This window comes from Centruroides sculpturatus, unplaced genomic scaffold, assembly GCF_000671375.1.
Source record: "Centruroides sculpturatus isolate CEXI.00-Female unplaced genomic scaffold, Cexi_2.0 scaffold1043, whole genome shotgun sequence".
NCBI lineage: Eukaryota > Metazoa > Arthropoda > Arachnida > Scorpiones > Buthidae > Centruroides > Centruroides sculpturatus.
This window is the reverse complement of record NW_019385264.1, coordinates 27764-99852: the sequence shown is the minus strand read 5'-3', so window position 1 is coordinate 99852 and position 72089 is coordinate 27764. Positions and strand designations below refer to the sequence as shown.

Below are 72089 nucleotides of genomic sequence, written 5' to 3'. Positions count from 1 at the left end.
CAAAAACTGTTACAACAAGGGGAGACATTCTTTTCCTCCATCTTCATTTATTTTTCTTTTCCATAGTTTTAACTTTTTTATGAAAGCTGAAATTTTCTCAATTGACTTTAATAGGTGCATGTTGTTTCCCTGCAGGAGAGATTCAATGCATTCAACTTTTCAAAAATATCACATACTTATGCTAGATTTACCAAAAACTCTTCATTTACAAAACTTTCAGCATACTTGTGGTCTTCCTCTTTAAGAAAAATATAAATTTTCTGCCGCAGTTCAAAAGTATGACACAAATGTTACTACAAGAGAGCAATCGTAAGTGCTTTAGTACAACGTGTGCTTGATCCCATATCTTCACATAGTTTTTTGAAAAAGCTTGCCTTCAACGGCCAAGTTTTTATAAAGTTTACTACATTCATTACATATTCTAAGGCCTGGTTCAAAGTAGGACTCAGATATTTTGATGTGAGTGCTTCCCTGTGAATAATGCAATGGATTCACAGTGCATCAGTGGCTTTGCTTCGAATAAATGCTTGCAATCCTCCATAACAGCCAGACATACAACAAGCACCATCAGTACAGATACCAACACATTTGGTCCACTCCAAATTATTTTCAAATATAAAAGTACTAAGGTTGTCTAACAAATCTAACAAGCCTTAGCATCAGCAGTGATACTTTTACGAAAGAAAAAATCTTCTACAATGCTATTACTATCTATAAACCGTACATAGCAAATCAAGTGAGCATTATTATTATTGTGTTTAGTGGATTATACTCAGTTTACACCGGTGGCTGTGTACTATGCCAGACCAGAGTCAAGGCATAGCAACCAAAACAAAACTAAAATTAAGTGTGTCAGTGTATGTATTCAGAAATTTCCTAACAATGTGGCATGTATTCAATATAGTGGCCTTCTGTAGTGTGATGTATGTATTTCTATTCAATTGTAATGTTTCCCAGGCTTTTGTGTAGTGTGTGTGGTATCACACCTGTACAGGAGAATAACAGGTACAATAACTACCCTATCCATCCTCCACAGATGCCTTATTTCCTGGGCAAGTTCTGTGTACTTGCTAATTTTTTCAGTGCATGTGTTTTGTACATTGTGAGTGTTTGGAATGGCTATGTCTATAATGTATGTGATTTTATTGTTTGTCAATGAGTGCGATTACTGGTCTGTTGTGGTAAATTGTTTTATCTGTGACTATAACTCTGTCGTAGTACATTTTTTGCATGTTGTTTTCCAGTAATGTCTATGGAATATACTTGTAGTATGGTTTGTGAATGTCTACCAAGTTGTGTTTCTTTGCAAGCTCTTGGTGTATTATATTTCCTACTTGATTTATGTCTGTGTAAATAATTTGTTTGTGCCAAGAGCTTGCAACCAGAAGTGATGTGTTGTATAGTTTCTGGCATGATGTGACATTTTCTGCATGTGTCATTTGTGAGTGTTGTATCTTTGAGTATGTGTTTTCTGTAGTTTTTAGTATTTATGACCTGATCCTGTATGGCAATCATGAATCCTTCCGTCTCCCCAAAGAGGCATCCCCGATCTAACCAGCTGTTTGATGCAGTTTTGTCAACAAAATCCTGGGCCAGATCATAAGGATGCCTGCCATGGAGTGCCTTTTGAGCCCATGTTTGCTTGATGGTGTCTATGCTTTTTATATGTTGTGTCATGTCTGTATGATGTGAGTGTAAGTTTAATGGTGTGCTATTTGAGTCTGCTACAGTTACTGATTTATGTAACGATGATGTTTCTTGTTTCCTGTAGAAAAACTCTTGCAGTGACTGTATTTGTTTATAGTGAAGGTTAACTATATAAATCAGGCCATGTCCGCCATCTTTACGTGGAAGGGTTAATCTTTCTGTGGCGGATTTAGGATGATGTTGTTTATGCTTAGTAAGTACTGTTCTTGTTTTCCTTTCGAGTTGCTCGAGATCTGTGTGAGTCCAATGTATAACTCCAAAAGAGTATGTGACTACTGGGATGACGTATGTGTTTATTGCTTTAATTTAACTGTGTTCTGAGGATAGCATTCAACCTACTTTGGTATTCTTTAATTAATCTTTGCTTTATTTGTGTATGTTCTGTTAGTTTGGCCTGTTGCAATCCTAAATACTTGTAGAACTCGCTCTCTTCCATGGATTCAATAATGTCCCTATTTCCAAGTGCAAAATCTTTTTTCTTCAGGATTCCTTTTTCTATGTGAAGTGTTTTGCATTTGGCTAAGCCAAACTCCATTTGTATGTCCTTGGTGTATGAGTGTGTGATTTGTAGGAGCTGCTGAAGTTGTTTTTGTGTGGATGCATAAAGTTTTATGTTGTCCATGTACATGAGATGCGATAGCGTAAACTGTGTTATTTTTTCATGTCTGATATTGTAGCCATATAGCGTGTTGTTTAACATGTTGGATAATGGAGCAGGGCTAGGCAGAACCAGAGAGGACTCAAAGAATCTCCTTGAAAAATTCCTCGCCTAATGAATATTTCATTTGTTTGTACGGAAGTGTTACTAACCCTGAGATGTATTGTTGTTCTCCAGTGCTGCATAGTGTTTTGGAAGAATGCAATGAGTGATGGAGTATTTTATACATGTGTAGAATATGTAGCAGCCAACTGTGTGGAACACTGTCAAATGCTTTTCTGTAGTCTATATATGCCATGTGTATGTTTCTGTGTTGTTTGTATATATGCCATGTGTATGTTTCTGTGTTGTTTGTATATATGCCATGTGTATGTTTCTGTGTTGTTTGTGTGCTTGCTGTAGAATGACTGAATCTATGAGTAACTGTTCTTTGCATCCCCTGTGATTTCTACGGCAACCTTTTTGTTGTTCTGTAAGAATGTCATGTTCTTCAACATGTTTGTATATTGTTTGTGATACAGGATGTCAATAATTTGTAGAGTGTTGGAAGACACGTAATTGGTCTGTATTGTGTGGGGTCTGTGGTGGTGGTGGTGGTGGTGTTGTGTTTAGGTTTCATGTAGGTGATGCCCTGAGTAAGAAATTTTGGCATGTCTTGTGGATTGATGATGATCTATCTTAGGCGTTTAGCTAGTTTCTGTTACAGTGATGTAAACTTTTTGTACCAGAAATTGTGAACGTTGACTACACCAGGTGTCTTCCAGTTGTGTGTTCTGTTAACAGCGTAGCTGATGTCGAGTATGTTTATTTCAGCATAGGGCATAGTTGGTATGTTATGCAAGTTTCTGTTCTCCTCCTCGATCCACCTTGCATCAGCATTGTGTGCAACAGCATTGAACCAAAGAGAAGACCAATAAATTGTGAGTTCTTCTTCTGTTGGTGTGCCACGTTGCTGTGTATCATTGTTTGTTTTGGTACTGATTTGTCTGTAGAAAAGTTTTTCATTGTTTGTGAATAATTTATTTTGTTGTTTTCGTAGTGTACATGTTTTGTATCGTTGAGTCTACATGCTTTGGCCGGGGGGTTTTGTTTTAGTGTATTGATGTATTCTGTAATGTATGTGTTATGATGTTCATGTTTTGTGTGTGTTTTGATTTTCTTGAAAATGTGTTTGAGTTATTTCTTTAATTTGGGTGTTATGTTGTTTTTAGTGTATTGTGTCAGCCTGCCTAATTGCTGTCTAATGTCATTTATTTGTGTTTCTATTCTTCTCTGCTAGGCAGGCTTGTGATAGAATTGTTTTTTTGTGTGTGTCTGTGGTTGTATTTTCAGTCCATGGTGTGTCACTACTGTGACTGCCCCAGCATAAACTAATGTATGAATATCTGAGAGTGTAGAAATTAAATGGATGTAATGTGGTAGTAAGTGAGTGTTTACATAATTTAGTGTTTTCCCTACTACCTTTGATGTGTTGATTTTCAGTATTCATGGTCTTTGTGTGGGATCTGTACCTGTATATTTAGTGAGTGTTTCCTGAAATATAAGTGAGAGAGTATTAACTAATTCTATGTCTACGTTATCAGTGATAGATGAGGAAGTGCGTGTAATATCATTAGTGGTAGTTGTTGTATGTGTGCTATTATCAATGCTTGTTGCTGGATTATCCTGACAGGTTATGTGATCTTCATTAATAATGTTAAATGTTTGTCTGTTGATGTATTTGACCAGCAACCTGTTGTTTGATAAGTTCAAGTGTTGTTTGTGGGATAAAGTTGTTGTGTATAACTGTTTTTTTTTTTTTTTTATCAACAACCCTTTGTTCAGTGACAGTGAGGTGAGGATATTGTTGTGTGAATCTATGGTGTAGTTGTTGTCTGTAAGCTGTCATGTTTGTTGTGATTGCGTAGTAAGTACGGATGATAAACTCGTTCATTTCTGTTGTCCACTTCATCCGTTGGTGTGGTTTTCCAGCCTTTGTGGTCTGTGGATGCATTTCCACAGAAACACCAAGGCTAGGTTGGTTCCTCACATCTGTTGAGGACATTGCAGTAGCCATGCTTCGGCCAGCGCTGCTTTCGCCATCGGTAACCAAGGGAGACTGTGTCCTATTTTTCGAACATGAGCCTCTGCCTAATCCACGAACATGGACCTTGTTAACCCAGGCGACGTCCGAGCCGGTATCACACTTTGATCTGGCTACTACCATGATAAATATCTCCACAGAATGTGGGTGTGTGGTCACTCTTAGCTTCATTTCTCCCCATAGACCTTACTGGCATGGGTGTCCCTACCAGGAGCTTGTGCTCCAGCCTGCATTGCTCTATGGTTCAGTAAAGTTACTGGGCTCTCCCACCACAACCAGGTGGTGACCACGGGAGAGTTATTATTATTATTTTATTGCAATAAAATATTCACAAATTACATCGGAATAAAAAATACCTCATCCCGTAACCCACGGGAAAGAAAGTACCTATTTCCCCCTTTACTGTATTAGTTGCACTTTTACATGCAAATAGTTCCTCTTCTCAACAAGTTTCCAGTAGAGCTTTGTGTACTAGTATCAAAAGTTGTATTAGGTAAATCCAAATTAACTAATGAATGATGTATATCTGATGATTGCTGCAGATTTGAAGATTATTGTATATCATGCTTTTGCTGATCTGCTGTATTAGCCTCAAAGATAGCATCACCAAGCACTCTATTGAGTATAAGCAATGTGTATAGCTGCCTGTTTATGAAGAATACTAATATCAATGTTGGATTCTAATTGATCTATGTATTTCTTTATGTTTTTTGCTACTATTCCTGTTGCTCCTATTACTATTGGAACAACGGTCATCTGTGTATTCCACAGGCGGTTAACTTCCAATTTCAAAAAATGATATTTACTCAATTTTTCAATTTCTTTAGCACCAATGTTATAATCTGATGGTACAGTTATATCTATTAAAAATGTTTCATTACGATTTTTATCAACATAAATTAAATCCGGTCTGTTGTGAGATACAGTGACATCAGTTTGGACAGGTATTTCCCATAGTATCTTGGCCAAACTATTTTCCTTAACTTGTGGCTGGAGTAAATTTCCTTCCACCATTGGTCAGCAACTTTTATTTTATGTTTTCGGGGTTTGCAATTCTGTGTGTCACCTTGTAAGATGCTAGCAAAGCATTGCTTGGTATTAATTACTGCTTATAACAGCTATCTTTTTCTTGATTTAACTCTTTACTTTCTAGTAGTCATGATATTTAATAACCATGCTAGGATGATTGGTTTCTAAATGGCATTTCAACTGACTTGATAACATGCATTCTGGTGCAAAAACTTTCATACACAGTACACACTGTGGGCTGGCTCTCTTTACCATTGACTTCTATCAACGTAAAATCAAAGTCCAAATAACTGTCATGCTATTTTCAATATTTACACTTCACACTCTTGCCACTGCCCTCTTTAACTCTCACAATGCTTATTACTATTTAGTAAAAACCAATCCATTTTTTAAAATGCATACGAGAAGAAATACTTCAAAATCTTCACTTGACTTAATTATGACAATATTCAGTTGATCCAATCTCCGAAAACTAATTGAACACTGAAATATCATGAAACCGACAGCTATTTATATATAAACACGAAGTACTGAGAAAGTTCAACAAACTACTGTAACAATTAAGAGTTATTACTAAGTTAATGGTTTGCACCAGATCTGTTAATTTTCATGTCTTATCACATTGAACTGAAAATGGAAGTATTTCAAAGAATTGAGGAGAGTTAAGTGAATTGAAAATGAAAGTTGCTAAATTCCTTCTTGTGGCCCCAATATAGTCTTTCTTAATTCCTAATTGCTGATTTTGTTCAGAAAGATTATATTGGGGTCACAAGAAGGAATTAAGCAACCACACTTAAGGAACACAAGTAAGACATTAATAAAGGGCACTGCAACACAGTTTTGTGCAGTACAGCACAAGTAGACTTTGTAGTTAAGTGGAATGAAGCAACTGTCATCAGGGCCATGTATTTCCCATTGTTAGCAATGAACAAAGAAAAAATTGAAATCTATAGAAGTAAATTAAAGATTGGTTATAATAATGCCAGGGATGAAGATGAACCAGCTTCTGCATGGAAATTCTGCATAAAAGAAAAAATTTTAAATAAAAATACTTAGTCTGCACCTGCCCATATATTTAGATGCATTTTTTTTGTGTATTTTATTTTTATTTTATTATTTATATAGTTATTGTTTTTTATTTAGTTTATTTGATACATTTTATTTTATTATTTATTTGTCAATTAATCTAATATTTCGTTTTAAATTTAGATGTTTGGATGTTCTACTGTTAAAATGTTAAATTTTTGAAAAGCCGTTTGAATTCAGTTACACCTGAAGATGGCCTATGTATCAGGTTGAAAACGTTTATGTTTTGTTTAATGTACATTTCTCAGCAACAGGTGGTATTGATAGTTGTTTTGTTTTGTTTGATAGTTCATTAAGAGTTTTCATATTTATCACTTGCAGCCCCATCCCATTTTGGCATCAAAATATTATAGTTGGCCCACACATATACTGAACTTTTACAATTGGGACTCACAGAGTTAGTAAAAAACAGAACAATTCTGGCTCATAATAATTTATTTATATTACAATTTAAATTTATGTTAAAATTTCTTACTTTCCTGATGTTAATTTATTACTTATATTCTATACTGACATATAAAAGAATTCCTAATTTAAGATAGTAGTTACCTTCAAAAAAAGTGCATTGTTGTATGAATCTGTGCTATTTGAAACAAAGAACTAATACAAAAAATGGGGTTAAGTTCCAAAATTAACAAAAGTATATGACTGTTTTCTGTCACTAAGAGAAATATGTTTATTAAACCAATCAATACTTTATTTCCAATCAATAATTAACAATCACAATTAAAAATGCTATATTACACATCAATATTCATTTTAGTTAAAAGAAAGCATTTTCTTTTTACAAAGTATTGTCACTGTCTGAGCTTTTTTGTGGGTCTTGATCAGAAATATCGGCACCATTTTCATATTTATTTTTATCATAAAAAAAATATGTTATTAACCGAAAATTTATTCTAGTGAGTAGAATTTGTTCATGCGTCGAGTACAAAGCAAGTTTTTCAGAATTTGTTTTCAAATACTGAATCGTTCAAATTGGGAACAGTTCAAGTAACGAGATATAACAGTAATTCTTTCCTCAAATTACTTACCTACAGTTAAAAACAAGTTTAACAACACTTATCTAAAAATGTTTAAATGAACATTACCAAATACAATGATTGATCTATAAAAACAAAACACAGTGACAGATTTAAGGGCTAAAGTCTGAAAGCAACGACGACACCTGGTTGACAGGAAAGCTAGGACAAGGTAGAAAAAATTCTATCAGTTTTCATTAAAATAAACTTGACAAAAAGCACAAAACAATTTGAAAATTTTAAAATCGATGGGCAAATTTGAGACAACATGCATGATTACTTGAATAAACAAACATTGAACAACAGAATTAGCAGTTAAAGTTGTGGAATTTTTTTACTAGGATTTCCTCAATTTTCAAACAGTGTTGAACAAGATACTTGTAGATAAAAGAGTAACAGTCTTAAAATAATACAAACCAAGGAGTCAAAGCATTCAATACAGACTCCACAGCTTTGCTTTTAATAAAATACAGTGGTACCTCAAAATACAAAATTAATCCATTCCGAAACTGAGATCATATCATGAATATGTCGTATGGTGAATCATTTTTCCCCATACGATTACATGTAAAACCAAATAATTCATTCCAACATGAAAAACACACTCAAATTAAAGCTAAGTAGTACATTAAAAAAAATAACTATAGTAAGGAAAATACTGAAAAATGAGTTTTGTAGTTGTAAATAATAGAATAATTGATTAAAAAAAATGTAGTTTTATTTGCACTTTACCTTTGAGAATAGAGGACGGTGGAGGTGTAAACTGGTGGGAGAAGAGAGGGAAAAGGGAAATGATACTAAAACTTAACTTGCATAACATAATGTAACAATAACTTAAAAATAACTTAGAAAAGATAAAAAGAAAAAAAATTAGTGTTGTTTTTATATATATGTTTTTAAAATTTTTTTTCACTGCTTTTGCTTTCTTTCCTTCACTTCCACCAGCATTTTCACTGGATAGAGGTCGCTTGATAAAATATCTATCCAAAGAGGTTTGCCTACTTTTTAAAATGTTTCTAAAATGACTTAGGCAAATGTCATTACTCCGAGCGGCAATACGACCAGTATGAATCTTTTTGGGATGTTTTTTTTCAATAAAATCAGCCACTTTCCAATAGTACCTCGAGATTTCCTTTATCGAACAAGATCCTTCCACGACAAAGCAAAAGCGCGGACCGAGACCGACGAACAGAAGTGAATAAAAAATGGCACTGTGAACTAACATAACATCGTATGGTGAGTTTTTGTTCGTATCGTGGAGCAGAAATATGTTCGAATTTCATGTCGTATCCTGAAAATTTCGTATGCTGGAACGTTCGTATCCTGAGATACCACTGTACTAGTAGGAACCCATTAAAATCAATAATTTTATTCATTTAAAATACGAGCACGTTTAAAATTTGACAAAAATCATTGGCATAGCAAGTGTTTTCCAGGTTGTTTGTGAGCAATTTGCACTACCCATTCTCCAGTACCGCAAGACTTCTTCCACCAGTCCTCTCTCAACAATTTTCAATTTTGCACTAGGGTCTCGGGGTGGAAATTTAGCAAAACTAAGGCCAACCCTTTGACCAACAGGATTTCAAATTAACAAGGGCAGCGTCAACCCAGTCACGGCAACGTCATCAGCCATTGAGAAACTCTCAACCCACCAACGATCATTTATTCAAGTCTTTTATTCTTTTAGCTGGTAGATCCATCGAGAAAGCCACCGATCAGCATTTAGTAACGAATCAGACATTTAGAATCACATTTTGATCTTGTCGTGAAGTAATAGCAAAATAAAAACAGAGACCAGCACAAAACTGGTAGACAATTCTGCAGTTGACATCAACAACTAAACTAATTTACCGAAAAAATAATGCAAAGCATCTTTTAATTAATGCATAATTATCAAAGAAAACAGGAATTTGCAGAAGCAACGGGTCGTTCGAACAGTTAAGAAAAACCGAACTGCCAGTTTTTCTTAATCGTTAAACGTGCCCGAAGGCACGTCCAAAATGTCCACCGCTGCCTCCCCGCCAACCCGAAATCCTACCTCCACCACCACGTGGGACATCATGCTACACGGCACCAAAATTGCCGCTCGGCAATATTTTTACGAAAACGACGATAAAAATATAATACCCGCAACAAAATCTAGTCCACTTACTTCGATATTCGGCAAGAAATCAAATCGCACGCAAGATGCATAACCAGTAGAGGCAACAGAGATACGAAAAAGATTAAAAGAACTAACCAAGATATCCAACAGACATCCGTTTATTCGGTAACAAATACGATCCCCGCGGGGCAGCCACACGGATCACTACACGACGAAGCGTACTATAGACGACACGACCGGCGGTCGCCCGAGGTTTCCCCGGACAAGCCGCATCCGCCACGGCGCAAACGTAGTCTACCGTGGCCCCCGGCACACCTCGAACGAAATCCCACGAATTCGACGAGAGAAAGATCCGGCAGAGCCGCCGGACGGGGAAGGATGCGAATTCCGTCCAGCCCGTGACTGGCACCGTTTCGTCGAACCGTCACGTCGCACCGGCGGCCGAACCGAGAGCACCACGATTCGTGCGACGTACCGGTCCGCCGTCCAAGTACCAAAAATGCGTACCGAGGCAGACCCGGATATTTTAAAAGCAACGTACCGTGCATCTTTCAAATGAAGGCAAACAGATACACTAGCATCGGCGCACGTCGTAAACGATCGCCTTTTCTGTTTCAAAGAGGGTGTCGAAGTGACGGTAGCAGCACGCAGCAATAAAAAACAATTTTTAATCCATAGGCCATAATCGCGTAAGAACAGTATCATTTAAGAATTCGAAACGGAAAGTCATATCGGTCGAACCTTCTTATTTTAACACTACGTGCAGATATTGTAAACGAATTAAAATAATTATTGGCGATAGATCTATTGGTTTTTACTCGATATAAGGCAATTACGTAAGCAAAGTATTTCGTCTGGAAGATCTCGCATTAGTTCCGTAATTTGTCCATAAAAACCTCTATTTATAATTCACAATTGTGCGTGTTCGTTTATATCTTGCCAAGGTGAGGAACGAATTGGTTATTTGGGATTTAGAACTGAAATAATGGAAACGTATTACGTCCGACTCACCTCTTCCGTCAACGAAAATTACTCGAATTACTTACACACGCAAAAAACGACGCGTTACTTTAAAAAAATTTTACTCCGCACTCTCGAACGGTGCGATTGCGAAGTAATAAGGCGACGCCGTCGTAACACGTCGAAATATCGCCAAAATTTATTCGCCTCTTACCAATAAAAGTACACGGTGTCCCATAAATTTGTAAATGGTTTAAAAATTCATAAAAGTTGAAAGAATTGATATATTTGAATGCGGTTTGCGTTTTCACGAAGGGGGATTTATTTTGAGTAGAGATAAAGGAAATAGTTCGAATTTTTGTCGATAGAGGCCGCTAAGCGAAAGAAAATGTCTGGAATCGTGCAAATCTGAGGCATAAAATGCAGGGTATGCGATTAACAGCTCATTTCTGAATTTTCCTGTTACTGGTTTATTATGATGTCGACGTTGTTGGATAAAGCACTATTGGTGAAGTTGTTTTATCTCAGCCACGAATCGCCGGCTGAAACACACAACAGAATGAAGAAAGGTTCGGGTCCAATCGTCACTCCTGCCGGATTGGTTTCCCTAATACGACGTTTCGAAGAAACGGGAAGTTTGTTTAATCGCCCACGCGGTGGCACATCACGTTTATCAGAGGTCCGTACCTCCGATGTGGCTTCGCAAATGAAGACTCTGAAGGAACAGTCAACGAGTGCCGTAAGTAGCGCGCGAGAACTGGCACAAGTACCTGGAATACCGAAGACATCGGTATTCGCATCCTTCGTGGTGCGTTACAATTGTACACATACAAGTTTCAACCACTACACCAGCTCTTACCAAATGACACAACTAAGCGCGTGGACTTCGCAAATTGGGTTTTGTCGAATATCGACGAAGATCTACAATGGCTGCTCGATATCTCGTGGACAGATGAGGCTCATTTTTCATTGCATGGAATAGTCAATACCCATAACTATAGAATATGGGCAAAGGAGAATCCACATGCTTACAGTGAAGAGCTCCTACATTCACCACGTGTTACTGTGTTGCTGTTTGGTGCATCTATTATTGTGGGTCCTTTTTTCTTTGAAGAGCCCTGTAAAAAACCAGGCTGGAAAACGTGCTCAATTACTGGAACGCGATACTTGCAAATGCTACGGGAGAAAGCGATACCGTGCTTATTGGAACATAATGTCCTTGACACAGTGACATTCGTACAAGATGGGGCATCTCCTCACATCGTAACCGACGTACATACGTTCTTGAGAACCTTTACTGAAGAACGATTAATCAGCCGTCACTGTACAAATAAATGGTCCCCTCGCAAACTGGATTTAACACCCCTTGATTTTTGGCTGTGGGTTGCGTTAAGTTCCGAGAGTATCGCAACAGCCCATCTTCTTTAGTGCAGTTAAAGGAGGCCATTCGCCACGAAATCTTCTGCATCCACCCGGATCTGCTACATGCTGCAATTAATGGTATTGTCACTCGCTTGCAAACTGTCATTTGCGGTGATGGCGGACACATAGCACAAGTGCTTTAGTGCTGTGATACGCGTGTAAGTGTAAACATTTGCCTGCATGCAAATAAACGTAATTTTCCCGTGGAATTCCAATGATTTTACTCAAACCGCATTCAAATATACCAATTCTTTCAACTTCCATGAATTTTTAAACTACAGTCGCGTCCGCATAAGTCGACATTAGTGGCGTCCCGTGGCATTTGATGATAGGGAAGCTGTGTATCTGTAAGAAGTCGACTTCCAGGGGCAATCAGTCAGTGACGGTCTAGGGCAGGGGTGGTCAACAGTTTTTGCCCCCGGGCCGAACCAGAGGCTGCCCTAGGAAGATTTTGAGGTGGTGCGAGATCTTATTGCGGTGTCACCCCGTAGAGACTGAATTGTAGATAGAGATTACAGATATATTTCTCACATTATCATGCTTTATCAACAATCTACGCTGTAGTTAAGAGTTTTGTAATGTATGGTTAACTGTAAACGCACGGTGAGTGTTGCCGAATTTTTCGTCGAGCTATTTTGAAAGATTGATCGCGGGCCACATAAATTCATTAGACGGACCGTATGTTGGCCATGCCTGGTCTAGGGCCCATTCGTATTCATTTGTTCGATAAGCCAGTAAAAACCGTAGACTTCTCTAAATGTATTTTTAATTAATAGATTATCTAACGCACTTAATAAATAAGCAAGTTCGATATAATTAACTCTGTTATATTAGATTTAATAGCTTCTCTACGCCTCTAAATGCCAATTCTCGCTTCGATAACATCTACTAATTAAGATATAATGTATCTATTAGCCGTAACTATCTTGTTATAATTTTCAATATTTATTTTATATTCTGTACTAATGTTAAATTCTATTCTATTTTGATTTCCAAATTGCTTCAATTTTACGAAAGAATCGATGCGAGATTTACGATTTTCGTCTTGTTTTTTGCCAGCTTTACTCAAATTATTTAAATCGTCAAAGCCATTCTTATTCCACCAGGGCTGTGGAGTCGCGTAAAAATCTACCGACTCCGACTCCGTTTCATATACATAACAAGTTGGTAAGTAAAAGGGAGTCGGAGTCGGCGGATTTTTTGACGACTCCGACTCCACAGCCCTGTATTCCACACACTAATTTCATGTGAAAATAATAGGCAAGGCCGACAAAACAATTCTTGCATTTTTATGCATCCACAATGTCATTTTATGTCTTCACGAACTTTATCGTGAAAATGTCGAACAAATTTTTTTGTTGAAGTGTTTATATTTAACTTAGGCATTGGCCTTTCTCTTTTAATAATGTTTTCTTTTTCATTATACGGTCTCGAGCCAAAACTTTTTTTAAAATAAATTTTCAATATCGCCGTAACTAGCCTTTTATGCACCCGGTGCGAGCTTCTGTAACTATGACCCAAAACTTGGTCCAGGTCATTTCTGCACCCCCTAGGGTCTGCGCCCTGTGCCTTGGCACCACCCTAGTTACGGCACTGGATATAAGGGCTAAAATTAAAAATAAAATCATAAAAAACTTACTCGGTATAAAATGTGCTATGGATATACATACTTGGTACAAAATATTCAATTGTATGAATATACTTTTAAAGAAAATTATAATTAAATATAGTTTTGTAAAGAAACGTACATAAAANCATTCAAATGTAGTAGCTTAGAGCCATACAAGTATCTGTATCTGCTACTAGCAGCACAATCTTTCAATCCTGAAAATTAGCATATTTTATGAGATAAGAGAAAAAAAGGTAATCCATGTGTAAGGTAACACTTGAAAATGTGTTGTTATAAAAGCAAAGCCATATTGACCAGATTAGAGTTGTTTTTGGCCTATTGTTCTCTTATAACATGGAGGCACTTCCATCTAAATGAAGGAGTTAACATATGCATGTGATAGTTTGGACAGAATTTTCATTTCAAATTACAAAATAGCCATATTTCTAACTAACCAAATTCCTTAACATGTAAGCCTCTATATTCCCTGTGGGATAAAAGTACAGTTATGAACTAATGGGATTTCAAACTATCCAAGTTTGAATTAATAAGGATTTCTTCTATATCCTTTCTATACATAAAAGGCTTTTTTGAAGAATTAAATACAATATTTAAGAGATTTGATAAAACTAGCCACCACTAATAAAAAATAGAATATTTATTAATATCAACTTTAATAAAGTTAATAGAATAAATTATTTTTGCAGCTTATAAGATATTTTGTGCTTATTTATTTTAATTTAGTATAAATGAACTTTCAGTACCCATGCTTTAGTCAGGTTTGGATTATTACAAGACTTTTAGGGGCTATCCATTCAATCTGGGAGGGAGGGAGGTGTTTTATTTCATTACATTTTATACAGTTTATGTATTTTATTATTCATAAAGATTTTGAGGAGGGTTGAGATTTGTTGGATGTTTGAAGAGGGAGGGAGTTACAGAAACTTGTACAAACTGGGATAGTGGGGGGAAGTAAAGATTTCAAGAAAAATATGGACATAATTTATGGACAGCCCCTTACATATTTGAAAACACGTATATATAGTTTATGTAAGTAAAGAATTATTACTATTATAGGCCTAGATATGTTTAGATGTGTCAAATGGAGAATAAAATGTCAGTCTGGTGAATATTATTGCAAGCAGAAGAATGAACATGATAAGGAAAAACAGAAAACTACGAGGATTAATGCTGAAATTCGTAAAGTTGGGTGATGCTGACCCGACATCATCAATAGCCACTTTAGAATTCATTTCAGATAATAATGATGAAATGGAAGATGAAAAATCAAATGACAAGTCTGAAATTTGCTTGTAATTGTGTCAAGAAACATCAGTGTGTGAATCAAGCTGTGGTGAGGATAATTTGGAAAATAATAATTTTGTTGAATTGAAATGATGTAGATATAGGGGATCCTTTTAATTGGCCACTAATTATTAATAATTGGTTATTAGAACTCATAGTTCAGAAGGGACCTTTACTGCTTCAAAATATGAAATTTCTTAAAAATAACAATGGCAGATCATTTTCTGTATCACAATTTTTACAACTGCCTCTGCTCTGCCAAATGGCACTACAGAGTACTAAGACTGTATTTTAATCATTAGCAGTTGGTCATCTTTGGTGGTATTAAGGTGACTGAACAACAAAGTCAGACTGTTATATGTGCGGCCTCTTGCAGTACGACCTGATGGGGACCAGCCTTTCTCACTCTCAAGTCCAACCCTTTTACTTTGACATAGTTTTGTGTGCAGCCTGTACTGTACACAAACATCCGCACCACCTAGTTACTGATATTTATTGCACTATTCGTCATTCCACCAATGAATATTTCTTGAACTGGACTCATGCACATCAGGGTAATCCTGGTAACGAGCGGGCAGACGAACTAGCAAAGGAGGCCGCCACTGACCTCACTCTCACCACTAGTTATAATAATATGAGCAATTCCACCTTAAAGCACATCCTTTGGAACAATCTCCTGGAAAACTGGCAGAATGACTGGAACAACAACCGTCAATCAATTACCAATAACTTCTTCCCGCATATCTCGGACATTTATAACTATAAATGGTTGAAACTCAACCATTCCACATCGCAATTTTTTACCAACCATGGTAATTTCCACTGCTATCTTAACAGATTTACCAACTACTTGAACAATACATGCTCCCTCTGTGGCACTCAGGATGGAGCACTTCATTATATTTTCAACTGCCCAATGCTCGATGCTGAGCGGCAACATTTAAAGATTATAATCAACTCTCGGGGAAAGGACTGGCCCTGTAGTTGCAACGAGTTGATCAACGAACATTCCACTTACGTTTACTTCAATCAGCTAGTCAACAAATACTGTAAACTTGCAGCTCTCAACGTCTCAACTAGCACCTCCTAGCAACATAAATACCACCACTTATAACTTATTTATATTGCTATGCAATTCCATTATGTATTTGACCTTTGACATGTACTTGTCTTGTATATTGTGTTCCAATTCAATGTCCTGTATATAAAGTCATTCTTATTTGTTACGCGATTTGTAGTATGTAATTAAACTGCTTTGTATATCATGTTATGTATATAGTGCTCCGTATCTACAGTCCCGTCTTTTATTTCATACCTTGTATATAATTGATTTATATCGAATATAATGTTATGCTATGTTATGTACTCTATTCCTGTAACTTTACTGTTGTATGCGTTTTCAAACCGGTTTGTGCTTATGCGGTACCGGGCTTGTACCTTTGTACGGCAATAAAGAACTTGAACTTGAACTTGTACTGTACTGTAATACTCTACCATTGAGAGTATTGCTTACACTTTATCGGTCAGCGAGGTCTCCCTCCTTTAGATAAGGGGGACCCTGCCCGGTGTTTCCACCAGACTATAGGTCGAAGAGACCCAAAACAATTTCCATCAATTCTTTTAGTGTCTCCAAGTTTCCTTTAATTGCTGCGAGCATTCGAAGTACTTGGTCTTTGGGCTTGTTGTAATCAATGTGATTAGCCCTTCTATGAAAGTCATCTGTTAAGGAGAAAGCCCAAGGAATTTATCCAAACATTTTTTTGATGACTTGTTAAAATTAATGTTAAAGTTTAGCAGAGCATAAAGACAGTTTTATTTTTAAATATAAAGGCTTCTGAAGAGATAGGTAGCCATGGAATATAGATGTATGCAAAGAACAGTTGTTATCCATTTTGTATTCATTACTCTTCAAAATAGCAGTTACTGTTAGAAGTAAAAATACTTTATAATTGTTTATTTTGATGACAGTTAATAATTTTTAATTTTTAAATAAATTTTAGAAAAACATCAGGTTAATGGATATTTTAAAGCAATATTATACAACTGTATTTGCTCAAGAGTTCTCACCATGTGGAAAATATTTGGCTGCAGGAAATAACTATGGGAAGATTGCTGTTTTTAAGTAAGATTTTTGAAAATCATTTTATATTTGCTAATTTTAAAAAATGTAATGTGAATAATTATATTATTTATATAAGATTCAAATTGTAAAAATTTTTCATTATTTTATTATGTTATTTTAGTTAAAAAAATGTTTATTGAACAGGAATACCTTGACTATTATGACTTTATTGCATGATTCACTAAAATTTAATATATTTATTTACTTGATTAAGAAACTCAATAGAGAAAAAACTATAACAGATGTTGTAAAACAGTTAACTATACATTGTTAAATCAAAAAGTTTTTTCACACTTGGCAGCACTGTTACAAGCATTTCCTTCATCAAATCAATGATCAATTCAAACATCTATCATCTATCTGGTTATGCTTCAAAATTTCATTGTTCCACAACTGATATGGCAAATGTTTATTTCCAGCATGGCAGGAAGTTCCCACACTGGATGCAAGGTTTCCTTAATGAGAATTTCCTAAATTGTCATATTAGTCAAGAGAGATCAGTGTCATGACCACTGAAGTCCCTGATATCATTTCTTTGATTTCTTTCTGTGAGTCTACATAAACGACAAAGTTTACGCCAAAACGTAACTAGTGCAGAAGAATTACTGAACAGGATTGTTCCTGCTGTGAACACAGTACCAGAGGAGATGTTAAAAAGCATTTAGTAAGAAATTGAATACAGACTCAATATTATAAGAGTAACAAAAGGAACATGTGGAAATTTACTAACAGGCTATCACATTCAAAAGGTTTATAAAAAAAACTTTTTGAGTTAATAACATGTAGTTAACTGTGAAAAATTATTATTGGACTTCACGCCGGATATTGGATAAGCAAGTTGAGAAAATTATCGTCTAGGCATTAATAACCAACATCTATTGCTACAAACAACAAGCGCTTTCAACGAAACTATTTTCGTCTTCTTCAGGTTAAAAGAACAGTTAATATCCTTCAAATTCAAATTACAGCAACGGCAAACCAGCATTGGAATAAAATCGAAATAGAACTAAAACGGAGAATTTAAAAGATGCGCGCTCGGTGCCGACGCGCATGAGCAATAGATTATTTTGCGAGAATGCGGAGCTAGCGACGTTGTTTTAATCTGTTGACCCACAAGGAAGGCACATCCAGCGTGGGGGTGTTGCATGGATATTAACTGTTCTTTTAACCTGAAGAAGACGAAAATAGTTTCGTTGAAAGCGCTTGTTGTTTGTAGCAATAGATGTTGGTTATTAATGCCTAGACGATAATTTTCTCAACTTGCTTATCCAATATCCGGCGTGAAGTCCAATAATAATTTTTCACAGTTAACTACATGTTATTAACTCAAAAAGTTTTTTTTATAAACCTTTTGAATGTGATAGCCTGTTAGTAAATTTCCACATGTTCCTTTTGTTACTCTTATAATATTGAGTCTGTATTCNTTGTTGAAAGGTTTATATTTAACTTAGGCATTGGCCTTTCTCTTTTAATAATGTTTTCTTTTTCATTATACGGTCTCGAGCCAAAACTTTTTTTAAAATAAATTTTCAATATCGCCGTAACTAGCCTTTTATGCACCCGGTGCGAGCTTCTGTAACTTAGACCCAAAACTTGGTCCAGGTCATTTCTGCACCCCCTAGGGTCTGCGCCCTGTGCCTTGGCACCACCCTAGTTACGGCACTGGATATAAGGGCTAAAATTAAAAATAAAATCATAAAAAACTTACTCGGTATAAAATGTGCTATGGATATACATACTTGGTACAAAATATTCAATTGTATGAATATACTTTTAAAGAAAATTATAATTAAATATAGTTTTGTAAAGAAACGTACATAAAATATTCTTTACTTTTTAAATATTAAAACGATCCACTTAGTTAAAAATTGCTCCCTACCCGTGGCTCGTGGATGGAATCAGAGACGGTCTTGGTACGTGTGCGGTGCGTGCATACTTGCCAAATCCCCAGGGTGCCGATACCGGACAATGTCAAATGCCTCTTTTGTCGCATACTAGTATATCTCGAAGGACGGAACAGGGTTGTTGTACACTTTAAACGTTTCTCGACATAGCTGTAAAAATCTAAATACGTTAAACTTAATAGATTGTCCGTCGTTTGTTTTCTAACTAATTCGTTTCAGGACCAGGGTTCACGGAAATTTTCAAAATTTACAACTTTTCGGTCACTCTCGTCAAAGTGGAAAAATTTCTGTCTTTATTACGTCTAATATTACGAAGAAATCAGTCCACAGTGTACTCGGTTAAGCTTTTGTTTAAGTAAAATTTCGCTCTTTCGTCGGGGTTTTATTTACGTCCCCAATTCCCTAATCGCTTAATTATTTAACTACTTCTTAAGTAGAAATAAGTCGAAACCGTTACTTTGTACTCGAATATTCGTAGTCTCGGGAAAAAAGTGGAAAGACAAATTTTTACGACAACGGATACGTAAATCGTAAATTTAAGAAAAATAAATTCTAGAGCTTTTTCTGTACCGCGTGCATCTCGCAGGAGGTACAAAAAAGTTACTACAACTAAATTCAACGAATGAGAGAGATTCTCATTCATTAAATTTAGTTGTAAATGACGCTGTCAAAGTAACAGTTAATTTTTTAACATTATGCAAGAATTGTACACGTTTTTTTCTACGTCCCCTTAAAGATGTGACGTACGAAATCGCAATATCGCCGGTTTAACATGGAAATCCGCGAGTAATATAAAATCGGAGAGCGGAATAAAAATATCAAATATTTTAACGGATTTTTTAAAACTGCCGTCAACTGTACAGAAAACTATGGTAAAAACACAGCAGTAAATTCTTATCGGTCGGGTTAAGTTATAAATCTACTCGCGATTGGCGTAATCGGGCGAGCGGCTAACGGCCCGGAACCGGTCCCGGATAGAATCGGATGCGGTATACGCGTAGCGTCCACCCGAGGTCCCGGGCTTCCGCCGGCTAAACCGGGCCAGGTCGGTGCTCCGTAAAGCGCGTGCGCGAATCCGGCTTTTTGGATGCCAACGATACGGCGCTCCCACTCCGTCACTAATATTCGAATGTACAATAACAATCTTATCTTTTTTTTCACGCGTAGTATAGTAATTTGTAATAAGATACGTAATGCGGTTATAATAAAATATTGCGCGATTATTTTCGTATAATTAGAATTAATGTGTATTTATTTTTTAGAAAATACGAGGGAAGCGGCGCATCCACCGCTTCGCACGCCACTGTTCGGTTTACAAACGCATAACGGTGGACTTTGATGGTTCTTTCCTCGAACCTTCATTGACCCACAGATAACCGACAACACTGTAACTGTAACCTAAATATCTGCTAACTTTATAATTAGTTGGCCTTTTAAAATCATTAAAAAGTATTGACGTAAAAAGGCATACACCCTTTCGTTATTTTTCTTTTATTTGAACGCAGTTGTTGATGCTAACCTAAAGTGACCAGATATGTTAAGTTGAAATGCGGGAGCTAAAAATGGGGTGGACCTCCGACGTACAAATATAATAATAATTAATTCATTAATAAATAATTTAGTATAAAAATATATAAATGCATAAATAAACTTAAAAATAACTCTTTATAGAAAAAACCAATACACAACTTAACAATAGTCAAAAATAATTATTAATATGTATTTTTTATTAATATTTTCCGGCAGAGTGAATTTTTTTTCAATAAATCATCATTATTTGATATATTGTTATAAAATTTTTCGCAGGAATTGGAAAAATTGCACTTCACTCGTAATAGTCTTTAAAGTTTCTACGCTCAGTTGCCTTTTCTCTGCAGTCCAAAATTGGTTTACAGCTGGAAAAAACTCTTTCCGTCCAAGCGTTAGTGCCAGGCAAGCGTAATGTAAATTCAATAATTTTTTTAATATTGCTGAACGGTATGTTGTTCATATTGAATTAATTAAATATTTCGATCCACCTTTTATCAGTTGGAATTTTTTGGTCATTCCAAGTACTTAATTTTGTATGATCAACATACATTTTTACATATGAAACGTTCCCTTTCTTCCTTATCAGAATCGAATAATTCCATTTTATCATCAAATTTTTCAATGTATTCAAAACTTTTTTGCACATTATCCCCGATTTTAAGATTGGCCCACTTAAAAAATAATCAATGTGTTCAAATTGTGATAAGCGGAGTTTTAAGTACTGGATACATTTATTATTAAAATTAGTGGCATTGGCTTTGAAGAAATCTGTTTGGTGGAGCACTCATTTGCTTCTAAATTTCTTATGTGAGTGCGCGTACAGAGAGTGATAGGTACTGCATATCCAATCTTTCTTTTAATTTCAATTTTAAATTGTCTAGTTCTGTAACAATATCCATAATAGTATTTTTATCCCCTTCAATATTTGTCACGGTACTATGAAACAGTGCTGCCTGACTATGCATAAAATGCACCATGCTTCTGAGGTATCATCTTCGAAAAATGTTTTCAAAATTCTTGGACAGTTGTTAATGGACAAGAAATATGATTTTAAAGGGGAATAGTTTTAAAATTCTTTCAATTGCAGGAATCAATGCCAAACATCTAGTACTGCTGTATCCAAGCAAGCGCTTGTATTTTACCTCTGAATCTTCACAGAATTCTTTTAATAATTCTACTTTTATTGTAAATATACGAAAATGACCGTAAATTTTAATTACGATGCACTCAATGTCAATTGGAAGTTGATCCGCTACTGACTGCTTGTGTACTATATGCGCAGCACATCCTACACCAAAAATTGGCTTCTGGAGATGTGCTTTTAGCCTATTGTACACATTATTTGTTCCTCTTCTAATAAGACCACCAAAATTTGTATTTGCATTATCGGCTAAAAGTGCTACAACTTTCTTTTCTAAATCGTTTTTCTTAATTATTTCAATGAGTGAATTGACAATTATTTCGGAATTTTCTCCTGGAAGAGATACAAAATCTAAAAGCTTTATTTGTATCCCTAGTTTGTGATAAAAAAAACGAATTAATGCTGGAAATAGTTTAATATCTTTATATTTTGATGCATCTGTAAATATTGTATAAGGAACAAATACATTTTTTACAATCGCTTCAGTTTTTGTGCGAGCGCGAGTAAACATTGGCTCGAATAATGTATACAAATAAGTTTGGATATACAAAGACTGCCTCGGCAATTGCTAATTCTTTTTCTTTAGATGGAAAAAAATTACCTAATTTTGTTGAAGCTTTATGTTTTTCGAGTGATGCGAGTCTTACCTCTGGAAGATATGGAAAATTCGCTATTGCAAACAGCACCATGTAAGAGAATTCAGTTGTAAACGTACAAGCTCGTTTGATAAAAAATATAAAATTATATTTTTTTATATTTTTATATAATGATAAAAAAATATATTTTCTGTAAATGTACAAGCTCGCTTCTTCGATATGGCTATCTAAAATTAGTTTTTATTTATTTATTTAGAATAAAGCAAAAAATTAATTAATTAATATTAAAAATTTATACATACCCTCTGTTGCACATTCATTAAATATAATATAAATAAAATAATCTTCAGTTTGTTTAGTTAACTGTCATTATCAATTCAAATTTTATACGTCTCTAAACATTTCTATTCAACATGACGTGACAACTTTAGCACAAACTTGTCACGCCTATTATCTATATACATATAAAAGCCATTGATGACGCTGTTTGTATATCTGTCACGGTATGCCTAGAACGGCCACTAGCGGCGCCCCTAGATATTATTTAAATTAACAATAAATTCAGTATATTATTATTGCAATAGCAATTTATTATTGAATTATTAATATGAATTTATTATTTATACCACGGAATGACACCGTTGCTGCTAGAACATTCATTAGGGGCGTCCCAGACTACTAGTAGTAAAAGAAAACGACAACTTTGTGCTCTTGACGACTTGCAAACATGTTGAAAATGTTACATGACCAAATGCGGGACAGTCCCGCACAATCCGGGACGTCTGGTCACCTTATGCTAACCACTTCGATACATTCATACAGTGTAATGTTTCATTCAATATAATGCCGAGATTTAAGTTTTCACTTAATTTTTATCGGTTGTGTAGTTTCTAATAATTAATTTTATATAAAGCGTAATCGATTTTTGAAACAGTTCCTAATGTATTTTCATAAACATTTCAATTTGAAATTTATATTACTGTATTCACTAGTATACTGAATTTTAAGCGATCTCCATAAGTAATGCAACATAACTTATAATGTCGTCCATAAATCAAAAAAGCCATTGAAATATTTCTATACTAATATTATAAAGACGTAGTGTTTGTAAGTAAGTAAGTAAGTTTGGATGTAGGGGGTAATCTCCGAAACTACTCATCCGATTTCAAAAATTCTTTCACCAATATTTAAAATGGAACTTCGGGTTGGACATAGGCTGTATATTATTCCGTTAAACATTCACATAAATTAAAAGATATCATCTAGGTTAAGGCTTTTATGTCCAACAGATGGCGCTACGAGTACGACGCCCTAAGTTTGCTTTTCTATGAAAATGAACTAAAGCGGATCATCTTCTATCTATTTATATAAATAAAAATGTAATATTTGTTAGTTCCTACCGATTCCTTTGAAATTTTCACACAACGCTGCATTCGAATACGCACATGTTTTTATATAATATACGTGTCGAAATTCCCCCACTGTGGGAAGATGGTTAGGATTAAGGCTTACGGTAAAGAACTCTGCTTCTATTTATACTATTTTAGATGCGGTTTTTTGCGTTTTTGATTGCGTTTTAATACGTCGAGAGAATGTACACTAAGAAGAAATTTTTCGAAAAATCCCCCACGGGGAATAGCTATACATTTATAGGGGAAGGGAGGGCAGGATGGAAGGTTTAACTTTGTGATGTAAAAAAACATAAAATAACATAATATAGATTTTTTCTTTTAATCAGACTCGACAGAGATCTTAGATGGTTAAAAAATTGTGTAATTAAAAATAATTAATATTAAGTATAAAATCTGTTAGGAATCATGAAGTAAAAACGTCAAAAATTCCATCTTGCCCTCACTCTGAAGGCAAGATGGAATACATAAGATATCCCTACATTTTACAGTTGATTCATGTAAAACATCCATTTTTTGTGTTTGTATATAGTTCATGTGCCCAACCACAACACACTGGACACTGTACCAAGTCCTCTGTGAGCGGTTCCACATATGGTTTTCCACATAATATACAAAATCTTCATCCATCGCCATCTGCAGTTTCTTCAGTCCAAAAAGAGTGTTGCTCTTTTCTTATATACTTGTTCACCATCTAAAAATAATTACATTCTCAATTAGTTAGATAAATTGAAAACAGAAATCAAAATAATTGCGTGCGGGAAACATAAAAACTATTCCATCTTGCCCTAAAATGCAATTTTCCATCTTGCCCAAATGCCCATTGCCAATAATAATATCAACGCTTTAAAAATCCTTGAATTTTTTTCCTCTTTAAATATCAATTCATTTAATCTATCCCTAATAGGTACTTTGTATAAAAACAAAATAGTAATACTTACCTTCTAGATATAAATAATAACACTGCAAAAGTCCAATGACTGCGTAATAATCTGCTGCGAAATATGAAATACTTGCACACGTCACTTGGTGGCATCAACCGGTCTGAGTCGCCGTTCGTAAATACAAGATATCCGGGTGTCTCTGTGTACATGGAGATTCGGGTGCTTCGTCACGTGGTTCGGGATGGGTGGGTAGTTTCCATCTTGTCCACCCCTTCCATCTTGCCCTCCCTTCCCCTAATAGAGACAATTTTTGCGTTCTTTGATGATAAAATTTTGTTGCTCTAGAAGAATTTTTAGAAGACAACCACTTCCCCACCGTCAATTTTGTCCCGCTTCATCAATGTTAAAATCTGGTCACCTTATATTAGACGTTACTTACGAAGAACTTTTCGGTGTAATTAATGAATTACGAATCGTTTGTTAGCGGTTAAGATTGAATGACAGCAAAATTATAAATCATATTGAGGAATATTGTCCTATTTAATAGATTTATCTTTTAAGATTGGTCATTAACTTGTACGACATGTATAGTTATGTTATCTGTAGGATTATGTATAAGATATATTACACTTTAAAGTATAATATATTATCGGTCATTGTTATCGGTAAAGGCTTAATATATTTGAATAATTTAAATTATAGAAAATCGGTATATTGCATGCGGTATTATGTACTGTACAATTGGTTTCCATCATATGTAACCGAAAGAAAACTGTTAAAATTGGAGACTGTTTGCCAAATACCTACTGATTTTATTTAATACTAGCAGACCCCGCAACGCGTTGTTGTGGCTCAAAATGTATCTATTATAAATGTATAAATTTTTCGAAAAATCTCTTCTTGGTGTACATTCTTTTGACGTACCCTATTAAAACGCAATCAAAAACGCAAAAAAACCGCATCTATAATAGTATAAATAGAAGCAGAGTTCTTTACAGTAAGTCTTAGGAGTTGAAGGTTGAAATTTGGTACACAGTTATGGTGCATGAGAACGTACACTAAGAAGGGATTTTTCGAAATTTCCCCCGCGGGGAGAGGTTGTTAACACTTCCCCGCAAGGGAAGTGTTAACGATTCAAGTGGTTAAGTAACAATTGAAGTGTTAAGAGAAAGCGACGTGCAAGATTTACAGGCGCAGATGCGGTTTTTTGCGTTTTTGCGGGAAATCGAACATATTCTTAGACTCATGTAAAAATTCTCTAATTAGTCTGGAAACGGGGCACCTAATTCTTGCATTCTGTGAAAACGGGTAAGATTTGCTATAATGTAATCTTAATCTTAAATGTTTTGGAATAGTCGAGGACCGTTATGTGTGAGTACTGTAGGTGAGGATGGGTTTGGAGACGTGTGACGCACATTCCTCAGCTGATTTTTCATAAGTAAAAGTGTACGAATAACAGATAAAAGTAGAAAGTGAAAAGTGAATAGTGAAGTGTGAAAAGTAAAAATATACAAAACAATGCCAAAGAATAAGAAAGAATTTTTGCGGTCTCGAATCATATCTAAGGCAAAAGATGGCGCGGAGAAATGAAACCGCGGAAGAAAGTACAGTACATATAACATTGCTACGAGAAAAATATCAACGAAACAGAAATAATCAGACAGAAGAGCAACTTGAAAATTATAGGAAAACACATCGAATCAAACAAAGATTACGTAGTGGAAGAGAAACAGTCTTATATATATATAAAACTATATTATATATAAATGTACGAACAAATAAAAACCTAGCGAAGCGGGTACTTGCAGCTAGTATTAGTATAGATTATAAATCTTTAAAAAAATGCTGTTCTTTCGCATATTTCTCAGTTGAATTAAGTTTCTTTTAGTAGATTGTTGTCGTTGTTTAAAATGTCATGAAATTTTTCGCAAGTACTTGTTAAATTATATTTCACACATAATATGATTTTCAAAGTCTCAACATTTAATTGTGATTTATCAGATGTCCACACTTTATTTACTGTAGGAAAAACGTGTTCAGTCGCGGCATTAGTTACTGGGGAGGACAGCGCGTATTCCTCAATTTTTAATGCATTATTGCAGTGTTTTTTCAACCTTCTTGAACGCGCCTTCTTTAAAAGTTAAAAAATTCTGGCGACCCCCCAGGGCATATTAAAACTATATCAGTGATTTTAAAAACTACGCATTTAATTTTCTTTCCTTAAATATCAATCGAAAAACCAATTGTACTGTAAAATAAACAGGCACAGGCTTCTCACTGAAATTCTAGTTTTCTTTAAATATCAATCGAAAAACCAATTGTACTGTAAAATAAACAGGCACAGCCTTCTCACTGAAGTTCTAGTTGTTTTTATTGTAGTGTAGGACCTACAAACACGTGTCTTTTTCTTTCACCCGCGACCCACAGGTTGAAAAACATTGCATTATTGTATGGAACATACTGTAATTTGTTTCAAAATGAAATATTTCTAACCATTTGTTTGTTGAGATTTTTGCCCATTTCCAAGATTTAACCTTTCCCTTATCAATATAATTTTTTAATAAGGATTACTCTGTAATAATTCCGAAAATGATCTTTTTAATGTCTGGAAAATGTTGACTAATGTAATCGAATGATTATTGTTCATCTTCCCAATTAGGTTCTTGTTTTAATATAACCCAATGAAAATGTTCAATATCATTGTAATGTACCGTCCACTCTTCTAAATAATCTAAGCAGTTACTATAGAATTTTTTGTGAAATCTGCGCAATTTATTGCACTTTGTTCTTCTAACTGACTTATACTAAGGGAAGAAAATTATTTTCTAACCGCTCTTGACACTGAAATTTTAAATTTTTAACTTGGTTCGCTACTTCGATTACCCAAATTTTGTCACCTTCAATAAATTATACAGCATTTTGAAAAAGAGCTGCTTGATTGTATAAAAACTCTAGCGAAAGTTTTGAAGATTCTCTTTCAAAAATCACTTGTAAAATTCTAGAACATTTATATTTTCAAAATTCGTTCAACAACTGACAAAAGAGCTAACCAGCGCCCAAGTATTTTCTGATACAGTATTCAACTTTTGCAGTTTCACAAAATTCTTTAAGGCAAACGACGCGCCCAGTGTATATGTATGGAAATATGAATATATTTTAATAGTAATATTTTCGACATCTACGGGCAACAAGTGGGCAGCTGTTTGAATAGCGTTATGTATTATGTGCGCTGCACAACAAACATTAATAATGTTTTTATTAAGGTTTTCGTTTAATTTATAAAAAATACTATTCGTACCTCTTCTCGCTTTTCTACTAACGCACACCTTGGTGTTTTTTTTCTTAACTCTTTCTGCTCTGTGGGCATTAGGAGGCCCTCCAAGCCCATTATAGGGGATACAGGATTTGGCTATCCTCCAAGCCCATTATAGGGCAAACAAATATACGGGATCTGGCTATCCTTGTAGTTTAAAGTCCTTGGTTTCTTCTCCATTTGAACCCTTGAAGTGGAAAAAATGAGACATTCTTTTATTCACTATTAGAGAAGATGCAAATGTTCTACTTTAATTATTGTTTACCTTCAATTGTAAATAGTATTTAAGTATTAAGTGTAAACAGTATCAAGTTTTTATAGTGTTTTCACAATTAAAAAATTTCACTCATTTATAATTGGTAGCTGCAGATTTACTAATACTACACAAACAAACATTATTTTATCTACATATGGAAGAAGTGAAATGGGTAATCTACAGTTCAATATTTAAAAAATTTTAATTCTACCAATGGCTCTCTCAACGTGAATTCTTACACGAGCAATTTTGTATGAATTCGTCCATCTCGTTACCACTAAACTGCTTTTGATTTGGATACTAAATTTACAAGGATATTTTTAGAAAATTATTCGTGTCAATTTTTTAAAAATTAACAATAAATTTTGTATTTGTTATTTTTGTCTTTTAGCAAAATTTATCCAAATTTGGCGCCTCTGTTTAAGCCTTAAGGTGTGGACGTGCCTGAAAACCATAAAATGAAACTTTCGGCGTTACATATTGAGTGTTTGCTAGTGTATTAGAACATCCAAACACACAACGATTTACATTTGATTTACCCGTGTTTAATATTATAACTCAAATACAAATTAAAAAAACAATAAGCGATTTACTGTACTAGGTATCGATTTCGAAATGTCTCAGATACAACGCATATGCATTCTTTAGAGAACTCCTATGTGTTATGTAAATATTTGCCACCAGGGCGCGCGCGAGTAACTTGCACTCGGACTCTATTTGGCTCGAGAAGAATAATTTAAATCCGAGCAACTCGGACAAAAACAGCGCCCTCTGTCGAGAGAGAAATTGGTTTACGGAAGCCGAAACGTCGATTCAGGTAAATACAAACGAAGGATACGAGAACATTTTGATCTTTGTTCTTTATATGGAAAAGAGATATGTCATTCGGTTTATTTTTGTCTGGTTATTCGACTTACGTTCGTTCTTCGTTTGTCAGTTTTGCTTAGTGAATTGAGTACGGGTAATGTCCGTCGGAAATAAACATCCTTCTCTATAAGAAACCCGAGAAACAATAATTAACATATATACAAATACATATATTTTATCTTACGGTTCGAAATTTGATTGTGCCGATCTATTCGTTTAAAAGCGCGCCGTAAAATTAAATAGGGGATGCGGGATACTAGCTTAGGTGATGTCGGTTTGTGGAACCGTTTGACGAGTTGTCCCCGAAACTCGTCGGAGTATACCTCGACCGAATGCTAGTCTTTTTCGTTTGGAAATCAAAAGAATTTATGGTAAAAAAATATGTTAAAATTAGTCGTCGCTCGAACGTAAGTACTTGTAATACGTTTTGGCCATCTTCCGAAGGGGATTGGCTTCCTTTCGAGGGCTTTCTGTGGGAAAATTGGCCTCCGTTTAGGGATTGTGCGTGTGAAGAAAACTTAAAATTTTGTGCCACCGACCTGTTGGCGAGGCACGAACCTGCAATTGACCGCTAGTGTTTGGTAGTGCGTGGTCCAAAAAATAATTTGTGAAAAAATTTTTTTATTAAACTATAGGTTGTCTCAAAATTAACAGAATTTAATTTTAAAAACTGTTTTATTTATTCATTAATTGGCAAAATTGTTACATCGTTTAACATTGCAATTAAATATTGATTACAACATCCAACAAATGTCCCCCCGCCGCTCGTGCCACACGTTCGTATTCTTTTGACAAAATTTTCGGTGACGTCTTTGCGTAATTGTGGCCCGATTTTATCAAAACCTTAAATTCCTGCTTTCGATCCGGAAGTCGCGCGAGCTTGGTGACCGATTTTGGTCGGCACTGCCGAGACGAGTTGCTCTCGAAACTTTGCTGCGACGACTCGGTTGTTTTGCATGTTGTGTGACGGGTGGCACCGTCTTGTCGATACCGTGTCTTCCAAATCCGTGCCGTGATAGAGAATAATTTAAAAATAAAAGATTTTATAATTGATTTTAATAGAATTTACTTATAAAAGTAGTTACTTTTATGTAACTTAGATGACAAATTTTTTACATAGAAATCAGGAATAAGTATGGGGGTCTGTAATAGTGCCAAAATTAGCTGAACTTATAATGGAGAATATAGATAATGATATAACTAGAGTAAAAGGTGTACAATTTTAAAATGTATAAAAAAAAATAAATAGTGTGAGAAAAGAAAAGATTTGATGAAACATTCATTTGAATATATGTAATATGGAAACTATACAGCTATTCCCTCTAGCCAGAATTATTCACACCATGTTCCACACAGAACATCTCAGATGGCTAGAGGCCATATACATTTGCCTTAACACCTTCAGGAATAAGCACTGCATTAACTTCAAACAAGAAATGAAGATATCAACAGCATGGGAAGCCTTCCGCAATAAAAATCTAAAGTAACAACATACGGATAATGCGCAAGTCTACAATGATGCCATCGGTCACACGTGACAACGTTCAAAAAATTTTCCAAAACAACGGTTAATTCTGGAAATTTGAATTCATATAGGGAATTCCATAGTGCCTGAAGAAGAACCACATTAGGTTCGAAAACGTTTGCAAAGTCCTCTATGTTGGAGAAGAAAAACACCGGTTACAGGCAGTGAAGTTGGGTAATACGGAATATAAAAATATAAACACTAGAACAAGAAATTTATTAAATAAAAATAGAGAGATAAAAATATTAAAAGAAAACATGATGATAAATAATTACCCAAAAACCTTTAAAGACAAAATGGAAAAAAGAATTCATACAGCATAAAAATAAAAACAAAATATACAGTTAAAATATACGGGAAATCCTTATTATTTTAATTTCAAGAGAGAAAATAATTGCGACTTTGAATTATTCAGTTTCAAATTATCCGAGATTTACATATTTCTGTACAATATGCCGAATGCCACATAATTGATGTAATTTATTAAGAAAATGGAATATGGCTACATATACAGAACCCTATTTTTGATAATTAATTAAAATAATACAGTGATACCTCTGTTTTTGTTGATAATTCTTCCGAAAACAATCGGTGAAATCTGAAACTGACGAAAACCGAGGCAATTATTTCCATATGAATCAATGCAAATTCAATTAATTCGTTCTAGACACTCCAAAATTCATACCAAAAACACATGTTATAGAGAATAAGTAGAGTGTTTAATACTGAAAACAATAAGAAATTAATATAAAATGAGTATAAAAGACTAATGTAAAGAATAAATGAACGTTTAACATGACATTCAAATGGCTGCTGGCTGTGGAAACTTTCATTGGTCCCATGATGAAGCTAAAAGGGAAGGAAACAATGGAATTATTTGAACTTTTTTTAAACTCTACCCTGTGGGCACTAAGAGGACCTCTTTTAACAAGCCCGTTACGGGTTCTGTCAGGCCTACAACGGGGCAGCAGCTGGGTGGTGAGTGACGGGGCCCGACATATCCGGATGGACCACTCCCAAAAAATTCCTGGGGATTTTTCGACCCATGCACATTAGATCCCGGGTCACCCAGAGCAGTAGACTGCCACCTTTGACCGCTTGGCCATCTGGCTGTCATAGAGGAGGAGTTTGGCTAAATGCAAGGGGAGGTAATTCTCACACAATGAGAAACAGCGCCACACTGAACAGGAAAACATGTGGGTTGCCCTTTCTTTTTGTAAAATTAGCAGTGAGGTTGCATGGGCATGCCAACAAAATCCAAGGCAACCAACAAAAACAGACAAATTTTTCGCAAAAAAAATCAACGATAATCAAAGTCAACAAAAACAGGTATTACTGTAAATATGAAGATAAACTACACATGTCTAGTGAGAACCTCACAGGTCAGATAGGTTTTATAAAAAGTAAAGCAGAATTCCACGAAATGTAGTCAAAATTATTTTTAAAGGGCTTAAAAGTAGTAAGTCATTCAAATGTAGTAGCTTAGAGCCATACAAGTATCTGTATCTGCTACTAGCAGCACAATCTTTCAATCCTGAAAATTAGCATATTTTATGAGATAAGAGAAAAAAAGGTAATCCATGTGTAAGGTAACACTTGAAAATGTGTTGTTATAAAAGCAAAGCCATATTGACCAGATTAGAGTTGTTTTTGGCCTATTGTTCTCTTATAACATGGAGGCACTTCCATCTAAATGAAGGAGTTAACATATGCATGTGATAGTTTGGACAGAATTTTCATTTCAAATTACAAAATAGCCATATTTCTAACTAACCAAATTCCTTAACATGTAAGCCTCTATATTCCCTGTGGGATAAAAGTACAGTTATGAACTAATGGGATTTCAAACTATCCAAGTTTGAATTAATAAGGATTTCTTCTATATCCTTTCTATACATAAAAGGCTTTTTTGAAGAATTAAATACAATATTTAAGAGATTTGATAAAACTAGCCACCACTAATAAAAAATAGAATATTTATTAATATCAACTTTAATAAAGTTAATAGAATAAATTATTTTTGCAGCTTATAAGATATTTTGTGCTTATTTATTTTAATTTAGTATAAATGAACTTTCAGTACCCATGCTTTAGTCAGGTTTGGATTATTACAAGACTTTTAGGGGCTATCCATTCAATCTGGGAGGGAGGGAGGTGTTTTATTTCATTACATTTTATACAGTTTATGTATTTTATTATTCATAAAGATTTTGAGGAGGGTTGAGATTTGTTGGATGTTTGAAGAGGGAGGGAGTTACAGAAACTTGTACAAACTGGGATAGTGGGGGGAAGTAAAGATTTCAAGAAAAATATGGACATAATTTATGGACAGCCCCTTACATATTTGAAAACACGTATATATAGTTTATGTAAGTAAAGAATTATTACTATTATAGGCCTAGATATGTTTAGATGTGTCAAATGGAGAATAAAATGTCAGTCTGGTGAATATTATTGCAAGCAGAAGAATGAACATGATAAGGAAAAACAGAAAACTACGAGGATTAATGCTGAAATTCGTAAAGTTGGGTGATGCTGACCCGACATCATCAATAGCCACTTTAGAATTCATTTCAGATAATAATGATGAAATGGAAGATGAAAAATCAAATGACAAGTCTGAAATTTGCTTGTAATTGTGTCAAGAAACATCAGTGTGTGAATCAAGCTGTGGTGAGGATAATTTGGAAAATAATAATTTTGTTGAATTGAAATGATGTAGATATAGGGGATCCTTTTAATTGGCCACTAATTATTAATAATTGGTTATTAGAACTCATAGTTCAGAAGGGACCTTTACTGCTTCAAAATATGAAATTTCTTAAAAATAACAATGGCAGATCATTTTCTGTATCACAATTTTTACAACTGCCTCTGCTCTGCCAAATGGCACTACAGAGTACTAAGACTGTATTTTAATCATTAGCAGTTGGTCATCTTTGGTGGTATTAAGGTGACTGAACAACAAAGTCAGACTGTTATATGTGCGGCCTCTTGCAGTACGACCTGATGGGGACCAGCCTTTCTCACTCTCAAGTCCAACCCTTTTACTTTGACATAGTTTTGTGTGCAGCCTGTACTGTACACAAACATCCGCACCACCTAGTTACTGATATTTATTGCACTATTCGTCATTCCACCAATGAATATTTCTTGAACTGGACTCGTGCACATCAGGGTAATCCTGGTAACGAGCGGGCAGACGAACTAGCAAAGGAGGCTGCCACTGACCTCACTCTCACCACTAGTTATAATAATATGAGCAATTCCACCTTAAAGCACATCCTTTGGAACAATCTCCTCGAAAACTGGCAGAATGACTGGAACAACAACCGTCAATCAATTACCAATAACTTCTTCCCGCATATCTCAGACATTTATAACTATAAATGGTTGAAACTCAACCATTCCACATCGCAATTTTTTACCAACCATGGTAATTTCCACTGCTATCTTAACAGATTTACCAACTACTCGAACAATACATGCTCCCTCTGTGGCACTCAGGATGGAGCACTTCATTATATTTTCAACTGCCCAATGCTCGATGCTGAGCGGCAACATTTAAAGATTATAATCAACTCTCGGGGAAAGGACTGGCCCTGTAGTTGCAACGAGTTGATCAACGAACATTCCACTTACGTTTACTTCAATCAGCTAGTCAACAAATACTGTAAACTTGCAGCTCTCAACGTCTCAACTAGCACCTCCTAGCAACATAAATACCACCACTTATAACTTATTCATATTGCTATGCAATTCCATTATGTATTTGACCTTTGACATGTACTTGTCTTGTATATTGTGTTCCAATTCAATGTCCTGTATATAAAGTCATTCTTATTTGTTACGCGATCTCTAGTATGTAATTAAACTGCTTTGTATATCATGTTATGTATATAGTGCTCCGTATCTACAGTCCCGTCTTTTATTTCATACCTTGTATATAATTGATTTATATCGAATATAATGTTATGCTATGTTATGTACTCTATTCCTGTAACTTTACTGTTGTATGCGTTTTCAAACCGGTTTGTGCTTATGCGGTACCGGGCTTGTACCTTTGTACGGCAATAAAGAACTTGAACTTGAACTTGTACTGTACTGTAATACTCTACCATTGAGAGTATTGCTTACACTTTATCGGTCAGCGAGGTCTCCCTCCTTTAGATAAGGGGGACCCTGCCCGGTGTTTCCACCAGACTATAGGTCGAAGAGACCCAAAACAATTTCCATCAATTCTTTTAGTGTCTCCAAGTTTCCTTTAATTGCTGCGAGCATTCGAAGTACTTGGTCTTTGGGCTTGTTGTAATCAATGTGATTAGCCCTTCTATGAAAGTCATCTGTTAAGGAGAAAGCCCAAGGAATTTATCCAAACATTTTTTTGATGACTTGTTAAAATTAATGTTAAAGTTTAGCAGAGCATAAAGACAGTTTTATTTTTAAATATAAAGGCTTCTGAAGAGATAGGTAGCCATGGAATATAGATGTATGCAAAGAACAGTTGTTATCCATTTTGTATTCATTACTCTTCAAAATAGCAGTTACTGTTAGAAGTAAAAATACTTTATAATTGTTTATTTTGATGACAGTTAATAATTTTTAATTTTTAAATAAATTTTAGAAAAACATCAGGTTAATGGATATTTTAAAGCAATATTATACAACTGTATTTGCTCAAGAGTTCTCACCATGTGGAAAATATTTGGCTGCAGGAAATAACTATGGGAAGATTGCTGTTTTTAAGTAAGATTTTTGAAAATCATTTTATATTTGCTAATTTTAAAAAATGTAATGTGAATAATTATATTATTTATATAAGATTCAAATTGTAAAAATTTTTCATTATTTTATTATGTTATTTTAGTTAAAAAAATGTTTATTGAACAGGAATACCTTGACTATTATGACTTTATTGCATGATTCACTAAAATTTAATATATTTATTTACTTGATTAAGAAACTCAATAGAGAAAAAACTATAACAGATGTTGTAAAACAGTTAACTATACATTGTTAAATCAAAAAGTTTTTTCACACTTGGCAGCACTGTTACAAGCATTTCCTTCATCAAATCAATGATCAATTCAAACATCTATCATCTATCTGGTTATGCTTCAAAATTTCATTGTTCCACAACTGATATGGCAAATGTTTATTTCCAGCATGGCAGGAAGTTCCCACACTGGATGCAAGGTTTCCTTAATGAGAATTTCCTAAATTGTCATATTAGTCAAGAGAGATCAGTGTCATGACCACTGAAGTCCCTGATATCATTTCTTTGATTTCTTTCTGTGAGTCTACATAAACGACAAAGTTTACGCCAAAACGTAACTAGTGCAGAAGAATTACTGAACAGGATTGTTCCTGCTGTGAACACAGTACCAGAGGAGATGTTAAAAAGCATTTAGTAAGAAATTGAATACAGACTCAATATTATAAGAGTAACAAAAGGAACATGTGGAAATTTACTAACAGGCTATCACATTCAAAAGGTTTATAAAAAAAACTTTTTGAGTTAATAACATGTAGTTAACTGTGAAAAATTATTATTGGACTTCACGCCGGATATTGGATAAGCAAGTTGAGAAAATTATCGTCTAGGCATTAATAACCAACATCTATTGCTACAAACAACAAGCGCTTTCAACGAAACTATTTTCGTCTTCTTCAGGTTAAAAGAACAGTTAATATCCATGCAACACCCCCACGCTGGATGTGCCTTCCTTGTGGGTCAACAGATTAAAACAACGTCGCTAGCTCCGCATTCTCGCAAAATAATCTATTGCTCATGCGCGTCGGCACCGAGCGCGCATCTTTTAAATTCTCCGTTTTAGTTCTATTTCGATTTTATTCCAATGCTGGTTTGCCGTTGCTGTAATTTGAATTTGAAGGATATTAACTGTTCTTTTAACCTGAAGAAGACGAAAATAGTTTCATTGAAAGCGCTTGTTGTTTGTAGCGATAGGTGTTGGTTATTAACGCCTAGACGATAATTTTCTCAACTTGCTTATGTAGTTAACTGTTTTTCAATATCTGTTATAGTTTTTCCCACTCAATCATCTACAAACAACCTTTTGCATCAGCAAAAAATGTTTATTAAACTGAAAAAAACTTTTCATTCACATTTAATGACCATCAGGTTGATGTTCCAAAATTGAACATTTTCAAATAATGATGAAAAATAGAATAAAAATATGCAAATGCAAACATGGTTTAAATATTAAAAAATTCTACAGCTGGTTCAGTGCTGTGATGTGCAAAAACTAAAAGACAAAAAAATAACAAGAAAAAATAGTAACCAAAAAGCATGCATTTTATAGTTTGTAGACTTCAAATTAGGATTTCCAAGCATTCAAAATCGTGTTTATGTCCATGCAGTTGAGAGTACATGAACATAATCTATAAATCATCCAAAATCTATAAATCAATGCAAAATGGAGTTACATCAGGCAATGAATTATAGATTTTGAGGCCTTCACATGTTATAGATGATGATTTTTTCTGATGCTTGGTGACTGTATCTTTTTCCCATTGAACCTTGACCAAATTGTCCAAGTTGTGGCCAGGGTTGTGGAGGGGTGTGACTTCTTAACAATATACTTTTTTAATTGTAAGTTAAGGATTGCACAATGGCTCCCACATATGCCAGGCCTGGGTTGGCACATGCTATAGAAAGTCATATGTTAGATCTCCACATTTTGTGTAGTCTTTTGGTGGATTCTTAACTTCACCACACATTGGGTTGAATATATGACATGAGATTGACTTACTTAAACCTTATAGGAGTGCTTATGTTCAATAACTGCAAATGTTTTCAAAGCCCCTTCTGCACTCTTCTTCAGGCTTCTACCCTCATTCCATTCAAGCTGGCCATTAATATTCAAACACAATTTGAAAGGTATTTGATTCGGGATATGACACGCGCATGTGTTCTAATACAATGGTTGATCGGTTAATGAACAAATTGGATAACGAACACCTCACAGAACAAACACAAGAAGAAGCGACATAAAATAATGAATACCGATTGGTCTTCTCTTGTCTTCAGGCAACAATTTGAAACTTTTTGGAGCGCAGGAAACGTCGACATCTATGCTCGACCCAGTACATACTGATCAGATAGTATTCCTCCGAACTTTGAAATTCTCCCTTGTAATTCCAGTTTTTTATTTTTCTGAAAACAATTCTTTTATAGTATTCGCAAGATGTTGGGCGAGCACTTGTTAAGTTTTGCATCTGTTTTTATTTTCAAAAGGTGAGAGTATAATAGCACAGGTAGAGAGTGGGCAGAAGATGTCTGATGTTGCTGGGCACTATGGCTTGAACAGGTCTACAGTAGGCCACAGTTCAATCTTATCTAAGAAAGATACTGTGTAATCAAGAAGACTCAAGCAGCTGAAGGAGTAACAAAAATCACATCTGAGAAATAAAGAACATTGAAGAGCTCGTAATGGAATCTGAAACAGATCTGATGACAGAAGAATGCCAAGAACACCAATGTGAGATCCGAATAGCCCCTGGGTCTAATTAACAATTTAAATATAAAATTAAAATAATGAAAGAAAATATTCTTTCATTTTGGTGTGAAATTATCATTTTCTAACATGGGAAAACTGATAAAAGAGCCACTTCCTTTAACAGAAGTAGACACATCCTTTTGTTTTCCCCTTATCTATCACAAATCTCTCCACCCTGGGAATTGTCGACCCCTCAATGATTCCCCTTTTCATCCGTTCACGTGAGTGAGGACAAATATGCTGATTGGTCACAAATCATGAGATATAGTCAAAGATCTACATGATTTGGGGAGTACATCAGGAGATCTCATAGGGAAAGGAGGTATCCCATATTCGCTCTCTAAGGCCAATGTTCTTAGGAGTACGTCAGAAGATCTCATAGAGGAGAGATGTAGTCCATATTTGCTCCATAAGGCCAACGGCCTTAGTCGTATCCAATCGAGTATAATAATGAGTTAATTTAGGAGAAAAAAAGGAAACTTTTAATATTGTGCCAAATCAGGACCTCTCCATAAAACGAAGTATGATCATAGAATACAGATGAAGATAAAGACAAAGTAAACTTTGAGGTAGTATGATTATCAATGAATTTGTGAGCTCTCTCTCTCAATGTGTATATTTTAATTGAATCCATATTCTCTCTCAATCGCTTGTTTGAATTATTGGATTATATCATTTTGTATACCTTTGTTTATGCTAGTTTATTAAATTCTTTTATTTATATGTTTAAGAAATGTCTCTTAGTTGTTAACCGAATCAAATCCATATTATCTCCAAACGTGTGTTAATCCGCGTATCTAAATTTGATTAACTGGTGTCAAGGAATCCTAATGTAGATCTAGACTTCACAGTCCAGATCGTTTTAAATATTGACAGCCCTCCTAGAAAAAGATTTATAGATCGGATCTTTCAATCTGAAACTCCAAGAACTATTCTAGAGAATAGCGCCGATTAAGTGGTACTAACACTCCTAGGGGAAAAGTACCCTCGGCTAATCTCACACCAAGAAACTTTAAGAAATATGTTTTCTTTTGAAAAATAGGATTCAAAAACGTTCTATATTCTTAACATTCTATTTTCAGAATGACAACGAACCTGATGAAGATCTTGGTTAAAGATCGAAAACGTTAGTTCAGTGACTATATTTGTTTTGTACCGGAAATTTAAAGATTTTGGATGTAATAATTCAGGGTTCTTGATGAGCATAAATTCTGTTAGTGTTTGAAAACAAGATTCTATTTTTATCAAAGGATATAAGTTCTCAAAGTCCATTATTATCCCAACCTCTTCATCCATTAACACTAAGTCTTGTATCTCCTAAACTACATTTCTTGGGTCATGTGCCACAAATATACCATCTTCCAGTTTGGTGGAGATGAATTTATGCAAGCATTTTTCCAGAAGATAAGTCGGTTTCCTGCATTTCTTTAATATCAGTCTTATTTCTGTTGTGTTTTTTTGTTTAAAATGTTTGTTTATTTTCATACTCTCAAACCTTGAATTCCGTTGCAATTTTTAATGTTTAAATATTCAAAATTTTTACTGCCAGTAGTGTCATTCTATTCCAAATTTGAGATGTTCATAATTGATGATGATTTTCTATTGTAGAAAATATTACTTTTTATTGAAATAAAGAACTTTACATGTGGACTTCACAAGAAAACAACAAAACAACATGACTGACTTGCATGCAGTTGATTACAAAAAACAAAGTTAACTCTTCTGCTATGCATCTTGAGGGGCATCTTGTCACATTTTTCTTTTCATAACAAAGTACTTTTGTTATAAAAAGGACTTTATAATGCCATCTGATAGTATTTATCTTTGTCTATTATTATATTACGTTTGGCAGGGAGTTTAACCTTCTATTTATTTTATTCTAACATAAACTGCGAGAAAACTGTTTTACTCTGTGTTGAAACTAATAAGTAGTGGCTAAAATTTCATGCCCACTTAGGGTATCTCCTATGGTGCAGAACTCACAGAATCATTTCCAAGTACATTTCTCTCAAGTGTGAAAACCATATTACTGCTTTGGTTGAATTTACCAGTGAAACCTGATGTGTTACTTTGCTGGGATAAAAGCTAGGTTGTTAAAAATAATCTTTGATAAATCAAAATCTAATACTTATGAAACTATGGAAATTTACAAATGAGCAAAATGAAGAGTGCATTAATAGTAAAGATGAGTCAAGCCTGCCAAGCATTAGGAAGCATTATATATGCTATGTAAGAGACAAGGACTGGTTGTGAAGAAATATTTTAATTGTTCATAACCTTTTTGACAAAATCTAACGATAACCTTGAATGTTTTTTATTTGAAATGTTTTTGCATGTTTTGAACTTGAATTGAATATTCAAATGTGTTGGACATGAATCAAACATTATTAGTTGTTGTCTTTTTGAAAAATTTTCAAATGTGTAGAAACAAAACTGTCTCTTATCTGAGGAAATTTATTTGGTTTTTTGAATTCAATCAAACTTACTAACTTATTCTTATACCTGAAAATTTTGTATGCTTAAGAGGATATATGCTGGAAGTAGTGTTTGAGATGGTTTTAATTATTAGGTAATTATTACAAAGAGTGTCTTTAAATAATATGAAAAATCCTTTACATGATGTATATAGCCATCAGCTATCTCATAATCAAAATATTTCGGAATATTCTAGATTATGAATTTAAAAGTAGAACATGTAAAGAATTTTAAAATTTTTATAAGGAAGCAAATATTTGTTTTGCAATTTCAGTCTGTTAAAAAGTTATTGAGATAATGTTTTAATAAAATTATAAATGAAATTTATAATTCTTATCTTTTTCTAGTATTTCTTCCTTTTTCATTGGTGATGATACCATTCAATTAGAAGAATCTCGTCATCCAATGTATAAATTTACAGGTAAATTAATGGTTTTGTATTATTAAGTTACAATTACTGAAATTTACCATGTATTTTCTGCAATGCTTATAAGTAGTGCTCTGTTTCTAAAAAAAATGACTGCTGTTACACATATATGGTGACTAAAAATGAAGTTTGGTTTTAGAAAAATGTACAATTTTTTCTGAAACATTTAGAAAACAATAACTAAAAATTCTCAGTATTTAATACTATTAATTATTTATTTCTTTTTATAAATGTACACACTTATATTGCAGCATTTAGTATTTCCAAATTTTTTGTATCTCTCTCTATCTGCACTTTCTTCCCTATTTCTTGTTTCAGACTTACTGTCACTTTTACTCATTTAGCACTTTCATGACTAAAAAGCAGATTTACGTCTGACCATGAGCCATGTCGAAAGACAAAATATGTAAACTTACCCTTGTTTTTTTTTTATTATTGTTTTAGATATGTTTTCTTGTATTTCCAATGAGCTTCAACCTTCTGTCAGATAATATAATGCCTAGCTCCATCCATTGACAAGAATTAAAATAAAGTATGTTCAGTTTCTTGATTTTTATTAAATTTTTTGCAACAAATAGTTTTCCTGCCAAAATTTTCATTGCAGTTATTACTATTATTATTAAATAANATCTAAGTGACTCGTACAACATGGAATTCATATAAAACGGAATTATCAACAGTGTTATGGGGGTCGACTGTATGTTATTATCACCTTAACGGATTTACCAACCACTCGAACAATACATGTTCCTTCTGTGGCACTCAGGATGGAGCACTCCATTATATTTTCAACTGCCCAATGCTGGATGCTGAGCGGCAGCATTTAAAGATTATAATTAACTCTCGGGGAAAGGACTGGCCCTGCAGTTGCAACGAGTTGATTAACGAACATTCAACTTACGTTTACTTCAATCAGCTGGTCAACAAATACTGTAAACTTGCAGCTCTCAACGTCTCAACTAGCACCTCCTAGCAACATAAATACCACCACTTATAACTTATTCATATTGCTATGCAATTCCATTATGTATTTGACCTTTGACATGTACTTGTCTTGTATATTGTGTTCCAATTCAATGTCTTGTATATAAAGTCATTCTTATTTGTTACACGACATCTAGTATGTAATTAAACTGCTTTGTATATCATGATATGTATATAGTGCTTAGTATCTACTGTCCCGTCTTTAATTTCATACCTTGTATATAATTGATTTGTATCGAATATCATGTTATGCTACTTTATATACTCTATTCATTCTAGAGCTAATACATGCATCAGAGCACCGACCTTTGGGGACGAGCGCATTTATTAATATGCCTGTTTCAAAGATTAAGCCATTATATACTCTATTCCTCTGTAACTTTACTGTTGTACGCGTTTTCAAACCAGTTGTGCTTATGCGGTACCGGGCTTGTACCTTTGTACGGCAATAAAGAACTTGAACTTCAACTTGAACTTGTACGTTATTAGCATTTATAATTTTTTATAAAAATAAATCAAAGCAACTGACAAAAAAATTAAATATATTTCTTTCCGGCTGTTATGTAGTCTATATATAACAAGGGAAATTATTGGAATTGTGTTAAATTTGACCCTCACAGTTGTTTGCAAATTTCCACGATCTCTTGAATCCTAAAAAGTCAAAAAAAGAGGAAAATTTCATGGTTATATATGTGTGTTTGTGTTGGCGTCTATTTCGTTTACTATCTCAGGATAAGGTAATGAAGAGGGAAACAAAATTTGACATATTTTATGTATAAGGAACATTGATACGATTAAATTTTTCGGCGGTTAAAGGTCGAGAGGGTGGGGAGATAGAAGGAAGTCCTGTAGCATATCTCGAATGGATGGAACTTAATGAAAAATTTTATACAGTCGTCCCCCCTATAACACTGTTGATTATTCCGTTTTATATGAATTCCATGTTGTACGAGTCACTTAGATTTTACAAATACAGTACGTGAACCGTTCACAGCCCGGCACACGTATTTGTAAAATCTAAGTGACTCGTACAACATGGAATTCATATAAAACGGAATAATCAACAGTGTTATANTCTTGGGCTACTCAAATATTTTACGTTTTTAATACTAAATTAACTTCTGAAATATAATTTTTTATTGTTTTTATATTTTTCAATATATTTATTTTGTTCGTACAAAATAAAAAAATAATTTTTAACGATACAATAGTCTTCGTTAGGCTTAACATCGACGAAAATTCAAAGCGAAGCGACACGCAACGGAGAAAAATGCCAAGATGGGATAAATTAATATATTTTTTTGTGCATAATTGGTTATCCGAAACATCGATATTCCGAACAACCCCAGTCTCCAATTGATTCGGATAATCGACGCTCTACTGTAGTTAGGTTTTTTGAAATATAAAGATAAAAGAACAAAATCATCACAATTACTGCAGTTTGATACATTTTTCATGGAGTGATAAGTTTCATATTTACCAGGATGGTGTATGAACAAAACCAAAAACTAACATCTTCATAAATCTTTGTCAGATGGTAGAAAACAATCAACAGAATGAAAATAAGCCTTTAATGAATAAGAATCTAGTGGAGATTTTTCAAATGATGCAGTAATAAAAAAATTTACAAAAAATTGATTTTTGCATTTGCTTACATTAAATTCAAGTTGTTTATAATCAAACCTATATCAAAAAATCCTTACCCATTATATATCAAATTAAATGGGGAAAAAATCTTTATGATTTTTATTATTAGTCTATGTTAAAGTTATTTCTTTTCAAACACTTGCAATTTTAAAAAGGTAAAAAAAGATCAATCCGCAGATTCACAGCATAAAAAAATTTCAGTCCTGAACATGTTAATAAGCACAGTTTTATCGTTTTCTTTCAAAATATTATCATTAGTACTTCTCCATACCTTGTTTCTTGACAAAAATGTTGTGGGAGCAGACAGTTATTGAATGATATTGCTTGTTTTTTTGAGAGATGTCTCTGTTGAAAGAGAGAGTCCTGTGTGACCTGGTTTGCTTCATTAATTTTTGTCACAAAAAGTTTTATATATTCAGGCAAGATGTCACCAGACTTCTTGCCAGGATATATAAAATTTTTCTTATTGATACCTGATATTCCAAATATATGAAAATTTTTCTTACTGAAAGTGTTGACAGATGGTACAGTACTTCTGTAATATTGCTTCATTTAGTTCTAAAGCTCAATGTTCTTTCAATTATTCTTCTTAAATATTGGTTTGTTAAGGTTTTACAAATAATAAAAAAGCTATTTGTTCTAAAAATCTAAGATTCAAAATTAAACTATTTAAAATAGATATTTCATTTTCAAGTGATGCTGCTGTAAGAGAGATTTATTTTTCATTTTTAAAGTTTTTAATTTTGATTTGAAAAATAATTAAAACATTATTTGTAAATTTCTAAAATTGCTTTAATAGAGCTTAAATGATACAAAAATACAAAATTGAATGTCATAACATTCATAAATTGGTGTTTTGCATTTCAGTAAAATACAAAAAATCTCACCAGATGGTGCGGAGCTATGGTTTAAGTGCTTGTTCTTTTTTCAAGCACAAGGTTTCGGAAAGTGACTTATTAATTTGTTCTAATTATTCTAAATTTGCTCATTTCTATTGCTTTGGAATCCAGACAGCTAACTTTTTTAAGTTTAGCAAGTCTTACAAAAATCTTGGAAATGCGAAGACTGTAAATTGGTGAAAACTATGAAGAATAATGCAAATTGGACACAGGAATTAGAAGACAACAGATTGGGTGAGTGTGAGCAAATTATTATGACTTCACACAATTATTATAAGAATGTGGATAGAACACCAGATAATCTAACTTTCACTCCAATGTCACCCATATGTACAGATACTAAAAATTTTCAAATGATTTTACATGAAATAAAACTGATACACTTGGAGTTGGGTAACATAAAAGAAACGAATGTAGAAATTTAAAAGTCGATAGAATTTTTAACAAATAAATATACAAACATCTCTAAACCCGATATATAACATAGCTAAATACCAACCAATGCCGAAAATCTATCAGGCTAGTTTAAGGCTAATTACTAAATGAATTTTTTTTTTCTCCCAGCAGTTCTAAATTATTTAAATTACTTAATTTATTTATAATTATTAATGTTAATAAGAAATGGCGCCTAACGCTTACCTCTAGAGCCAAATTGGTTACGTAATTCATTTAGTAATTAGCCTTAAACTAGCCTGATAGATTTTCAGCATTGGTTGGTATTTAACAAATAAATTTGATAAAATGGAAGAAAGAATTAATGCTTTAGAGAAAAATTATGTAGCTGCAGGTGAAACAATTTCAGAATTAAATGAAGAGAATAAACATATGAAGGCAGAACTAAAATCTTTAAAAGAACAATTTTGTATGCTGGAACAGAATTTAAGCAATTCAAGCTTGGAAATTGTTGGTGTGCCAACACTTCAGAATGAAAATTTAAGAGAAATAGCAAATAAAATTCTTTCGTTTGTTGTTGTTGGTTTTAATCACTCAGCTTTACTGAGTGCCTATAGAGTAAAACCCAGCAATAATGAAAGAAAAGCATTCAATACTAAATCACAACCAATTATAGTGAAATGTACTAGTTCAGTTGTAAAACAAAAAATTATGAATAATATTAAAAAAAAGTTAAAAATAATTACAAATATATGTCACATTATAAATGAGGAATACAAAATATATATAAATGAACATCTTACTCCATATTACAGAAATCTCTTTTACAAAACCAGAATGCTAAAAAAAACAAGGAAAAATATTATATACATGGATAAATAATGGAAATGTGTATTTAGAAAAGGATACTTCTTCCCCTACAATTCAGATACTTACATTGGAAAGTTTTGAGAAGATTTTTTAGAATGACTGAATTATTGATACATACAAAGATAGATGATTTCTCTAGTAAGGGTACATTCGTGTTTTATTGTAATGTAAGAGGTTTAAACAAGAAATATTTAGAATACTTAAAATAATGGAGGAATATAATTGTAATTTTGATGTATTAGTTTTTTTGCAAGACTTGGAGAAATAATGAAAATCCTCCACCAAATATAAAAGATTACCAACAAGAAAAAATAGAAAGAAAGCCAAATCAGCATGGAGGAATAGTAATATATATATATACATAACGATAAAAATTATGAAGTTGTATCAGATTTAACTTTCACAAGGATGAATATAGACGTAGTTACGATAGTTGTTGGTAAGCTGATGATGGTAATAATCTATTGTTCTCCATCTATAAACTATGGAATTTTCCTTAATGTTATAAATGATATATTATTTTATAAATCAACTAAATATGGAAAATATAAATTACAAATAATTGGAGATTTCAATATCGATCTACTTAAAAACAACTCTTCAGATACCTCTGAATTAATTAACCTTTGTTTTGGAGAAAATTTAACTATTCTAGCTGATTTGAATCAACCTACTAGATATGGAAAAAACACTTATTCTTTGATAGACGCACTATCATTTGTTAGACCAAAGTCTAACAAATGATGTACAAGTCTAAGACATAAGTCTAACAAATGATTTGTTAGACTTTGGTCTAACAAATGATAGTGCGTGTGAATTTTTAATACATCAAAATTTGATTTCTGACCACCTGCCTATCATCATCTTTACTCTTGAGAAAGACCTTGATATGGAAAAAAAAGAGTAAAGCAACCTACTGAAAAATCAATAACTCCTCTATTTACTGTTTATAAAAAGCTCTGTCGTCATTTGTTTTTATAGATAAATATCTTCCAAACAAAGAATACATAAAAAAAAATATATATATATATAGAATAAGCAGGAAAGCATTCCTAAAGAACTTTATATATGATCGTGTGATCAGATATAAAGTTCTTTAGGAATGCTTTCCTGCTTATTCTATACATTAATAAAACAGAAGAAAACTTTATTTAAGATAGTTAAGAACAAAAATTGGATGACTCTTGAAGAACGAAACAAATACTTGGAGGATATAAATAACTTGAATAAACAAATAAGGAAAAATATTCAGAATGAAGAGAAAAAGTACTACAGTTTACTGTTTTATAATGTTAATTTCCCTTCTGATTTCTGGAAAAGTATTAAAATGTTACCCTTTGAGGTAATCAAGATAAAGAACAAGGTTAAAATAGCTCAATTGATTTATAAGGGGAAAATGATTAATGATGAGTACACACTTAGTAACATCTTTGCCGAGCATTACAGATCTATGAATGGTTTTGCACCTGATGTTTGCGGCAGTGTTAACTCAAAGCAGCACATAAAAAATGCCAGTATTTCTAATACTTTCTTTTTGGAAAACACAACTGCTTTAGAGGTCTATAATACTATAATGGACTTGAAAAACAGTTCTCCAGATATTAATTTATTAAATATTGAAATTTTAAAATATATATCTGAAGTCCTAGCTCAACCATTATTGCATCTGATAAATAAATCTTTTGAAAATGGTAATTTTCCAGAAAAATTGAATCAAAACTTAGTTTTGCCATTACAGTTGACCTTCCCCTATAACACTGTTGATAATTCCATTTTATATGAATTCCATGTTGTACGAGTCACTTAGATTTTACAAATACGTGAGCTGTTCACAGCCCAGCACACATATTTGTAAAATCTAAGTGACTCGTACAACATGGAATTCATATAAAACGGAANAAATAAAGTTTTCTTCTGTTTTATTAATGTATAGAATAAGCAGGAAAGCATTCCTAAAGAACTTTATATATGATCGTGTGATCAGATATAAAGTTCTTTAGGAATGCTTTCCTGCTTATTCTATACATTAATAAAACAGAAGAAAACTTTATTTAAGATAGTTAAGAACAAAAATTGGATGACTCTTGAAGAACGAAACAAATACTTGGAGGATATAAATAACTTGAATAAACAAATAAGGAAAAATATTCAGAATGAAGAGAAAAAGTACTACAGTTTACTGTTTTATAATGTTAATTTCCCTTCTGATTTCTGGAAAAGTATTAAAATGTTACCCTTTGAGGTAATCAAGATAAAGAACAAGGTTAAAATAGCTCAATTGATTTATAAGGGGAAAATGATTAATGATGAGTACACACTTAGTAACATCTTTGCCGAGCATTACAGATCTATGAATGGTTTTGCACCTGATGTTTGCGGCAGTGTTAACTCAAAGCAGCACATAAAAAATGCCAGTATTTCTAATACTTTCTTTTTGGAAAACACAACTGCTTTAGAGGTCTATAATACTATAATGGACTTGAAAAACAGTTCTCCAGATATTAATTTATTAAATATTGAAATTTTAAAATATATATCTGAAGTCCTAGCTCAACCATTATTGCATCTGATAAATAAATCTTTTGAAAATGGTAATTTTCCAGAAAAATTGAATCAAAACTTAGTTTTGCCATTACAGTTGACCTTCCCCTATAACACTGTTGATAATTCCATTTTATATGAATTCCATGTTGTACGAGTCACTTAGATTTTACAAATACGTGAGCTGTTCACAGCCCAGCACACATATTTGTAAAATCTAAGTGACTCGTACAACATGGAATTCATATAAAATGGAAAAATCAACAGTGTTATAGGGGTGTCGACTGTATATAAGAATAAGGGATAAAAAAGTGAAATCGAAAAATACCGTCCAATCATAATAGTGTCTGTTTTGACAAAAATTTTTGAGAAAATTTTCTACCTTTATAGACAAATTTCAGATTATTCACAGTAATCAATAATCTTATAAACGGGGAGCTCTGTTGCATTTAAAACAATAACGTCCCAACTTGACAAATCAAATATAATAATATCAGTATTCGTGGACCTCTTAAGGCTGTTATACATGTTACGGAAATCCTTTGAGGATTAACCGTGATTTTTTTTTCTATCTATCCATCTTTAAATAAAAATAATTCTTTATACGTCGGGAAATATTTTAATAAGTTTTGTAAATTACTATGTTCGATCCAGCCAGTTATATCTGATTTTTTTTTGTCTGTTACGGAAATCCTTAAAGGATGTACTTAACGTGTATAACAGCCTTTAAGGGCATTTGACACCTTGAATCTGGAACTTTTGGAACAAAAATTGTAAACTGTTGGTCTGAGAGGAACTCCTCTAAGTTGGTTAAAGTCATATTTGTCAAACAGAACTTACTACGTGAAAATTGGGCAGACTATTTCTAGTTTCTTTAAGCCAAACAAAGGTATTCCTCAAGGTTCAATTCTAGGTCCTCTGCTTTTCAATATATACATCAATGATCTGTTTAATTATATATCAAAAGATAATATACTTATGTATGCTGATGATATAGTGATAACTTACTCCCATGTGAATGTTCAACTCTTCAAAAGAATTTAAACAACATCTTAAAAACATTAAACAGTTATATGGAAAATAATAGGTAGGTAATTAATAAAAACAAACTAAATTTTTCTGTTTTGCCAATAGAAACAAAAAAATCAATTTAGATCACCTAAAAATTGAAATAACTAATAACAACATAGAAAAGTAAACACTATTAAGTTTTTAGGAATAACTTTTGATGATAATCTGCACTGGAACAGACAAATAGATGATGTTGCTCTATCCTTGGCAAAGTACAATGGGATAAATAAGAAAATTTAAACCTTTTTAAGTGCATCACATTTGAAACGATTGTACCATATATGCATAGAATCCAAAATACGATAAGGTATTATAGTCTGGGGAACCACATCTTTATATGCCATCAATAAACTTCAAATGGCACAAAATTATTACATGCATTCAATTCATAATATAAATTTTATGGAATCAGTATCTGAATTTTACCATACCGACAATATTGATAGGATAAGTGAAATTTACATGAAACAGGTTTTATTTGAGAGTTATAAATACATAAAAGGCAACAAGGAAAACAGTTTTCTTGGAAATTATATAGGAGAATGTTGAAAATCAACACGAGATACTCGCAAGATCTATGGATATAATCTTCCAATTGTTAAACTGGAGGTGGGGAAATCTGCACCAATCTTTCAAATAATTTCCTATTGAAATGGTCTGTGTAATAACTTAGAAATGTATCAAGTTATGAAATCTTTAAAAATATCATAAAAAAAAGGAAAAAAACTCTAAGTTACAGTGATTATTGTTATCAATCAATCTAAATGGATTTGAAAGGAAATGTAAATTTTCTCTTTTTCTTCTCAGTTGCATCCTGTTTAATTGTTTTTACTAACTCTGTTTTGTTTGTTGGTCTTATTCTAAAATGCTTGTAAAAGGCCTACCTGGCCACAGTATCTTTTTTGGAAAAAAAAAAAATAGGGTTAAAGAAAAATGATCATAATACTAATTATTCTTCTGTGATGATACCAATGTTTCTAACATTAGATCCCTCCATGGTTTAATTTTTGAATCTGAAAATATTTAATTTTGTTTTTTATCATCATTTAAGTTCTAATTTATGTTGATTTTGGAAAGATATTTATGGTCTAAGAGCAGTTTATTTTTGTATACATTAATTAATAATCTGATATTTTATATTATGCATTTAAAATTATAAATTTTATTTATTTTTAATACAGCACATAATAGCTCCATCTACGCATTAGCTTCAACAGATAAGTTTTTAATTAGGTAAATAAATCAGATATTTATTCTGTAATATTTTTGTATAAAACTATGAAATAATATCAATGATTTAATGTATAAATGTCATTTGATTTTATTATTTTATGAATTTGTGAATTTTTATTTATTTATAATTATTAAATTATATCAATTTATATACAATTGAATATTGAAAAGAAAGAAGTTTTATGTTTACATTTAGTGGTGGGATAGGAAATATATGTGGCTGGAGTTGGAATGATATTAAAAAAAAAGAAGCAAAAGTATTATGGAAATTTACTATAACTCAAGGGTAAGTTTTATTGTGCATCTGAACTTACGATTATAATAAATTTTAATCTATTAAACATTTTATTATTTTTTATATTTTTAAAGGGAGAGTTTGACTAAGCCTGAAGTTAACAGCATGATTATTAATCCAAAGGTAAAGATTTATAATTTGTAATAATGAAATATCAAATATTTAAATTTTTCATTGTTATTTTTGGTTATTGAATTGTAATTTTCAAAAGGTTACAGGAAATTCTCTAATTAATGAGCTTGAACTAAACAAATTTTGAGTGTTTGATTATAAGGAGAATTTTATGTATGAAGAATAAGAATGAATGTTAGTTATGACATTACAAGTATAAAATGCATTTATTCATAACTTCTTGTTAACATAAAATATATGAAACGTATCATGTGAAATATAATATTGCATATTATATTAGCTTAATTTTCTTGAATTAATGTTGTTTTCAATGATGAATAGCAGTATCCATTAGTTGTGACTTTGCTGTTTGGTTAGTTTCAAATAGCAATGTCACAACTAATGGATACTGCTATTCATCATTGAAAACAATAATATTGCATGTGGCAGATCTGCTACAGTGTGCAATACTGCAGAAGAAAGCAATGTACGATATGAGATAGGTACAGTAATTGAGTTTGTATGACAAATTTTTTCAGAAGTTCTTTAGTCCATCATTGTGACAGTCAAAAATGAATTCCAACATTTGAAAATCACTTACTGTTAATGCAGCTGTTAACAAAATGTAATAAATGCATGAAAATCATCAACCCAAAGTATGAGGTTAGTTGCATTTTTCTTATAATGCTGTCTGTTACCGAGAGTCTAGGATGTTATGGCGGGAAGATAACTGAGTGGCCGAGACAGCGAGCCCTTAGGGTTGGCTTTGTTAATTAACTTGGTTTTGTTGTATCTACATGTATTTAGAGATTAAAGGTGATTTCTAAAATACTGAGCTGGACTAATGAATGACCATCATACAAAGTAATGTGATTAGTCAAATATTTGTGGATTTTTACTGCAGCAGATAAATTGAGTTGAGGTAGATTTGAAGCAGCCACATTTTCCTGTCTAGTGATGGTCAGAACTTTTTTGGTGTTATTGGCATATTTTCTGCTGTACTTCTGAACAAATGGAAACAAGCTGTACATAGTATACTCTTAGAAATAAACTTGCGTAAGGTGCAGCCAAAACTAAAAATACTAAAAAATAAAAAATGACACTTTCTTAAAATTGCATTTCCATTATAAACTGCTTATGTCAAATTTGTAAAATGTTGCCAGAAATTGGCCAAGGCTCATGCAAATGCTTATTGAAAGTTCCAAAAAGTTGTTGTTTTGTCACAAAAGTTACCTTTTCAACATACAAACAACTCAGAAATTAGATAATATTGTAGAAACATAAAATAGAATCAAAACTCCAGCAGAAAATGATTTGATTTGAAAAATATGTAATGAGAAAAAAATAAATGTTTTCAATAGCTTTAATAGCTATTGTCATAAGGTTACATAACTAGAGTTAGAAAAGATAACATAGGGAAGTTGAATGCTATTTTTTAAATTAAGAAAAGCCATCTGACTGGATGCCAGTTGGTGCCACTTGGTGGAAATTATTAATGATCTTCAAAGAAAGTCTCCAGGTTTCAAAAAGGGTGTTATGTAGTTTATGGCCACATTTTTCTTACAGGCCTTATAAATTGCTAGCTTCTCAAGGTGTATCTAAAAATAGAAGCTGGATATATAACCTCAGAATGGCATGACATAAGGAAGTCCAGTTTGGCTGAAGTTTGACAAATTTGAACCACTAGTTGCCTATATTCCTTGGTTGGTGAAGCTATAATCAACATATAAACGATTCAGAAACTGGATAAATCGGATGGCTTTTCTTCCTTTAAAAAATGGCATTCGATTTCCCTATGCTTTTTTTAAATCCTACTTATGTAATGTGACCATGATAGCTTAAAGCAATCAAAAATGTTTGTTTTTTCTCAGTAAAATTTTCATTTTCTGCTGGAGTTTTGGTTTTTACTTTGTTTTTATAATAGCTTTTCTTTCTAAAACTAAAGTTAAGTTTAAAACTTTGGCTTTTAATTAACAGGTATTAGCTTTAAATATCAGAAATCTTTAGTTAGGGATAAAAGTTTGGGAATAAATATTTTTAATAAGCAAAAAATTGCAACATTGATGTAAAAACTGCCATAAATTTTTTTGAAAGTAGCTCAGTTGCTGAGAAACCACAGCATCTGGCAAATTATGGATGGTGTCGATTTGACATCATCCATAATTTTTGCAGTAGTAATGCTTATAGTTGTCCTAATCTTCTCTTCAAATGGTTATTTTTAACATAATCTGCTGGCTGGAATTTGAAATAAAAGAAATTTTACCAAAAAAGTTTGAAATTTGTTTGTTATTTTGTTATATGGCATAATAGATCCCATATGTTTGTATATTGCATTTGCCAGAGATTGTGAATTGTTTCATATAGGAAGAAGTTTTTTATAAGAAGAATTTGGAATTAGAGAATTTCCTCTACCTACTTTTAATAATGTAGATTATGACAATATCTTTAAAAGAGATTTTTGTTATAGATCAAATATTTAATAAGGAAATGGACTATTTGTAGAAAAAAGCATTTGTTTATATACTTATGAGATTTGTATGAAATTCTTGGTTAACAGTGAAGTTCTTCACTTATAAGTAGACTTTTGTTATTCATCTTTCTATAATCCATTAATCTTCCTTCAGTTTGCTTCAAATATTTTTTTTTTTTTGTTTTTTTTCATTTATTTTTTATTTCTGTATATCTTATCATCTGACTATTAAATTTTAGATATTATTAATGGTGACATAAGTTTAGATTATAATGAATTATTATATCTGTTCTTATCCATCAGTTAAAAAGTTAGATTCAAGATTTGAATTTTTAAAATGACATAGGCCAAATTTAATGCTATTGGTAGACAGAAATCAGTTTTCTGGGTGTGAAACAAACAGATATGCACATGCACATTCAAGATAGAGACTTATTTTTTCAAATGTTTTTAACATTACAAAATGTCTTCTTCAGGATCACTTTGTAAATAAAACAAATCACATGCAAAAATGGAGATTTAAATATACATAAAAATTATATTTACATTTTAAATATACATGTCTAGTTTTAGTTCTAGTCAACTTAAAACCTCCAAGAAACATTCCTTGTCCCTGTTTATTTTTTGAGTTTAAGGTTCCCAAACACAATTGGCTAATTTGACTCTTTGTTTAAAAGCATACCCCAGTATAATTTTGAAAAAACTTTGTCCAAATTCCCATGATCTCTTTTAAACAATCATCCTTACAGTTGTTCTTTATCACAACAAGCAAAAATCAACATACTTTAAATAATTTATCCATATCAAGTTACAAATTTTTAAAAATTAATGTTACCAATACTGAAATGCTTCCCTCAAGAAGCCAACAAGAAATGTTTTGTCCTGATCTAGGATTACTTCAGCTTACAATTTGTATAAAAAGAATATAAACATTGTTGTTGTTTAAAATTAACTTAAGTTTGAATGTTAAAATTTAGCATAAAATTAAACATTATAAACTTCAATTAAATTACAGTAGAGCATTGATTATCTGAAACAACTAGTAGCCCAGGATTCCCCCTAATGGGCATTCTTTACAAATTCCCACGAGGCACAGTTCCTTTGACTTTTTTGTTCCTATCAATATGCTCTACAGCTCTGTTAAAGTCCCAATCGCATCATACAGATCTAGATTTCTACCTATTAAGCATTCTATAAATACTTTAGAATAGTTTAATTTGTTTATTTATCTTTGCTTGTAAACCTCGATTTTAAATGTATCTGCCATTTTTTCAACAAATTTCCTGTGAGTCAATGCGCATCGTTCACCGAGTCACGGCATGTTGTAAACGTGCGGAGCAAGGTTAATCGAGGCATATAATAAGGCAATAAATTTATTATTTATACCATTTCATGGTATAAATAATAGGAATTTATTATTGATATAAATTTATTACAAATAAAAATAATTTATTGTTAATTTAAAATCATCACTAGGGCGCCCCTAGTGGGCGTTTTAGGCACGGATACCATCACTGACGCGACAATGGCATATATATATAGATTTAGGACTGGGGTTGTTCAGATAACTGATCATGTAGAAAAAAGTATATTAACCTATCCCATGTTGAAATTTTTCTCGTTGCGTGTTGCTTTGTGTTGAATTTTTGTCAATGTTAAGCCTAGCGAAAATTTTTAAAAAATAATAATCATGTCTATTGTATCATTAAAAATTATTTCTTTATTTTACAAATGAAATAAATATATTGAAAAATATAAAAATAAAAAAAAATTATATTTCAGAAGTTAATCTAGTATCAAAAATGTTCTGATTCAGCATGGCACACGTCCTAACAACACAGTCCTTGGAAAAACACCACACAAAACAAGCAAAATTCTTTCTTTTTCTTGGATTTATCTGGAGATGTCAGCCGCTTGGGCTATATTCTCCGACGAGCTGAAGCAATACACACCACTCACGATGGGGGAAAAACCTCATTCAAATACTGGTGCATCCTTAAGTACCCTCTCGACATGTGTCATGCTTAATCGGAATGTTTTTGATACTAGATTAATTTCTGAAATATAATTTTTTTGTTTTTATATTTTTCATTATGTTTATTTTGTTTGTGCAAAATAAAGAAATAATTTTTAACGATACAATATGGTTTCACCAGTTCTGCCAGCTAAAACACGCACACCAACAAAAATAATATTGGAGTAGCCCAAGATGTAGCCAAATATTACAGTGCCACGGCATTAGCGAAAATTTGAATTTGCTGACTGGATCGCTTTTGGTTAATTGATGTTTTGGTTGATCGTATTCAGATAATTGATGCTCTACTGTACTAACAAATGCTTAATGAAGTATAAGGAGATGTATTTTTAAGAGTAATGCACTGAACAAGTTTGTGTAGTGCCCCTATTGGGAATTGTATGCAAATTACATTTTCTTTAACATTCTATCAACAGCAATGCAAGTATATTAATCGCTTTTTGTTCTTATCTTAAGTATTTTAGAAAATGTTCATAAGAACGTTACTTTATTTAAGGACTAGTTAAATCAACCTTTTAAATACCAGACAGATTTGTGATACAATAAACATCTAAAAATAATTGTTGTCTTTTAATTTTTGTGCATTTCTTCTCCTTCATGTAACAAGTCTTTAAAGTAAGATTCTCATCAATATTTTTTAGCAATGAAAATGTAATGATATACGTATAGTATTACTGTATTAAATGTAATTGGTTAATCAGATTTAAGTAAAAAAAATATTTACTTATTTAGATAATTAACTGTTTATAAAATAATAATATATTTTTTTCCAGAATGGTCAAATGCTATTATATGCTGGTTGTGGTGATAACAAAATATATGTATGGGATTTGGAGCATGGTTCTTTACTGGTACGTAGCAAAAACATTTTTATTAAATATTACTAAAATAGATACAGTAGTTAATAAAGGGCTCTGTGAACTTTATTTTTACTTTTCTGGCTTTGTTATATATAACAGAGGAAAAGTACTAAAAAGTATCCTCCAATATTTTTATATTTTTGGACTCAGGACCTTGAAATGTCAAGAAATTCAAAAAACCTTCAGGTGTTTTTTCTGTATGTATGGATGTTAGTGTGTATGTGGGGTGGTAGGATTTTGTTCACCCTCTTTGAAGCTTAATTAACTCTTGTGCTTTTTGTCGAAAATTTCTTAAATTTTGCAGGGAGGTTTGTGTATTAGGGGATTAATGCTATTAAATATTGGTGGTTGAAGGTCAATGGGGTGGGGAGATAGAGGGTTTGTTTTTTGTATCTTGAGTAAGGTCAGACTTAATTACAATTTTACTCATTATTAACATTTACAATTTTTTATAAAACCTATCCCTCAAAATTAAGTTTTTTGTTGTTTTATAATAATTAAAAATATAAAAATTTTTTAAATAAAATATTATAACAGATGGCATCATGAAATATTTTTTGGAAAGTTAAGCAATGCATTGCTGGATTTTTAATATCTGTTATTTAAATGTGATACAATCAGTGGCGTGCCGTCATTAGAAGCAGTGGAAGTGCCGCTTCCCTTGTATTTTATAAAAGATAAATACATATTAATTTTAATTATATGAAAATAATCACACAATATTTTATTATAACCGCATTAAATATCTTATTACAAATTTATATAATACACGTGAAAAAAAAGATAAGATTACTATTGTATATTCGAATATTAGTGGCGGAGTGGAATCTCTGTATTGTCAGATTCCAGAAAGCCAGATTTGCGCATGCGCTTTACAGAGCACCAACCTCACCCGGTTTAACTGGTGGAAGCTTACGACCTTGAGTTGATGCTACACATTCCAACTCTTCCAATTCTATCCGGGACCAGTTCTGGGCTGTTAGCTGCCCGCCCGCTAGATATTTGGCCGATTATGTGAATAACGAGTAGATTTATAACTTAACCCAACCGATAAGAATTTACCTGTATGTTTTTACGATAGTTCTGTATAGTTGACAGGAGTTAAAAAAAGATCCATTAAAATATTTGATATATTTATTCCGCTCTCTGATTTTATATTACTCACGGATTTCGATGTTAAACCGGTGATATTACGATTTTGTATATCCCATCTTTAAGGGGATGCAGAAAAAAACGTGTATAATTCTTGTATAATGTTAAAAAATTAACCGTTACTTCGACAGCGTCGTTTACAACTAAATTTAATGAATGGGAGAGACGCATGAGGTACAGAAAAAGCTCTAGAATTTATTTTCCTTACATTTATGATTTATGTATCCGTTTGTCATAAAAATTTGTCTTTCCACTATTTCCCGAGACTACAAATATTCGAGTACAAAGTAACTGGTGGTTAAATAATTAAGCGATTAGGGAATTGGGGACACAGAACCATGATGAGAGCCGAAATTTTACTTAAACAAAAGCCTAACCGAACCAATCTCTAGCCGAATACAGTGGGAGTGATTTCTTTGAAATATTAGATGTAATAAAGACAGACATTTTTCCAGTTCGATGGGAGTGACTGAAAAGTTGTAAATTTCGGAAATTTCCATGGACAACAACCTGGTCCTAAAACGAATTAGAAAACAAATGACGGACAATCTATTAAGTTTAACATATTTAGACTTTTACAGCTATGGTGAGAAACGTTTAAAATTTATAAGAACCCTGCTGCGCCTTTTGACATTTGACATTTACCGGTATCGGCACCCTCGGGATTTGGCAGCCCACGTACATGTACATACCACACACCTAGCGGGACTGTCTCTGATTCCACTCGTAGGGAGCTATTTGACTAAGTGGTTAAGATTTAAAGAGTAAAGAATATTTTATGTTACTTTTATGTACGTTTCGTTAGAAAGCTATATTTAATTATAATTTTCTTTAAAAGTACATTCATACAATTGAAGAATGTTTTGTACCAGGTATGTATATCCACCACACATTTTATTTAACCGAGTAAGTTTTTATAATTTTATTTTTAATTTTAGTCCTTATATCGTGGCTAGCGATTCAGAATGTAATTGCGATATTGAAAATTTATTTTTAAAAAGTTTTGGCTCGAGACCGTATAATAAAAAGAAAACATTATTAAAAGAGAAAGACCAATGCCTAAGTTAAATATAAACACTTTGATAAAAAATTTGTTCGACATTTTCACAATAAAATGGCTCTGTAAATGCGTAAAAATGGAAAAATTGTTTTGTTGGCTTGCCTACTATTTTCAAATGAAATTAGTGTGTGGAATAAGAATGGCTTTGACAATTTAGCTGGCAAAAGACACGAAAAATCATTGATTCTTTCGTATTTGAAGCAATTTGGAAATCAAAGCGGAATAGAATTTAACATTAGTAAATAATATAAAATAAATATTGAAAATTATAATGAGATAGTTACGGTTTATAGATATAACATCTATTTATTGAGATATAATATATGTTTTTATCAAAGCAAGAATTTGCATTTAGAGGGCAAAGGAAACTTATTGAAACTAATAACAGAGGTAATTATATTGAACTTGTTTATTTATTAAGTACGTCAGATAAATAATCTATTAAAAATACATTTAAAGAAAGAATTAACTGAAAGCCCCTGGAAGTCGGCTTCTTATAGAAACACAGCTTCCCTATCATCAAATGTCACGGCACGCCCCTGGATACAATATTGTTAATTAATAAAATTGAATACTATATCATACACATTGAGAAATATAAAGAATAAAAATACATAAGAAATATAAAAATATAAAAAGTGAGAATATAAGATAAACTAAATAAACAACACAAATAAAAAGTGGAAAATACTCTGAATGGAGAGAGGAAAGATGTGGAGGTCATCCAATATGTAACTCATAGCAAACCTTCTAAGCCAGGGCTTTTTAAACTATGGGTCGCGACCCGAAATGGGGTCGCTTAGCGAAATCTTGGAGTTGCGAGATTTTAATGCAAAATATTGAAAATAATTTGTGAGAGTTTGAAAATGGCACGCTTTGTGTCATAGGCTTCGTGAGTTGCACTTTGTGTCACTTCTGGTGCAGCGAGACAACGATTCAGCAACACTGATTGTACTGTGAACTAGTGTAGTATTGTCGCTTTTCGGTGTATTCAGTTGTCTCTGCTCCATTGTAACACAAGAGTGAACTGTGGTAGTATACCATTATTGTTTTTCCAAATTTGTATACTGTATATCTTTATTTTATATTTTTTTGGGTCACGAAAAAAATCGCAATCATAAATGGGGTTGTGAATAAAAAAAGTTTAAGAAGCCCTGTTCTAAGCAATTGAAAGGACTTTTATTTAAGTTAGTTATTTGTTCATTTATATTTGTATTTGTCATATTTTTATTCTTTTGTTTAATTTTTTAAATTGAAATTAAATTCATTTGCCTTTGCAGTTTCAAAGCATTTATATTATATTCTAATCTTTCATTTTATTTGATTCTGTATTTTACCTGAAGATTGTCTTTAAAAAAAGGCTGAAAACATTTATAATTAAACAGTTTTTCTGCTAACAAAGGTTTTTGTGTGAATTTTGAATACCCACAGTTGCAGTTTATATTTGGCAGGAATCTTTGAAATAATCCATGACTGGTGTGTAAGTTCTGGAGGTAAAAATTTAGACAATTCCTCAAAAACACTGACAATTTTGTATGTTGGAACAAATGTAAAAGCTGGGACCATTCTTAATTGTAGTACAAAGTCAGAGTATTCTTGATAGTATTATTGTAGACCATTCTCTTCAATCTTCCAATAGATGTTCTGACTTAGATGAAAGAAACATAATTTAATTTCACAACCTGGGAAAGCTTTTTGTAAACTGTTTATAAGTGCCAATTCAAAATCAGTCATAATACTTGTTGGCCTCAAATTGACATTCAGTTTTGTTAATTTCTCAAATAGTTCGATATACTTCTGTGATCAAAAAGTATCAGGAATGGTTTATTTAAACTGTGCACATGCAAGAGAGCTCTGTCATTGTTTTTTTGTCATTTGACAAAAATCAACAATAAACATCAACATTGTAAAGTTATTCATGTAAAATCTGTATGCAACCTGAGTACCCAAAATGACACTCCCTTCTCTGTTCATGAAATCGAAAGGGAATTCTGCAAATTAATTGAGAAGGCACTGGTTCTGACAGGATCATTTCTAAGATGGCTAAGATGGCTTACTCTGCATTTCCTGTCATGTTTCACGTACTCCTTAATAAGTGTCTTTAACTAGGGATTTTTCCAAATACCTGGAAAAAGGCAACCATAAAGCTTATACCAAAAAACAAACAACCCACCAAATCTTCTGATTATCATCCAATCTCCCTCCTGCCAGTAATAGGCAAGGTCTTGGATGCCTTAATGATAAATAGGATTCAATATATCTGCAAAAAGTTTAACAAATTAAATAATAACCAAAATGGCTACAGGAGGGGCAAGTATATGGTTATGGCTCTTGACTATATTACCAGTTATATCTGGAATGCCAAGAATAAATGGGAACACAGCATGATGGTCTCCATCGATTACAGGGATGCTTTTGACCATGCTTGGTGGCCTGTGATTCTGGTTGCTCTCAAAGAATTTGACTGTCCAAAAAACATCTACAACCTCATGAAAAATTATCTATCCAACAGGCAAATCATAGTCTCTACCAATAACAACAACTTCTTACAAAAATATGTCAACAGAGGCTGCCCCAAGGCTCCAGGTCAGGCCCCTTTCTATGGAACATTATGTACAATGGTCTCCTCAATATTCAACAAACCATCCCCCAGGCTTACAATGCCCATTTCCAAGGTTTTGCCAAGACACTATTGTCATCATCTCTCACCAGAACCGGGAGATCTTACAAGCCAGGATGAACGAAATCTTAAGGAGTATATTACGTTGGAGTTAAAGTAACAAACTTATTATTAACTAAGACAAGTGCAGGTGTATTGTATTTCCTAAGACCATTCCACTAAAGAAAGGACCAACTATTAAAATCGATGACATCAGAATAAAGAATACCAATTTGTTAAAATACTTAGGTGATATCCTAGGTAATAAACTAAACTGGAAACAACATGTCTATTATATTTATAACAAGGTTGTAAGTGCTATGCACTTGCTAGCCTCTATTGCAAGGAATCGGTGGAGATAAGGCAGTGAGGCAAGTAGGATAATCTACATTGATGGCATTGAACCTATTATTACCTACAGGTCAGAGATCTGGGGTACCACAATAGATAAGAGACACATCAAGAGGAAACTGCTGTCAGCACAGAGGCTATCGACAATCTCAGTAGTCAAGGTGTACAGGACTGCCCCCACTGATGCCATCCTTGTCATTGTGGACCTTCTTCCCATTGATCTCATAGTAAAGGAGAAAGTATGGAAATACAATCTACACAAACTAGCCAACAACAACTCACCATTTCTTATTAATTGATTCTTATAACACTAACATTAATGACATTAGGGTCAGCACTCTTGCTACAAACATCGCTACTCTCATTGCATAACACAGCCTAGATCAGCATTTGCAGCACCATTTCCTTCATCCAAGTACTTCTATAGACCACCTGTTCTGCCTAGATGGCTCAACCATCTCTTTGTATCACTGTATCTTTACGGATGGTTCTAAATCTGACAAAGGGGTTGGTTGGTTCTTTAATTGTAATGAAGAACAACAAGAACATTTACCAGGCTCAATTCAGACTGGCCGATCACTGTTTCGCTAATCCAGCAGAATCTCTGGCAATTTTCAATGCAATCAAATGGATTAAAAACAATGCTCATTCCAGCAAACTGAAAAGTGTCTCCATCTTGTCAGACATCAGGAACTTAGCTCAAAAATATGAACATCAAATTGTCAATTATCTATGATAGTGTTAACATTCTTCTTTCTATATATAATAATATCAGCATTAACTTTATCTGGGTGAAGGGGCACTCAAACATTCAGGGCAATGAGAGGGCAGACCTTCTTGCCTGCACAGCTCCTTATAGAATACATCACTGCTCATTTAGCAAAATTCCACCTTTCTAGCTCAAGAATCAGATCCGATTAGATTCTTGGAATGCCTGACAAAACAGATGGGATAGCAGCAACACCGGCAGTCTGACACACAGCTTCATCCCCAATGTCAAACTTAGAAGTACAAACAAGCATATCATTCCATTTTTCCAGTTGACTCAGCTTCTAACTGGGCATGGCAATCTCAATACTTACCTACGTAGGTTTCTCTACAAGACTAACAGTCTGTGTACTTGCCAGCTCAACGAAGAAGAGGATCCTATACACATAATTTATTACTGCCCGCTTTATGTGACTCAAAGAAAGACTATCATCAGGACCAGTCAGAATGAAAACTACCACTGGCACCCTCAGAAGACCCTCGTGGATAATAAAAGTATCTACAGGGCCCTTGTGGAATTTGCTCATGGTATAAACAAATTGAATTAACTCTGCCTGTTCTGGCTTGGTCTCCCTCCTCTCCCTGGTCTTTTGGTTCCTGCTTGTGTTCTCATTGCAACAATTGAATCTTCAAATTCTGGACTCTTATTAACATCCCAGGACATTTGTTTTTTGTTGTTCTCTTTTCATTATTCTGCACACAATTTTATTGTTTTTATCTACTTATATTTTTTTGTATATTGTTACTACTGTTATATGGGTATTCTATGTACTGCATCCTGTATCATTGTCATATCCAACATATAACTCCTGAATTTTACTGTATCTCCACTGGTATTATGGCTTTATAATATCGTTGGGTTACTCCAGTGTTTCTCAAACTTTTTTGTCTGGTGGCACACTGAAATTATTAAATTAAACAAAATTCACGGCACCCCTATTATTATTATTTTTTTCTTTTTTACAGTTAGTAAAGATATGAAGGATGAAAAGTCTTTGAAAAAAATAAAAGTTTTTTAAAGTAAGTAAGTATATTTCCAAACAACACAAAAATATTCAAAATAAAAGTTGTTATTATAAAGGTATCTGGTGATAAAATGTGAACTTAATGTGAAGTATGTACCTGATGGTGTTTGCATATTTCCTTGATATTAGGTTGTGTTTTTGAAAGACATACCCTCATCTCATTTTCAAGGGTCTTTAGTCTTTCTCTCTTCTTTGTTTTAATATTTACAAGTGTAGAGAATCCCACTTCACAGAGATACGACGTGGAAAAGTGCAATAAAATATTAAGTGCTTTGAATCCTATATTGGGATATTCCTTCATAATTGTTTTCCAAAATGAATTCAGACTCATTTCTGAATGTTTCAATCTTAACATACGATTGTTACATATAACAATTAATTCTTCGGCTTCTGCAAGACTGAACTTACTTATTTCTGATGTTGTCTCTAAAAAAGGATTTCAAATCCAGTTGTACAAATCAACTGATATGTCAGGGAAATAATGGTTAATTTTTTCTTCTAACGACATTAAATGACTGTAAATAATATGACGATTTTAGTCTCTGTAATCCAAAATTATTCTTGGTAGACAAATCTCACAGCAATTTTATTGGCAAATTAAATTTATTTTGTAAAGACTACATCAAATGCATTTCGGGCTGGTCTAATATTTTCCAGTCCCTCTTCAGTGCTAAAACAATAACAAAGAACGTAAAATGTTTAACTAAAACACGACATAGATGTATATCTACACCAAAATTATAAATTTTGGAGAAAAACTTACAATAACCGCTGGTGGTAATTACAATGATATTTCCATGGGTAGGGGTGGTAAACTTTGCACACATTTGTAGGAATCCTAAAATTACAATTATCTTTTTTTGTACAAAACAATATAAGGCTAATACAAGTAATATCTTAAACAATACTTATACTTACAAGTTTAAGAAACCTTTCCACACACGTGTATAATAAACATACTAAAACCAACCAATTATTAAAAAATTCTTTGACAAACAATTGTATAGATAATTCCAAAGCACTACAAATTTTTAACCTCATTAGCATCAGTATACAATCAACACTTCACAACAGTAATCAAGTGATGACGTCTTAATACATAACCATTTATTTTATTCTAGCGCCATCTATCAGATTATACCAGCTATAATTTATTTCCATCCCTTTCGACTGATTTATTAAATTATTATTATTTTGTTTTCTAATTTCTATATGTTCTTTGAATTTTCTTTTATATATATCTTTTTCAATATGTAAAATTTTTACATTGTTTCTATTAATATTACAATTATTACTATTGATGTGGTTAAACCACGGAGAATTATTATACTTAAGCCGAATGGCTGCTTCGTGTTCTTTAACTCTAGTTTCTAGTACACGCCCGGTTTCTCCTATATATACACACGGATTATGACAGTCACATTCAATTCTATAAACCACACCAGCTTTTTTTAAAGGGTCTAAATTATTTTTACTATTATTATTAATATGTTTACAAATGTTTTGTGAAATACTATTGGTCAAAGATGGGGCCAAACAAATATTATGATTCTTAATACTTTTCCTGCACTTTTCAAAGATATTTTTAATGTATAGAAACTTCTTATATATTTTATCAGTTTTCAACTTAGTATTATATCTATTCTTTAAATAATATGTTTTCCATTTTTTAAGTATAAAGTTTGGGTAATCGTTCAAAAGGAATTTGGTATCTAATTCTTTTAGTTTAATATTTATGTTATAATTATCAGATATTCTAGTACATATGTTTTTTAATTCGACAATATATGCATTCTTTTTAATGTAATCAGGAATACAAGAATGGTAATTAATAGTTTTGCTTACATTACAAGATTTTTTATAAGTTATAAAATCAAATTTTCTAGGATTATTCACTATGGTAATATCTAAATAATTAATTTTCTTATTAACTTCTTCTTCAATATCAAACTGTATAACCTTGTCTATGTTGTTTATTAAATTATATATAGTTTCTTTATTAATCAGATTTCTATTATACACTATTAAATAGTCATCTACATACCTCATTATTGTCTTTATACCCCTAATTTTAATAATTTTTTTATCGATGTCAATCATTACTAATTCAGCTAATTTTGGCCCCATCTTTGACCCCATACTGATACCATTTTTTTGTCTATAAAACATACCATCAATTTCAAAATAATTATTTTTGTAAGCAAATTCTATTAAATTTATCAAATTTTTTTGGATACCAAGGTCTTTTAAACTGTTTTCTATCATACACCAGGTTATGCTAGGATACATATTTTTTATATCTAAGCTCATTAAGCAATCTGAATTCTCCTTATTTAATTTCAATAATTTATTAATAACAGTATCAGCATTTTTTATACTATACATAGAATTATCTATATCTTTTAATTGTTGTTTTATGTATTCCTCTAGATTATACAAGATGGAAAATTTAAAATCTACAATAGGTCTAAACTTTTCTTCTATTTTATGTGTTTTTAATCTAATATTAAGTTTTGGGGTTCTATTATTTTTAGGATCCAGAATAAAATTTTTATCTGTATTACTTATATTATTATTAGTATAACTTTTTTTAATTAATTTTGTTATTTGTTTTTTCATATCCTCATAGGGATCATTATTTAATTCTGTATAAATATTGCTATTAATTTGTTCACCAGTCTTATTGTAATTACCACCAGCGGTTATTGTAAGTTTTTCTCCAAAATTTATAATTTTGGTGTAGATATACATCTATGTCGTGTTTTAGTTAAACATTTTACGTTATTTGTTATTGTTTTAGCACTGAAGAGGGACTGGAAAATATTAGACCAGCCCGAAATGCATTTGATGTAGTCTTTACAAAATAAATTTAATTTGCCAATAAAATTGCTGTGAGATTTGTCTACCAAGAATAATTTTGGATTACAGAGACTAAAATCGTCATATTAACTAATATACAGCAAACCATTTATATATATTTTGACTGTAAATAAGTTTTTGCAAATCTGTATTGTTAAATTTTTCCTTTGGAAGCTTGAATAAACATTTCTACATTATTTGCATTTACTTTTATCTTTCACATTTTTATTTTATCTTTAAAAGCTTTAATTTTATCTACAGATGTTAAAATATTTTCATTTCTACCTTACATGCTTGAGTTTAACTTGTTCAGGTGATCAAATATGTCTGTTAAATAAGCTAGTTTGGAACACCAAGAATTATTTTGTAATAATACACAAAATTCTTGTTTGTTTTCGTGGTGAAAAAATATTAATATTTCTTCTTTAAGTTCAAAAACACGATTTAATACACGACCTTTCGAAAGCCATCTCATTTTGGAATGAAGAAGCAGGTTATTATGATGAGATTGCATCTCTTCACATAGTTTTGCAAATATACGTGATTTTAATGGTCTAGCTTTGATATAATTAACCATTTTAATGATTTCTTCTAACTCTCTTTTGAGTTCAGGGCCTATTGTCTTTGCTACCAATAATTCACAATGAATGAAGCAGTTAGTTGTGACAATGTTTTTGTTTTCCTTTGTAGCATATGAAATAAATCCTTTTATAGTTCCAATCATTGAAGGGGCACCATTTGTGCATACACCCACGCAAGATTTCCAAGATAGACCATTTGTATTAAAATATGTGTTCATGATATCAAAAGCATCTTTTCCCGTCGTAGTTTTTTTGAATTCCTTGCAGCATAAAAATTCTTCCAAAATTTCATCAACTTCAATAAATTGAGTGAAGGCAAGTAATTGTGCTTTACCACCGATATCAGTTGACTCATCCAACTGCAAACTAAATAATTTTGATTCAATTATTTTTCTGATTTTTCAATATCAACTGATCGATCACTAATACATCTACTCATAGTGTCATTTGACAAAGGAATCTTTTTTTTATTTCTTCTTCTGCTTCAGCACCAAAAATTGTTCTCACAATTGCTGTACAGGCCGGGCGAATCAAAGTTTCACCAATAGTATGAAGCTTCATTTCTCTTGCGATTATTTCTGTGACTAAATAACTGGCTTCTTGAACATGGTCAGCAATTGTATATTTTTTTTACAAAACTTTTACTTTGTTTTTCTTGTAATTTTATCAGATCTTTGAAATATTCAAGAGGTTTCTTAGACAAATGATCATATTTTGTGGAGAAGTGCTGCAATAGTTTACTGGGAACCATAGCTTCATTTGATAAAACCAAAGCACATACAATACATTTTGGTCTGGAATTAATTTATCACCACACTAGATAAATCCCATTTTTAGGTAACTGTCTTAATATAAGTGAGTTTTTACATTCTTTTTTAATGCAACATTTTTACGAGAACTTATTGTTTCTGTTACTTTTGTTTCAATAGTGCTTGTTTGTTGCTCAATGTTAAAAATAGTCAAATCTTCACTAATAGAGCTCTCAGTTTTTGATGATTTACTAGTGCTAATTGATTCCTTAGCTTTGCTACCAGTAACCACTTCTTGATCATTAGAATCTTCACNTATTGAAAATAATTTGTGAGAGTTTGAAAATGGCACGCTTTGTGTCATAGGCTTCGTGAGTTGCACTTTGTGTCACTTCTGGTGCAGCGAGACAACGATTCAGCAACACTGATTGTACTGTGAACTAGTGTAGTATTGTCGCTTTTCGGTGTATTCAGTTGTCTCTGCTCCATTGTAACACAAGAGTGAACTGTGGTAGTATACCATTATTGTTTTTCCAAATTTGTATACTGTATATCTTTATTTTATATTTTTTTGGGTCACGAAAAAAATCGCAATCATAAATGGGGTTGTGAATAAAAAAAGTTTAAGAAGCCCTGTTCTAAGCAATTGAAAGGACTTTTATTTAAGTTAGTTATTTGTTCATTTATATTTGTATTTGTCATATTTTTATTCTTTTGTTTAATTTTTTAAATTGAAATTAAATTCATTTGCCTTTGCAGTTTCAAAGCATTTATATTATATTCTAATCTTTCATTTTATTTGATTCTGTATTTTACCTGAAGATTGTCTTTAAAAAAAGGCTGAAAACATTTATAATTAAACAGTTTTTCTGCTAACAAAGGTTTTTGTGTGAATTTTGAATACCCACAGTTGCAGTTTATATTTGGCAGGAATCTTTGAAATAATCCATGACTGGTGTGTAAGTTCTGGAGGTAAAAATTTAGACAATTCCTCAAAAACACTGACAATTTTGTATGTTGGAACAAATGTAAAAGCTGGGACCATTCTTAATTGTAGTACAAAGTCAGAGTATTCTTGATAGTATTATTGTAGACCATTCTCTTCAATCTTCCAATAGATGTTCTGACTTAGATGAAAGAAACATAATTTAATTTCACAACCTGGGAAAGCTTTTTGTAAACTGTTTATAAGTGCCAATTCAAAATCAGTCATAATACTTGTTGGCCTCAAATTGACATTCAGTTTTGTTAATTTCTCAAATAGTTCGATATACTTCTGTGATCAAAAAGTATCAGGAATGGTTTATTTAAACTGTGCACATGCAAGAGAGCTCTGTCATTGTTTTTTTGTCATTTGACAAAAATCAACAATAAACATCAACATTGTAAAGTTATTCATGTAAAATCTGTATGCAACCTGAGTACCCAAAATGACACTCCCTTCTCTGTTCATGAAATCGAAAGGGAATTCTGCAAATTAATTGAGAAGGCACTGGTTCTGACAGGATCATTTCTAAGATGGCTAAGATGGCTTACTCTGCATTTCCTGTCATGTTTCACGTACTCCTTAATAAGTGTCTTTAACTAGGGATTTTTCCAAATACCTGGAAAAAGGCAACCATAAAGCTTATACCAAAAAACAAACAACCCACCAAATCTTCTGATTATCATCCAATCTCCCTCCTGCCAGTAATAGGCAAGGTCTTGGATGCCTTAATGATAAATAGGATTCAATATATCTGCAAAAAGTTTAACAAATTAAATAATAACCAAAATGGCTACAGGAGGGGCAAGTATATGGTTATGGCTCTTGACTATATTACCAGTTATATCTGGAATGCCAAGAATAAATGGGAACACAGCATGATGGTCTCCATCGATTACAGGGATGCTTTTGACCATGCTTGGTGGCCTGTGATTCTGGTTGCTCTCAAAGAATTTGACTGTCCAAAAAACATCTACAACCTCATGAAAAATTATCTATCCAACAGGCAAATCATAGTCTCTACCAATAACAACAACTTCTTACAAAAATATGTCAACAGAGGCTGCCCCAAGGCTCCAGGTCAGGCCCCTTTCTATGGAACATTATGTACAATGGTCTCCTCAATATTCAACAAACCATCCCCCAGGCTTACAATGCCCATTTCCAAGGTTTTGCCAAGACACTATTGTCATCATCTCTCACCAGAACCGGGAGATCTTACAAGCCAGGATGAACGAAATCTTAAGGAGTATATTACGTTGGAGTTAAAGTAACAAACTTATTATTAACTAAGACAAGTGCAGGTGTATTGTATTTCCTAAGACCATTCCACTAAAGAAAGGACCAACTATTAAAATCGATGACATCAGAATAAAGAATACCAATTTGTTAAAATACTTAGGTGATATCCTAGGTAATAAACTAAACTGGAAACAACATGTCTATTATATTTATAACAAGGTTGTAAGTGCTATGCACTTGCTAGCCTCTATTGCAAGGAATCGGTGGAGATAAGGCAGTGAGGCAAGTAGGATAATCTACATTGATGGCATTGAACCTATTATTACCTACAGGTCAGAGATCTGGGGTACCACAATAGATAAGAGACACATCAAGAGGAAACTGCTGTCAGCACAGAGGCTATCGACAATCTCAGTAGTCAAGGTGTACAGGACTGCCCCCACTGATGCCATCCTTGTCATTGTGGACCTTCTTCCCATTGATCTCATAGTAAAGGAGAAAGTATGGAAATACAATCTACACAAACTAGCCAACAACAACTCACCATTTCTTATTAATTGATTCTTATAACACTAACATTAATGACATTAGGGTCAGCACTCTTGCTACAAACATCGCTACTCTCATTGCATAACACAGCCTAGATCAGCATTTGCAGCACCATTTCCTTCATCCAAGTACTTCTATAGACCACCTGTTCTGCCTAGATGGCTCAACCATCTCTTTGTATCACTGTATCTTTACGGATGGTTCTAAATCTGACAAAGGGGTTGGTTGGTTCTTTAATTGTAATGAAGAACAACAAGAACATTTACCAGGCTCAATTCAGACTGGCCGATCACTGTTTCGCTAATCCAGCAGAATCTCTGGCAATTTTCAATGCAATCAAATGGATTAAAAACAATGCTCATTCCAGCAAACTGAAAAGTGTCTCCATCTTGTCAGACATCAGGAACTTAGCTCAAAAATATGAACATCAAATTGTCAATTATCTATGATAGTGTTAACATTCTTCTTTCTATATATAATAATATCAGCATTAACTTTATCTGGGTGAAGGGGCACTCAAACATTCAGGGCAATGAGAGGGCAGACCTTCTTGCCTGCACAGCTCCTTATAGAATACATCACTGCTCATTTAGCAAAATTCCACCTTTCTAGCTCAAGAATCAGATCCGATTAGATTCTTGGAATGCCTGACAAAACAGATGGGATAGCAGCAACACCGGCAGTCTGACACACAGCTTCATCCCCAATGTCAAACTTAGAAGTACAAACAAGCATATCATTCCATTTTTCCAGTTGACTCAGCTTCTAACTGGGCATGGCAATCTCAATACTTACCTACGTAGGTTTCTCTACAAGACTAACAGTCTGTGTACTTGCCAGCTCAACGAAGAAGAGGATCCTATACACATAATTTATTACTGCCCGCTTTATGTGACTCAAAGAAAGACTATCATCAGGACCAGTCAGAATGAAAACTACCACTGGCACCCTCAGAAGACCCTCGTGGATAATAAAAGTATCTACAGGGCCCTTGTGGAATTTGCTCATGGTATAAACAAATTGAATTAACTCTGCCTGTTCTGGCTTGGTCTCCCTCCTCTCCCTGGTCTTTTGGTTCCTGCTTGTGTTCTCATTGCAACAATTGAATCTTCAAATTCTGGACTCTTATTAACATCCCAGGACATTTGTTTTTTGTTGTTCTCTTTTCATTATTCTGCACACAATTTTATTGTTTTTATCTACTTATATTTTTTTGTATATTGTTACTACTGTTATATGGGTATTCTATGTACTGCATCCTGTATCATTGTCATATCCAACATATAACTCCTGAATTTTACTGTATCTCCACTGGTATTATGGCTTTATAATATCGTTGGGTTACTCCAGTGTTTCTCAAACTTTTTTGTCTGGTGGCACACTGAAATTATTAAATTAAACAAAATTCACGGCACCCCTATTATTATTATTTTTTTCTTTTTTACAGTTAGTAAAGATATGAAGGATGAAAAGTCTTTGAAAAAAATAAAAGTTTTTTAAAGTAAGTAAGTATATTTCCAAACAACACAAAAATATTCAAAATAAAAGTTGTTATTATAAAGGTATCTGGTGATAAAATGTGAACTTAATGTGAAGTATGTACCTGATGGTGTTTGCATATTTCCTTGATATTAGGTTGTGTTTTTGAAAGACATACCCTCATCTCATTTTCAAGGGTCTTTAGTCTTTCTCTCTTCTTTGTTTTAATATTTACAAGTGTAGAGAATCCCACTTCACAGAGATACG

The 72089-nt window shown here is 32.9% G+C and overlaps 2 protein-coding genes across 3 annotated transcripts in view; one reads left to right on the top strand and one right to left on the bottom strand.

Annotated features, from left to right (window-relative positions):
* LOC111636865 (serine/arginine repetitive matrix protein 2-like) overlaps window positions 1-10913 on the bottom strand; it is a 71526-nt gene extending 60613 nt beyond the window's left edge. Inside the window, exon 1 of one of the 2 annotated variants that reach the window (XM_023382256.1) lies at window positions 10864-10913. The gene's annotated coding sequence lies outside the window, so the exon portion shown is untranslated. The other variant, XM_023382255.1, reaches the window with a different exon arrangement.
* Window positions 10914-28845: 17932 nt separating this feature from the next.
* On the top strand, window positions 28846-64319 carry LOC111636858 (THO complex subunit 6 homolog). Its single transcript, XM_023382248.1, has 8 exons — window positions 28846-28957; window positions 35157-35278; window positions 40875-40948; window positions 50541-50592; window positions 50789-50878; window positions 50962-51010; window positions 56277-56354; window positions 63320-64319. The coding sequence occupies exons 2-8, from the start codon at window positions 35172-35174 to the stop codon at window positions 63332-63334; spliced, it is 465 nt and encodes a 154-aa protein (XP_023238016.1). The 5' UTR covers window positions 28846-28957; window positions 35157-35171; the 3' UTR covers window positions 63335-64319.
* The last annotated feature ends 7770 nt before the right edge of the window (window positions 64320-72089 follow it).

Excerpts from the sequence above, each read along its gene's own strand:
- LOC111636858 (XM_023382248.1), top strand. The coding sequence starts at position 35,172 with ATGGATATTTTAAAGCAATATTATACAACTGTATTTGCTCAAGAGTTC. Across the intron at positions 50,593-50,788 it reads ACAGATAAGTTTTTAATTAG|TGGTGGGATAGGAAATATAT; the intron begins GTAAATAAATCA and ends GTTTACATTTAG. Across the intron at positions 50,879-50,961 it reads AAATTTACTATAACTCAAGG|GGAGAGTTTGACTAAGCCTG; the intron begins GTAAGTTTTATT and ends ATATTTTTAAAG.